This window comes from Heterodontus francisci, unplaced genomic scaffold, assembly GCF_036365525.1.
Source record: "Heterodontus francisci isolate sHetFra1 unplaced genomic scaffold, sHetFra1.hap1 HAP1_SCAFFOLD_51_1, whole genome shotgun sequence".
Taxonomy (NCBI): domain Eukaryota; kingdom Metazoa; phylum Chordata; class Chondrichthyes; order Heterodontiformes; family Heterodontidae; genus Heterodontus; species Heterodontus francisci.
In genome coordinates, this window is record NW_027141937.1 from 2,617,065 (window position 1) to 2,689,153 (window position 72,089).

At 46.1% G+C, this 72,089-nt stretch overlaps 4 non-coding genes across 4 annotated transcripts; all 4 read left to right on the forward strand.

Annotated features, from left to right (window-relative positions):
* The first annotated feature begins 3,858 nt into the window (after window positions 1-3,858).
* Window positions 3,859-3,949, forward strand: trnar-ucu (transfer RNA arginine (anticodon UCU)). The gene is given in 2 exon segments: window positions 3,859-3,895; window positions 3,914-3,949. It is a non-coding gene; the product is annotated as a tRNA-Arg (tRNA).
* Window positions 3,950-27,241: 23,292 nt separating this feature from the next.
* trnal-uaa (transfer RNA leucine (anticodon UAA)) lies at window positions 27,242-27,324 on the forward strand. Its single transcript has one exon. It is a non-coding gene; the product is annotated as a tRNA-Leu (tRNA).
* Window positions 27,325-31,069: 3,745 nt separating this feature from the next.
* trnal-cag (transfer RNA leucine (anticodon CAG)) lies at window positions 31,070-31,152 on the forward strand. Its single transcript has one exon. It is a non-coding gene; the product is annotated as a tRNA-Leu (tRNA).
* Window positions 31,153-48,703: 17,551 nt separating this feature from the next.
* trnar-ucu (transfer RNA arginine (anticodon UCU)) lies at window positions 48,704-48,794 on the forward strand. The gene is given in 2 exon segments: window positions 48,704-48,740; window positions 48,759-48,794. It is a non-coding gene; the product is annotated as a tRNA-Arg (tRNA).
* Window positions 48,795-72,089: the final 23,295 nt, after the last annotated feature.

Here is a 72,089-nt window from a genome sequence, read left to right on the forward strand (position 1 = left end):
AGATTCAGGACCCGAGTCTCGGAATCAACTCTCTCACTCTCCATCTTAATGAAGAATTTTATCATATTATGGGCGCACTTCCACAAGGGACCCCACACAACAAGATTGTTAACAAATCCTTTCTCATTACACAATACCCAGTCCAGGATGGCCTGTTCTCTGGAGGTGTTATACAAATCTATCAATTCTCAACTCAATCTCCTTTGAGAAAGGCAGAATAATCCTAGCTTTTCCACCCTAACCTTGTAACTAAAGTCCCCCATCCCTGGATCCATTCTGGTAAATCGCCTCTGCGTCCTCTCAAGGACTCTCACATTCTTTCTAAAGTCTGCTGAGCAGAACTTGAAGCAACACTCCAATTGGGGCCTAACCAGAGTTTTATAATGGTTCAGCATAACTTCCCTGCTTTTGTACTCAATGCCTCTATTTATAAAGCCCAAGATCCCATATGCTTTGCGAACCACTCTCGCAATATGACTTGCCTCCTTCAAAGATTGATGCACATGAACCCCAAGTCCCTCTATTCCAGCACACTCTTTAGAACTGTGCCATTAAGTATATATTGCCTCTCCCTATTCCTTATGCCAAAATACATCACCTCACACTTGTCACTATTAAATTCCATCTGCCACCTGTCTGCCCATTCTGCTAGCCTATCACTGTCCTGTTGCAGGCAGTTCATATCATCCTCACTGTTTGCCACTCCTCCAAGTTTGGTGTCATCGGCATATTTTGAGATTCTACTCTGTATTCCAAGATCCAAGTCACTTACCTTTAGCAAAAAAAGCAGTGGTTCTGGCACTGACCCTTGGGGAACACCACTGTCGACTATCCTCCAGTCTGACCAAGAACCATTTAATATGACTCGCTGTTTTCAGTCTTTAAAACAATTTACTCTCCAAAAGGACACTGACCCTCCTAATCCATGAACCCCAATTTTGTTAACCACCCTTTTATGTGGTACTTTATAAAATGCTTTCGTAACATCCATATAAACAACATCCACTGCATTCCCTTCATCAGTATTCTCAGATAGTTTATCAACAAATGCAGTTAGATTCGTCAAGCATGAACTTCCATTGATAAATCCATGCCCACTCTCCTGAATTAACTCAAACCTCTCCAAAGGACTTGATTTTTTTCCCTGACCTGTTGATCTCATGCTGATAGCAAGCTCACCAGAGAGCATGTATTTGGCAATGTGACCGTCATCCATTTGGCCCAGTCAACAGAGTCACCGCTGACTCAAGAGGGGAAACATGCTGCGGATCCCTGCACGCTGGTGTACTTCCGCATTCGGCACTCTGTCCTGCCAGGAGATGCCCAGTATCCATCTGAGGCAGTGGAGGTGGAAGCTGTTCAGCCGCTTTTTTTGGCTTGTATAAGTTGTTGATGCTTCTCTACTACAAAGGAGGGTGCTGAGAACACAAGCCTTGTACACGTGGAGCTTTGTATTTTCGGTCAGTTTGCTGTCGGTTCACACTTGTCTTCTCAACTTTGACATGACAGCTGCAGCATTGGCAATCCTGGTGCTGATTTCAGTATCAAGGGACAGATTGCTGGTGATTGTTGATTGAAGGTATGTGAAGCTGTTGACAACCTCCAAAGTGAGGTTGTCGATGTTGATGGAAAGTGGAGTCTCTACGTCCTGGCCCGTAACTTTCATCTTCCTGATGCTGATTGTCAGTCCAAACTCTTTGCAGGCCAGGGAGAACCGATCTACAAGCTGCTGTGACTGAACTTCATTATGGGATGTCAGCACAGCATCATCAGCAAATAGAAACTCACAGACTAGGAATTTACCCACTTTGGTCTTGGCGCACAGTCTTGCCAAGTTGAACAGCTTGTCGTCAGCTCTGATGTGCAGGTGAACACCTATATCTGAGTAATTGAAAGTGTACAATAGCAGCATGGAGAAGAATATGCCAATTATAAAGGATGTGATAACTAGACAGTTCGAAAATGATGACATGATTGGGCAGAGTCAACATAGAATTATGAAAAGGAAAACAGGTTTGAAAAACCTGTTGAGATTCTTGAGGATGTTACCTATAGAACAGATAAAGGAAAACCAGTGGATGTGTGGGATTTGTATTTTCCTTTGGTAAGGTCCCACACATGAGGTGAGTAAACAAAATTAGAGCACATAGGCTTGGGGATAATATACTGATATGGATTGAGAATTGGTTAACAGACCGAAAACAGAGAGCAGGAATAACGGGTCCTTCTCAGGATGGCAGGCTGTTACTATTGGGGTACTGCAAGGATCAGTGTTGGAGCCACAGCTGTTAACAACCTATATAAATGATTTGGATGTGGGGATTAAATGCAATATTTCCAAGTTTGCAGATGACACAAAGCTCGGTGAAGTGTGAGTTGTGAGGAGGATGCAGAGAGGCTTCCAGGGGACCTGGAGAGGCTAAGTGAATGGGCAAGAACATGGAATATAATGTGAATAAGTGTGAAGTTATTCACTTTGGTAGAATAAACAGAAAGACAGAGTATTTCTTAAATGGTGAGAGGTTGGGAAGTGCCGATGTCCAAAGGGACCTGGGTGTCCTTGTTCCTGAGACACTAAAAGCTCTTGTGCAGGTGCAGCAATCAATTAGGAAGGCAAATGGTATGTTGTACCCACACGAGGGGTCATGAGTACAGGAGTAAAGATGTCTTGCTGCAATTGTCTAGAGCCTTGGTGAATCCGCACTGGAGTATTGTGTACAGTTTAGTCTCCTCATCTTATGAAGGATACACTTGCCATAGAGGTGGTGAAACAGAGGGTCAACAGACTAATCTTTTTTTTGCATTTATTTCATTTCATCTCAGTTTGTTCAGTTTGCTTACCTACTGTTTTTTTTTCAGGTTTGTACTTGCTGCTGTTCAATATTCAGTCCATTAACACCTAATCTGTACTAATGCTTTGTCTTTCAACACACCATTAACATATTGTTTGCCTTTGCTGCATGACCTTTTGGTCAGCTATGTGGCCTTGTCCAATCTACACCTTCTCCTTTGTTATCTCTTGCCCCACCCCCACCCCACTTGCTTGTAACCTGTGACTTTTCTAATATATGTCAGTTCAGAAGATGGGTCACTGACCTGAAACATTAAATCTGCTTCTCTTTTCACAGATGCTGCCAGACCTGCTGAGTGGTTCCAGCATTTCTTGTTTTTATGTCACCAGACTAATCCCTGGGATGGTGGGATTGTCTGATAAGGAAACTGGGCCTGTATTCCTTAAAGTTTCGAAGAATGAGAGGTGATCTGATTGAAACTGACAAAATTCTTACAGGGCGTGACAGTGTGGATGCAGACAGGATGTTTGCCCTGGTTGGTGAGTCTAAAACCAAAGGACATCGTCTCAGAATAAGGAGTAGGCCATTTAAAACTGAGGTGGGTGGAATTTCTTCACTCAGACGGTGGTGAATCATTGGAATACTGTGCCCCAGAGGGCTGTGGCAGCTCAATCATTGAGCATGTTCAAGACAGAAATTGATAGAAATCTTGATACTCATGACATCAAGGGATATGGGGATAGCATGGGAAAGGGGCTTTGAGGTAGGTGATCAGCCATGATCGAATTGAACGACAGAGCAGGCTCGACGGGCTGAATAGCTTACTCCGATGTTCCTCTGTTCCTAAGAGAGTTGGCGCCAGCGCGCAGCCCTGCTTTACCCCACTGCTGATCTTGAAAGCGTCTGATGTTGCTCCATTGTAACTGATGGACCTGTGCATGTTCTCGTGGAAAGAAGAGATGATGCCCAAGAGGTCAGGAGGGCAGCCTATGTTCCATCGCAGTTTGAAGAGGCCGTCTCTGCTGACAAGATCAAAGGCCTTAGTGATGTTAATAAAAATGTGTGAGGCTCTGTGGCGCAATGGGTAACGTGTTGGACTTCTAAATAATGATTAAGACGGTATTCAAAGGTTGTGGGTTCAAGTCCCACCAGAGTCAGGTTTTGGACCAGAAACAGAGGAGCACAACGGAACAGCAAATGAAGAAATGCGTCAAAAGCACAGACTCGGAGAGAGAGAGGAGCAGAGCAGGGGAAAAAAAAAATCGAGGAGTGACGTCACAATGGAGAGTGAGAGCAGGGAAACAGAGAGCCGCTGGGGTGAGTATGCAGGATTTGGTTCTTTCTTCAGTGCAGTGGAAGGAGCTGTTTGATGAGGATCTGGTAAGCTGTGACATCACAGGCAAGCAGGTAGTTGATTGGTTTGGAAGAACCGACCTGCTTGATGCGCATCTGGTAAGTGAATAAGATCCATTTTAGTCCTAACGTTTAAAATAGTAAACAAACTAGTGGTAAGTTTCATAAAATATGCAATAAAATGAATCATTGAATAAAATATTTAAGTGGTTAATTGAAACACGTTAAGGATGACAGGCCAGGTGATGTGTCACAGCTGCAGCATGTGGGAGTTCCTGGATGCCAGTGTGATCCAGGGCAAACACGTCTGCAGTAAGTGTTTGCGGCTCAAAGAGTGAGAAAAAAGGAATGTAGTGGTAGTAGGGGACAGTATAGTAAGGTGGATTGACTCTGTTCTCTGCAGCAAAATCAAGAGTCCAGACGGCTGTGTTGCCTGCCGGTGCCAGGATTCAGGACGTCTGCTCAGGGCTGGAGCGAAACATACAATGGGAGGGGGAGGATCCAGTCGTCGTGGTCCATGTCGGTACCAAAGACATAGGCAGGACAAGGATAGAGGTTCTGCAAAGTCAGTATGAGGAACTAGGCACCAAATTAAGAAGCAGAACCTCAAAGTTAATCATCTCTGGATGATTACCTGAGCCATGTGCAAATTGGCATAGGACAAATAAGATTAGAGAAAGTAATGTGCGGCTGAAAGACTGGTGTGGTAGTAGTGGGTTCTGGTTCGTGGGGCATTGGCACCAGTACTGGGGAAAGAGGTGGCTGTACCGTTGGGACTGTCTGCACCTGAACCGTGCCGGTGCCGGTGTTCTAGCGAGCCACATAACGAGGGAAGTAGAGACGGTTTTAAACTGAATAGTGGGGGCAAGGGATCAAATTTGGGAAGATATGGTGAATCAAGGAGGAGAGACAAGGCAAGAGAGAAAGGTATAAATATGGGAAATGATAAGCAGACTGTGACAGGAAGGGACAGAATGTACAAATCTGAGAGTAAATCGACATATAAGGCTAGAGGTGACAAAAATAATAAAAGGACAAAACTAAATGCTCTGTATCTGAATGCATGGAGCATTTGAAACAAAACAGATGAACTGGGAGCACAAATAGAATAAATAAGTACGATCTGACAGTCATTACAGAGACATGGCTGCAGGGCGACATAGATTGGGATGTGAATATTGGAGGTGACATGGCATTTTGGAAGGACAGGAAGCTAGGAAAATGTGGCGGGGTAGCTCTGTTAATTAATGATGGTATTAGCGTAATAGAGAGGGATGACCTGAGTTCTGGAGATCAGGATGCAGAAGCAGTTTGAGTACAAATGAGAAATCATAAAGGCAAGAAGTCTCTTGTGGGAGTGGTGTACAGGCCACCTAACATTAACCACACTGTCGGATGGGATATAAAGGAGGAAATAATGGCAGCTTGTCAGAAAGGTACTGTGATAATTATGGGGGATTTTAATCTACATATAGATTGGAAAATTCAGATGGGCAGAGGTCGCCTAGATGAGGAATACATAGAATGTTTTGGGGATAATTTCTTGGAACAATACATTCTGGAGCCAACCAGAGAGCAGGCTATACTAGACCTGGCATTGTGCAACGAGATAGGATTAATTAATGACCTCATAGTTAAGGTGCCCCAAGGTAGTAGCGATTATAATATGATTGAATTTTACATTCAGTTTGAGGGAGAGGAGAGTGGGTCCCAGACTAGTATTTTAAATTTAAATAAGGGCAATTATAAGGTCATGAAAGCAGAGCTAGCTGAAGGGAACTGGCAAATTAGGTTAAGGGATAAGTCAATAGAGATGCAGTGGCAGACATTTAAGGGGATATTTCAGAATACACAGAATAGATACATTTCAACGAGAAAGAAAAGTTCCAAAGGTGGGACTCACCATCCATGGTTCACGAAAACAGTTAAAGATACTATCAAACTTAAAGAAAAAGCCTATAATTGTGCAAAGATGGGAGGCAGGTCAGAAGATTGGACAGAATATAAAAAAAACAGCAAAGAATGACTAAAAGATTGATAAGGAAGGTAAAATTAGAGTATGAGAGAAAGCTCGCAAGAAATTTCAAGACAACTAGTAAGAGTTTCGATAGATATTTTAAAAAGAAAAGAGTTAACAAAGCGACTGTTGGTCCAATAGAAAGTGTGTCTGGGGAATTAATAATGGATAATTAAGAGATGGCAGATGAATTGAACAGATACTTTGCATCGGTCTTCACTATTGAGGATACAAATAACATCCCAGTATTAGCCGTATATCAGGAAATTGAAGGGATGGAGGAACTCAAGAAAATTACAATTACCAGGGAAGTGGTACTAAACAAATTGTTGGAGCTGCGGGTTGACAAGTCGCCAGGTCCTGAATTGGCTAGTGAGATAGTTGATGCGCTGGTTTTAATATTCCAAAATTCCCTAGATTCGAGAAGGTTCCGTTAGATTGGGAAAGAGTGAATGTAACTCATTTATTCAAAAAGGGAGGGAGACAGAAAGCAGGAAACGACAGGCCAGTTAGCTTAACATTTGTCTGAGGAAAAATGCTTGGAGCTATTACAGAGGATGTTAGAGCAGGGAATTTAGAAAAAAATTAAGGTAATCAGGCAGAGTCAACATGGTTTTCTGAAAGGGAAATCATGTTTAACCAATTTATTGGAGTTCTGTGAGGGAGTTACATGTGCTGTGGATAAAGGGGAACCAGTGGATGTATTGTATTTCGATTTCCAGAAGGATAAGGTGCCATATCAAAGGTTATTGCAGAAAATAAAAGCTCATGATGTCGGCGGTAACATATTGGCATGGATAGAAGATTGGCTAGCTGACAGGAAACAGAGAGTCAGCAGAAATGGGTCACTTTCTGGTTGGCAAGAAGTAACGAGTGGTGTGCCACAGGGATCTGTGCTGGGGCCTCAACTTTTTACAATTTATATAAATGACTTAGATGAAGGGACCGAAGGTATTGTTGCTAAATTTGCTGATCACAAAGATAGGTAGGAAAGTAAGTTGTGAAGAGGACATAAGGGGGCTACAAAGGGATATCGATAGGTTAAGTGATTGGGCAAAGACCTGGCAAATGGAGTATAATGTGGGAAAGTCGGAAATTGTCCACTATGGCAGGAAGAATAAAATCGCATATTATCTAAATGGTGAGAGATTGCAGAGCTCTGAGATGCAGAGGGATCTGGGTGTCCGAGGGCATGAATTGCAAAAGGTTAGTATGCAGGTCCAGCACGTAATTAGGAAAGCTATAGAATGTTATCATTTATCACCATGGGAATTGAATACAATAGTAGGGAGGTTATGCTTCAGCTATACAGGACATTGGTGAGACCTCTTCTGCAATACTGAGTACTGTACTGGTCTCCTTATTTGCGGAAGGATGTAAATGCATTGGAGGTAGTACAGAGAAAGTTTACGAGACTAATACATGGAATGGGTGGGCTGTCATACGAGGAAAGATTGGACAAGCTGGGCTTGTCTCCGCCAGAGTTTAGAAGAGAAAGAGGCGACATGATTTGTTATTTAATTTATTAATTAACAAATTAGCTATCCTCCAGTCTTCCGGTACCTCACCCGTGGCTAACGATGATACAAAAGTCTCTGCCAGGGCCCCAGCAATCTCCTCCCTTGCTTCCCATAGCATCCTAGGATACATCTGATCAGGCCCTGGGGATTTATCCACCTTAATGCGCTTCAAAACCTCCAACACCTCCTCCTTTGTAATGTTGATATGCTGCAGGATATCGCTGTTCCCTCCCTTGAACTCACTCGCTTCCATGACCTTCTCCACGGTAAATACAGACGAGAAATATTCATTTAAGACCTCGCCCATTTCGCGTGGCTTCACACATAGATTGCCACACTGATCCTTAAGGGGACCTACTCTCTCCCTAGCTACCCTTTTACTCTTAATACACTTATAGAATCTTTTAGGATTCTCCTTTATCTTATCTGCCAGGGAAATCTCATGGCCCCTTTTCGCCCTCCTAATTTCCTTCTTAAGTATACTCCTATATCCCCTATACTTCTCGAGGGACTTGCTCGATCCCAGCTGCCTATACCTGGCGTATGCCTCCTTCTTTGTCCTGACCAGACCCTCAATATCCCTCGTCAACCAAGGTTCCCTAAACTTGCCAGCCTTGCCCTTCCATCGAACAGGAACATGCTGGCCCTGAACTCTTCCTATCTCACTTTTAAAAGCCTCCCACTTGCCAGACGTCCCTTTACCTGTAAACAGCCTCTCCCATTCAACGTTTGAGAGTTCCTGTCTGATGCCATGGAAATTAGCCTTCCCCCAATTTAGGACTTCAACCTGAGGACCAGTCCTATTCTTTTTCATAACTATCTTGAAGCTAATAGAGTTCTGGTCACTGGTCCCAAAGTGCTCCCCCACTGCCATATCAACCACCTGCCCATTCTCATTTCCTAAGAGGAGATCGAGTGTAGCCCCTTCTCTAGTCGGGCCATCCACGTACTGCTTCAGAAAACTATCCTGGACTCACTTAACAAATTCTTCCCCATCTGATCCCTTAGCACTAAGGCAGTCCCAGTCAATATTAGGGAAGTTAAAATCACCTACTATTACAACCCTATAATTCCTATACCTATCTGTGATTTCCATACATATATGCCCCTCCACTTCCCTCTGACTATTGGGGGGCCTATAGTATAATCCCATCAAAGGGATCACCCTTTTATTATTTCTAAGTTCTACCAGTATGGCCTCACTGGACATTCACCCCGCGATATCCTCTCTAAGTACTGCCGTGATGTCCTCCCTAATCAATAGTGCAACTCCCCCTCCTCTCTTACCTCCACCTCTGTCACGCCGGAAGGATCGGTACCGCGGAACATTGAGCTGCCAGTCCTGCCCATCCCTCAACCACGTTTCCGTAATAGCTACAATACTACAATCCCATGTACCGATCCATGCTCTGAGTTCATCTGCCTTACCTGTAAGGACACTTGCATTAAAGTAAATGCAGTTTAGCCCACCAGACCTTCCACGCTCCCTGTCCTGCCCCTGCCTGGCCTGCCTACTGGACTTGCTTGTTTTAACCTCTCCATTTGCCTCAACTATCTCATCGGAGAGACTACTACTTTGGGTCCCACCCCCGCTGCAAGACTAGTTTAAACCCTCCAGTGTATTACTATAAAATCTCCCTACAAGGATATTGGTCCCCTTCCAGTTCAGATGCAACCCGTCCCTCTTGTACAGGTCACCTCTACACCAGAAGAGATCCCAATGATCCAAGTACCTGAAGCCCTCCCGCCTTCGCCAGTCTTCAGCAACGCATTCATTTGCCTAATCCTCCTATTCCTACCCGCACTAGCACGTGTCACAGGGAGTAATCCTGAGATTACAACCCTAGAGGTCCTGCTCTTTAACCTTCTGCCTAACTCCCTATATTCACTTTGCAGAACCTCATCTCTCTTCCTGCCTATGTCGTTCGTACCAATATGGACCACGATCTCTGGCTGCACACCCTCCCCTTTCAGAATTTCCGGCAGCTGCCCAGAAACATCCTTGACCCTAGTATTAGGGAGGCAACATACCATCCTGGAGTCTCGTTTGCGGCCACAGAAACGCCTATCTGCACCCGTTATGATAGAATCCCCTATCACAATAGCTCTTCCACCCCTTTTCCTCCCCTGCTGTGCGGCAGAACCCTTTGTGGTGCCACGGACCGCGCTGTTGCTCTTTTCCCCTGGGAGGTCATCCCCCCAACAGTAACCAAAGCAGTATCTCTGTTTGAGAGGGGGATGGCCACAGGGGACCCCTGCACTACCTGCCTGCTCCTACTATTCCATCTGGTGGTCACCCATCCCTTTTCTGCCTGTGCATCCATTACCTGCGGTGCGACCCCCTCACTAAACATGCTATCCATGACACCCTCAGCTTCGCGGACGCTCCACAGTGAAACCACCCGCAGTTCCAGCTCCATAATGCGAGTAGCCAGTAGCTGCAGCTGGATACACTTCCTGCACACATGGCCGTCATGGAGACTGGGAGGGTTCCTGAATCCCTACATAGCGCAGGAGGAGCATATCACGGGACTGAGTTCTCCTGCCATGACTTACCCTTAGATTAATTAGTTACTCCCTTAATTAAAAAATGCTAATGACACTCGGGGCCTTGTTCTACCCACTACAATCTAAAGTCCTTCATAAGTTACACTGAATAAAAAAAAATCACTTTAGTAGTACTCAACTTATCAGCAGAGGTTTTTTTTTCAACTAAAAAACTTTACCCTTTTCTTTATGATATTTAAATACACTAACAGCAGTGACTCACCAACCAATCACCTTGCAGCTCTCCTCTGACATCACAGTTGGCTTCTTTTTTTTTCAAAACTCCAGCACACTGGAAGATCTCCACTCCACTCCTGGAAGGTAAGAGACTGGGCCTCGATCCTCGGATTGGATTTATCGGCTCCGCTCTCAACGTTCTCCTCATATCGGTCCATATAGGTCTGCTCCGCTCCGCTCCTCTCCGCTCCCGGAAGGTAATTCACCAGCTTTTGCAGAAAAGTAGGTCTTAAGCTGTTGCAGTACCTGTTAGAAAGATAGTCTAAGCTATTCTGAAGTCATCTTCCAATGTCATCCACATGGAAGCAGGAGTTTAAAGGATAAGATGTAGTTTTTAAAAGTCACTTCAATCTTACTCGAGTCTTTACAAAGAAGCCAAGTAAATCTTGATAAAAAGTCATATATATTTAGAGATCTTTTAAAAACACTTCAATCTTGTTAATAAAAAGTCAGATGTAAATTTAAGAACTCTGATCAGGCCATGCTAAAAACTTACATACAATTAAGAAATAAAATACAACACTTAAAATGTCTGAACTCCTTTCTGAAAGTTGACCCCTGCTGCTGCCGGTGTCTTCCTGGAATAGTGGAGCTGTTGTGTCAACAGAAAAGTCCTTCCCGAGCGGCCCTGAGCCTGTTGGTACCGGCTTTAATCCAACCCAGGTAAAAATCAGGGTACATTGTGGACAATGAGCCCAAATTGCTGAACTACAGGTCCCTGTCACTTTAAAGAGTGGGCTGGTGCGATTATGATCAGAGGCTCCTTCTAAGCACATTTCTCACCACCACAACTTCCAGATGCTGGTGTTAGTGTGTGCATGTACCAGCAGTTGCAGTGCTGTTCAGACCCTCAATAGCAGTGAAAGTCTCAGAGTTCACCGCTATTGGGGCTGTAAAATCCAGGCCAATATCTCACAGTCCTGTTAGATTTGCTCTCCCTCTGTACAAAATCAAACTGCACACATTGTCTTTCACACACTCCTGTTTCCAGCCCTGATGGTGCAGAAATCCCCTCTCAAAGGTACACAATCCAGTTGATTTCTGATCAAATACCTCCTTCCTCATTCAATAGAGGAAACAGAGACATGAACAGGAGTCAGGTGCAAGAAAGTTTCACCAACAGAGCAAAGAAAGGCACCAACAAAAGTTACACCTACTTTCCAAATCATTTGACTGGAATATTCTTTCACTTGTTTTGTCGGATGACTGCAATAAATCTGAAAATGAGCACCATGTGGTTTGTGTTCACTAGTCACTTGTTCTCCTGTGTTTGTCTGTCAGGTTTGTAATTCAGTTTGTATTGGATATTGAAGAGAATCTCTTTTCAAGATGATTGCACATCGCACTGTGTTTAAAGCAACCAACTTGTAAAATGGCAGAAAATGAATGTTTCAATACCTGTGTGACCAGATTCTTCCAATGCTATTCAACAGCTAGATTGATTATGCTTGTAATCTGTATCCTGTGGAGAATGGGAGAGGAGAATAAAAACATGGTGCATGAACAGGACAGACTGTGTAAAATGGCAGCACAGAAATACTGCCACCTCATTGAAAGTTAATGAGATTTATTCGAAGTCAGACACCTGTCCACAATGAACAAGTGAATATATTAATTGTCCACTTTCAATCTAAATGGGACTGAGGTTCCAACAGAAAAGTTTTCTGGAAAATACCTGCTGCAGTTTTAACATTGATGAACTGGAACATCTTATACTAACTTTCAAATAACTGTAGTGATTGCATAGTTCTCATAGTGGAGAGAAGGAGTTGTTTATAAATATAAGCAGAAAGACACATTTGTGGATTGGTGAATGAGCTTTATCTTTCTGAAATTTATTTGTCCATTGGTTGCAGGTCACTGGAAATTCTTTTTTACATTTCAATTGTAGCAGCAGCAGTTAGCAGCAAAATGTCTGATTAATCAGAGTAGTGGGTCTGGGAAACACTTAAACAGCCGAGACCCTGTAAAACAGAACTCCAAGTAATAGTTTAAATAAGGCACTGAACTGACAGAGCGGTAAAGGCCTGCTCAGGTCAGGAAAAAAAACCCGACCCGAACCCAACAGAACCACATTGGACCCGAGCCCGACCCGGCCCGAGTATCTCCATTTATTCCCACGCCCAAACCGACCCGAGCCTTACCCGACCACCGGAATGTTCACTTTATCTACCTCCCGATTCCGAATCTACAGGAAGCTGCAGCATGAGCGCAATGACATCATTGAGATGCTCACTTGCTCACTGAGCAGACTCAGAGTTTCCCTCCTTGATGTCCCGGACTCCCAGCTCAGGTTGGCTTTTCAACTTTTGACACTTATTAAACTCAACTTCCCAGCAGAGCAAAATGTAATACTTCCTGTGTGTTTCCGACCCGGACACAGCCCGACCTGGACCCAGCCCGACCCGAGCCTGGCCCGACCTGACCTGAGCCCGAAAGCCAGACCCGGAAGAGCGACCCGACACGACCCGGACCCGACACAGGTCGCGGGACTCGTCGGGTTCAGGTCGGGTAGCAGGCCTTCACAGAGTGGCGGTCAGATGAGGATTGAATTAATTTCAATCACTGAATCTAAACAAGAAGTAAATCTGTCAGGAATGAAACACTTTATTCTATTTGTGAGCTAGTGGCATAATGGTAGCGCGTCTGACTACAAATCAGAAGATTGTGTGTTCAGATCACGTCAGGCTCAGTTATGTTTTACAGCAGCTCAAGTTCCTGGATTTTATATCAGAAGAGAGTTCGATCGATTGGAATGTTTAGTGAATGGTTGAATTTCAAGATCAACTTCAATAGATTCAAGTCCTGATTTCTGGTACCGTTCCATTTCCATGCTCAGTTCTTATTTCACACTGTTTTATATCAGCACAATGTTTCAGGGATGTGATGTGTCCATTGTTTGTACAATCGCTCTGTCACCCAGTGTGGGAAATAAAACACAAACCGCCCAGCGTGCGGCTCAAACCCATACCTGGCTCTGTCTATAGGCCGCTTAGTTCAGTTGGTTAGGACGCAGTGTTGATAACAACAAGGCTGTGGATTTGATCCCCATGTGCGCTGTCACATGGTCAGTCATTAATTTGACACATTTTTGTAACACTTAAAATCCAACTTTTAGATGCAAACAAGTTTACATAAAATGTCAGAGGGAATTTATTTTGAATAACATCCATTGCATCTTTGTCACTGGTCTGGAGTAACACAGAATTCTTTCCAGTTATCTTCCGTTTGCTGATAAACATTGAACTCGTGGCCTGTTCTCGTTAATGGTCACGAGCAGCAAAAACAGACAGAGCAAGTCTAACCACCCAAAGATGTGGAAAAGGCTTCAGTTTGGGACAAATGCAGCAAATCAAATGTTCACCCGACCCCGAAAGATTTAAAAACTGGGGAAAAGGACACAAGGAGATAGAGAATAAGCTAAAGCTGACAATGTAATTATTTCCCATCCTTGATATCTCTCTATTCCAATCCAGCCTTCAGAGTTGGGGAAATAATTTCAGTGCAAATTGTGCAGCTCAAGAGTCAAAACCAAAGGGCGATGCAGAATAAAGGAGAACTACCAAAACCCCAGATTGAACCAGGGATCTTCAGTCTAACACACTCCCAACTGAGCTATTTCAGTCTCACAGGCTTGGGATGATAAGTGGCAAGTAACATTCGCACCACACAAGTGCCAGGCAAAGACCATCTCCAACAAGAGAGAATCTAACTATCTCCCCTTGACATTCAATAGCATTACAATCACTGAATCCCCCACTATCAACATCATGGGGGTTACCATGGGGAGCCATACAAATAACGTGACTACAAGAGCAGGTCAGAGGCTTGGAATCCTGCGGCGAGTAATTACAGTGCAGCTGTTGGCTCCACCCCAGGGGCTGAATTTGTTCTGTAAACCATGAAGCAGCTTCCTCTCAAATCCCAGATTTATCAATAAATCCTCTTACAAAAGCCCTAAAGTGTGATATATTCCTCTCACTCATCCATGACTCCTGACTCCCCAAAGCCTGTCCACCATCTGCAATTCACAAGTCAAGAGTGTGATGGAATACTCTCCACTTGCCTGGATGGGTGCAATTCCAACTCAAGAATCTCAACACCGTCCAGGACAAAGCAGCCCACTTGTTTGGCACCCCATCTACAAACATTCACTCCCTCCACCATCGGCACACAATGGCAGCAGTGTGTACCGTCTACAAGATGCACTGCAGCAATGCACCAATACTCCTTCGACAGCACCTTCCAAACCCAGCAACCTCTACCACATTGAAGGGCAAGGGCAGCAAATGCAGGGGATACCACCAGCTGCAAGTTCCCCTCCAAGCCACACACCATCCTGACTTGGAACTATATCGCCGTTCATTCACTGTCGCTGGGTCAAAATCCTGGAACTCCCTTCCTCACAGCACTGTGAGTGTACCTACCCCACACGGACCACGGTGGTTCAAGAATGCAGCCCATCCCACCACCTTCTCATGGGCAATTAGGGATGGGCAATAAATGCTGGCCTGGCCAGCGATGCCCACATCGCATGAATGAATGAATAAAAATGTGAAGTATCCCTTGTGTCATTGTTTTGGTAGAAAATATAACCCTGGTGGAATTGCCCCTCCCTCACTTCATAGAACATAGAAAATGGAGAACATTTATGGCACAGAATGAGACCATTTAGCAATCGTGTCTGTGCCAGCTGAAAAAGAGTGATCCAGCCCAATCCCACTTTCCAGGTCTTGGGAATGGGATTCGAACAGATCTCAGAGCTCACATTATGTGAATGTTCTGTTGAAGTGTTGGTCAGCTGATATACCAGGGGAGATTCACACTGTTAGACACAGTGTGAAATACATTCAAGTATTTATAAAACATTACAACATGTGATGTAATATTCCCCATTGATTTCTCAGCACTGATGGATTGTGAAGTGGGAGACAGCCAGAAGTCCCAGTGAACCACACTGACCCTGAGCTGAGAATGAAATGAGATAAATTCAGTCTTCAGCAGTGAGATGCTGCAGAGAGGTAAGAGTCCTGAATCAAGGAGAGACTTTCTCATACTGCTGTTGAATCTCATTTCAAACACTCCTTGAACTCCCTGCCGAGGAATTCAGAGCTGGATAACGCCTGTAAAATCAGCCTAAAAAGGAAATAAAAAACACCCACCGTGGGCTCAAACTCAAAAACTTGAGATTCAGAGTTTCATGTTTTCATCGACTGAGCTCACTCGGCCCGAGACAGTGTCCCCGGCCTGTCTGTTATTGGACGGTGCAGCTGTTGGCTCCACCCCAGGGGCTGAATTTGTTCTGTAAACCATGAACCAGCTTCCTTTCAAATCCCAGGTTTATCAGTAAATCCTCTTACAAAATCCCCAAAGTGTGATATATTCCTCTCATTCAACCAGAATAAAAGTTACATCTTTTGCTCTTTTTACCTTCCAAACATTGACTTCTATTTTACTCAGCATTTATTTCTCTCTCCTTTTTATGTTGTGCGTTCCCTCATAAACATTTCATTTCAATTATTTATGAGGGATGAAATGAACAGAAAAGATTTTCTGCAATGGTACCAGGGGTGTGGGACAGAGTGAGTGGTTCGGATCTGGAATACACTGCCTGAGAGTGTGCTGGAGGCAGATTCAATCGTGGCTTTCAAAAGGGAATTGGATAAACACCTGAATAGAGAAAATTTGCAGGGCTACAATGAAAGGGCAGAGGAGTGGAATTCGCTGATCTGCTCTTGCAAAGAGCTGTCATGGACATGATGGACTGAATGGTCTCCTTCTGTACTGTAACCATTTGATTCCTTGATTCTAACTCTGTCAAAGTTGTTCTGAACTTGCTCTGCTCCAAGGAGAACAACCCCAGCTTTTCCAGTGTCTGCACATAACTGAAGTTATGTGGCACCATGGGGAACCCACTGTAAACCAGACAGAAATACAACTGTTCACCACCACACTGTGACCCAGCTGTTCACATGATTTGGATGCGGGGACCAAATGTAGTACTTCCAAGTTTGCAGATGACACAAAACTAGGTGGGAATGTGTGTTGTGAGGAAAATGCAAAGCGGCTTCAAGGGAATTTGGACAGACGTAGTGAGTGGACAAGAAAGTGGCACATGAAATATAATGTGTAAAAATGTGAGGTTATCCACTTTGGTAGGAGAAACAGATGTGCAGATTATTTGTTAAATGGTAAGAGTGTGAATGTACAAAGGGGCCTGGGTGTCCTTGTCTATAAGTGACTGAAAGCTAACATGCAGGTGCAGCAAGCAATTCAGAAGACGAATGATATGTTAGCCTCTATCACAAGAGGATTTGAGTATAGGAGTAGTGAAGTCTTGTTCAGTTGTATATAACCTTGGTTGGACTGCGCTTTGGAACACAGTGTGAAGTTTTGTTCCCCTTACCTTAGGAAGGATATCATTGCCATCGAGGGAGTGCAACGAAGGTTCACCAGACTTGTTCCCGGGATGGCGGGACTGTCAAATGAAGAGAGATTGGGGAAACTGGGCCTGTATTCTCTAGAGTTTTGAGGAACGAGAGGTGATCTCATTGAAACTTACAAAATATTTAAAGGGATAGACAGGTAGATGAAGCTAAGATGTTTCCCCCGGTTGAGGCGTCTAGAACCAGGGGACACAATTTCAACGTAAGGGGAAAGCCACTTCGGACAGCGATGAGGAGAAATTTATTTACTCAGTGGGTTGTGAATCTTTGGAATTCTCTACCTCAGAGGGCTGTGGAAGTTCAGTCATTGAGTATGTTTAAAGCAGAGATTGACAGATTTCTAAATACAAATGACATAGGGGAGATGGAGATAGTGTGGGAAAAAGGCATTGAAGTGGACGATCAGTCATCATCATATTGAATGGCAGGGTGGGCTCGATGGGCTAAATGGCCTACTCCTGCTCCTATGTTCCTATCAGTCTGCAAACTTCATATGCATGCTGTCATTGTCCCTTTTATTCCATGCACTTCAGTTTTACTGGCAGTCTAGTATGTGACATCATCAAGAAGGTTTTCAATAAGTTAAATAAGGAGAAATTGTTTCCAGTGGCAAAAGGGTCAGTAACCAGAGGATGTATTTATCAGGTGATTGAGAAAAGAACCAGAGGCGAAATGAGGAATAATTTTTTATACAGTGATGTGTTGTGATCTGAAATGCACTGTCTGATCAGGACTTGAAAGCAGATTCAGTAGTAACTTTGAAAAGCGATAGGGATAAATACTGGAAGGAAAAATGTACAGATTACAGGAGACAGCACTGACACAATGGACCAAATGGTCTCCTTCTTTGGGTATCATTCCATGGTTTTATGATCATAATGTTGATACAATTCACTGAGTTGGAAGGGAAGTGAACCCAGATTCCGGGTATTGTAAACACCAGACCCAAACCAAATGAACAAGCCTGTTGTTTAATCTCTGTTTTTCACACCAGCTTCTCCTCGCTCTTTCTGTGTTTCCTGCCTGGTCTGTTCCTCTGACCTTCATTCCTGACACTCTATTGAGAATGGCCAACTCACTGCGCCTCTCACTCCCACCGTCACTTCACCCCTTCACCCACTTCCAAACCTCTCTGTTCAACAGTACCTCACATCTGCTCCTCTGCTCCATTAATATAACAGGAAAACATTTTCAAACAGACATCTCCAGACAGTGAACGTTCCAGTAAGACAAGGTGAAGAGCAGATTCATTCACTTTAAACACAGAGAGAGCAGCTCTCCCTGTTCAGTCGAAGGAGCAGATCTGGTTTCACTCCCATTAGTCTTAGAGACATGCGCCAGAATTTTAAGGGCCCGTTGGAGACGGGAATGGAGGCCGGGGAGGGGGAGGGGGGGTGTATAAAATGGGGATGGAAGACGTTGGACCGGATTTTTCAGTCGGCGGCTGACATGGAGGGCAGACTTCGCACATCCACATGGCAAGAAGGCATTTAAAGTATTTATGAGTCCAATTGTCAGCAATTTTATTCACTGGATCCAATTGAACTAATAGCACACGGGAACCACGGGGCTTCGGAGCCTCGCCTGGTTAAAGGAGGTGACTGGGAGGTGGGAGCTGAGTGTTGTCTTCACTGGGAAGCTATCGGGTGAGGCAGCAAAACTTGGCAGCAAGGGTGGAGGGGGAAAGGGCATCGGGAAACACTGTCAGGAGTGGGGGCCAACGTGCCAGCTCTGCAGAGGGGACAACACCAGGGTGCCATTGGGGCAGTGCCACTTCATTGAGGGTGACAAGTAAGGTAAATGTGGCTGGGTGTTGTTTACTGTGAAGGCCTTGCACTCAGGGAGGGGCAACCTGTCATGGGCCTCATTCGAGGCTCTCATTGGATTCGAGGCTCCCATTGAGGAGGACGAGGAGGAGCAGAGAGGAAGGGAGGGAGTCGCAGGCACCAGCAGGGGCACCACAGCAGCTTGGGGGCCCACAGGAAGGCCAGCCTCGAACAGGAGGCTGGAGAAGGAGGCACAGGAACACGTCAGCCGAGGTTCAACTACCTGCAGATGTCCGAGTGACAGTGTCTCCGCAGACTGCACCTCTCCACGGAGGTCGTCACTGATCTCTCTGCCATGATGCAGCTGTACCCCCTGCGACTTGGTGGGCACCTGATGCCAGTGTCACTGAAGGTCACCGTGCCACTGAACTTCTTCACCACCAGATCATTGCGGGGATCCACTGGAGATATATGTGGAATCTCACAGTCTGTAGTGAATCAGTGCATCAAGGAGGTCACCAATGTCCTGTTCAGGAGGGCCGGTGACTATGTGCACATTGATCCAAACAGTCAAGCTGAGAGAGCTATAGGATTCGGGGCCATCGCTGAATTCCACCAGGTGTAGGGTGTCATTGACTGCACCCATGTGACCATCAAAGCTCCTGCAGACCAGCCAGCAGCCTTCAACAGGAAGGGCTTCCACTTGCTCAGTGTGCAATTGGTCTGCGACCACTGCAAATGGATCTCATAGGTGTGTGCACAAATCCCGGGAAGCAGCCACAGCGCCTGCATACCAAGGCACTCCCAGGTGCCAGAACCTTTCCGCGGCCCCATCCGCTTTCAGAGATGGATCCTTGGAGACAAGGGCTACCCACTGAGGACATGACTACTGACGTCTGTGAGGAACCCACGCACGGATGCAGAGGAGAGGTACAACACCTGCTGCGGGTCAACCCGAGCGACCATCAAGGAGGCCATTGGTCTCCTGAAGATGAGATTCAGGTGCCTAGATCGATCCAGTGGAGCCCTTCAGTATGTCCCGGCGAGGGTCTCGCATATCGTGGTGGTTTGCTGTGCACAGCACAATCTGGCATTACAGAGGGGTGAGGTGTTGACTAGTGAGGATATCGTGGAGTGTGGTGTCTCCTCTGATGATGAGGACGTGGAGGAGGATGCTGCCCAAGCAGTGCCAGATGAAGAACCTCAGGCACAGCAGGAAAGGGGCCATGAGATACACACAACGAGACATGAGACACCCTTATACATTCAAGTTTCCTTTGAGCTTTACCACCTTCTGGAACCACAGCAAAAAAGTCTGAGCTTTAAGCAGCCCTGTTGTCACCTCCTTCCTTCTGTTCTGCAGCGTCCAGGTACACATCGCACAGTGACAAGGCCGAAGCTTTGTAAACTCAGGGCTTGGTCCCTCACTTCCAGCCCCTTGGGAGGAAGGGTTTAAATGAAGTCCCAAAGGGTATCAATAATAAGAAGGAGACATAGTGAGAGAACATCATTTCTTTATTCCGTGTGACACCAAACACAACCCTATCCATCTGGACTGTACATTCACCCGTGAACCCCTCAGTGAATCTAGGTGCTCTTCTTAAATCTTTTCCGGGTGCTCCTACGTGGTGCTCCCCCTGCTCTGTCAGCTGAGATGGAGACAGGCTGCTGACCTTGCTGCCCCATGGCTTGGGATGACATTGGTGGCCGTCCTCTTGCTGCCATAGGCCTGGAGGGCCCCGGCACACTGAGGGCCTCCTGCACAGGTACAGGGACCCCCCTCTGTCATCGAGTGTGATGGAGGCAGGCACTGGCATCACTTGTGTCACTGGCAGAGGGGCTTTGGAGCTACTGTCCACACCAGGAGCACCCTGAGAGGAGACCCCAGATGTAGCAGCCAGCTGCTCCTCCCCCTTATCAGACACACTTGTACCTCCCTGCTGACCTGAGAGGGATGTGGACCTGGTGAAGAGTTCAGGTGCCTCGTCCCCCCTCTCACCTTGTCACCGCTGGATGGATCTCATGGACAAAGCGATGGAGTGCAAGTCTGCGTGCATCTCCGGCAGCCACTGATTGGTCGGCTGGATCTGGCTCTCCATCAGAGTCACCAATCTCTCAAGGAAGGAAGCCAGACACACCCCCATCAGAGACAGTGCAGCATGCAAGGCCTGGATGGACTCCTCCATCATCCGAACTTGGGTACACATAATCTCCGGCAACTCTGCCAGATGTTGCCTGACCTCTAGCTGCAGCTGCAGTATTTCCCGTCTTGCTGGTGACACCAGAGGCACATCATCAGCCTGGGACTCAGCATGGGCCTGGCCTCCCACAGACTTCCAACTGCCAGTGGCCTCGGCTGTCACAGCCTCCGTCAGCTGCCCGGGCCTGTCTGTGACGTGCTCACCAGCTTGTGTGCCCAAATCTATCATCCAGTGGATACCCACCGAGTGAGGGTTTCTGTGCTGGTGGAGGGTGCAGGGGAATGAGGTGAAGGTGCACCATCTGAGGCTCCCTCCTCCTCCTCAGAGGTGTCTGGCTGTCCCACAGTCTCTCCAGCTCTTCGCTCTTGTCGTTCATCCTAGCCTGCATGTGAAAACAGGGACATTGAAGGGTTAGGGCCTGCCCATCGTGACATTCCAACCACCCCTACTGTGCAGCTCCATTGATGCAGTGGTGAACAGATGAGCAGTATGGCTCCTTTGCAGCGGATGCTCCCTTGTGCCCCAGGAGATGTTCACTCACTCTCTTAGGTAGGTGTCCCTGTCTCTCCATCAGCTATGGAGCAGCTGCTTTGCTGCCCTGCCTGTTCCATGGCCTCCTCCTCCATCGGGATGAGGACATGGAGATAAGGCATCCACTGCCAGTCTTGACATGCTCTTTCCGATTGTGGGCTGTCTTCTCCTGCAGCCACTATGATCAACAAAGTTAGTCTCCCAGCGGGGACAAGCCCAATATCTCTGATGGTGATAGTCCAGCAGTCCATGATGTGGACACACATATTCCTCCTGCATGTGGCCCCTCTCGAGGGACTGTGTGAGTTTATACAATGACTGATGTGCACCTCCCACCGAGATGCAGCCAAGCCTCAGGCAGCATGTCCTGCTGCCCTTCCCCAATACACATGACTGGGTGGTCACTCCCTTTCCACCAAACACTCCCTCTCACTCTGCCATGCGCAATGTCCAAAGGGTCCAAAGTGTTTTGAGTTTGCGCCTGAGCAGCCCGGATCTGGTCATTGACCCACTTCGTGCACTGGATCCATGTCTTGGGTGTGACCCCACGGCTGCTGACTTCACCTACTATCTCAAAGCAGCTTTGCTTGGTCAGGTGGACAGGTCTCCACCTCCCATCCCTGGGGAAGAGGATCTTCCACCTATCTGTTGTCACCTGGAGGCGAACCTGCAGGAAGGCATCGCCAAACCATTGGACCATGGTCACTGCAGGCTCGCATTCAGCTCCTTACCTATCAGGCAGCAGAGACAGCAGAACGGGTCCTGGGGCATCAGTGACAGCAGAACGGGTCCTGGGCAGCAGATGCAGCAGAACAGGTCCTGGGGCAGCAGATGCAGCAGAACAGGTCCTGGGGCAGCAGATGCAGCAGAACAGGTCCTGGGGCAGCGGAGGCAGCAGAACTGGTCCTGGGGCAGCAGATGCAGCAGAACTGGTCCTGGGGCAGCAGATGCAGCAGAACAGGTCCTGGGGCAGCAGATGCAGCAGAACTGGTCCTGGGGCAGCAGAGGCAGCAGAACAGGTCCTGGGGCAGCAGAGGCAGCAGAACAGGTCCTGGGGCAGCAGATGCAGCAGAACAGGTCCTGGGGCAGCGGAGGCAGCAGAACAGGTCCTGGGGCAGCAGATGCAGCAGAACGGGTCCTGGAGCAGCAGAGGCAGCAGAACGGGTCCTGGGGCAGCAGAGGCAGCAGAACGGGTCCTGGGACAGCAGAACGGGTCCTGGAGCAGCAGAGGCAGCAGAACGGGTCCTGGGGCAGCAGAACGGGTCCTGGGGCATCAGAGGCAGCAGAACGGGTCCTGGGGCAGCAGAGGCAGCAGAACGGGTCCTGGGGCAGCAGAACGGGTCCTGGAGCAGCAGAGGCAGCAGAACGGGTCCTGGGGCAGCAGAACGGGTCCTGGGGCATCAGAGGCAGCAGAACGGGTCCTGGGTCAGCAGAACGGGTCCTGGAGCAGCAGAGGCAGCAGAACATGTCCTGGGGCAGCAGAACGGGTCCTGGGGCATCAGTGGCAGCAGAACGGGTCCTGGAGCAGCAGAGGCAGCAGAACGGGTCCTGGGGCATCAGAGGCAGCAGAACGGGTCTTGGGGCAGCAGAACGGGTCCTGGGACAGCAGAACGGGACCTGTGGCAGCAGAGGCAGCAGAACGGGTTCTGGGACAGCAGAGGCAGCAGAACGGGACCTGGGGCAGCAGAGGGCTCTCAGGAAGACACTCCTTTAAACCAGGCAGCAGTGAATGCAGGTCTGGCAGCCCTTTCAATATGGTGCCAGCACCTGCCGTTGTGTCAGATGTCGGTGCCATCGGTGCCTCGTTCCCGACCTCTGGTCCTTGTTTACATAGGCCCCACGCCTCCCCTTCATTAATTGGTCGGCTGCTCCGTGATCGGGGTCGGTCGGCCACATTTCACTCGTGTGGTGACGACACCCACTTCCGGTGCCTCTGCCGAGAGCCGCACCGTTAGTTTAAAATTCAGCCCATGGGGTCAAGAGTGGAAAATCTCCCCTCTGATTCTCTCTACTTAAAATGAAGGAGACACCAAATTAAAACTGATGAAACCAGGGATTGTATCCTGGTTCTTCAATCTAGTGTTTTCCCAACTGAGCTGTTCCAGCCTCACTGTGAACTCATCTTCATTGGAGACAAATATAACTCCAGGCGGAATTTCCCCACCCGTTCATTCCTCACTTCAGGGGAATGGGACCCGACCAGATCGCGGAACTCAGATTATGTTAATGTTCTGCTCTTGATATCTTAATATTATCTTGCGTTTGAGCCACTTTTAATCAGGTTCACGGACAAATTCTTCCATCATCCCTTCTCCCACATTCTCTCTCTCTCATTCATTCTTTATTCCTCACAATCCAGAAAGGGTTAGGAATCAGAGCTCACCCCCAAACCCTCTGCACACAGACCTCTGTCTGTTACCCTGTTTGATCCAAGAGACCAGTCAATAAATTACACTCTTTATAAACACAGAAAGCTGCCTCAGAGTGTTGGACAGAGATAAATACACTGAAGTCTTTTGAAAAAAGTTCATCTTACGGGTTGTTACTGAGCCCACAGAGCAGGGCGGGCCCAGGCTCCAGCTCCAGCCCCAGCCCCAGCCTGTGCTGTGTTAGCTGATGCCACCTGGTGTGATACTGAGCCACACGGAGCAGGAAAGGGCCTGGTTGTATTCATGGCCTGTGTTGTGTTAACTGATCCCACTCAGTGTGGTAGGAGCCACACAGAACAGAATGGGCCCAGGCTCCTTCCTCAGCCTGAGGGATGATAGTTCTTCTCACACGTTGTTGTGCAGAGCCCCACACAGAACAGGGAAATCTCAGGCTCCATCCCCGGCCTGTGGTATTTTACTTCATCGCACCTGGTATGGTACGGAGTCCCCAGAGCAGGAAAGCTCCAGCTTCCATCTCCGGCCTGTGCTGAATTAGCTGATCTGACCTGGTTGGCACTGAACCGCAATCAGGGAAGGATGGGCCGAGGCTCCATGGCCTGTGGTGTGTTAGTTATTCTCATTTGGTGAGGTACTGAGCACCATATAGAGCAGGATGGGCCTGTGCTCAGTGAGCTGATCTCACCTTGTGTGGTCCTGAGACCCACACACAAAGCAGGACAGGCCTAGGCCTCATCCCCGGCCTGTGTTCAATTAGCAGATCTCAGCCAAAAGATTTTTATAAGGTTCCACACAAGAGGCTTCTCTATAAGATTAAAGTCCCTGGTATCAGTGGTAATATATTAATCTGGATTGGGAACTGACTGGCAGACGTAGGCAGAAAGTAGTTACAGATGGATCTGGATCTGTTTGGAGACCAGTTACCAGTGGTGTCCCACAGGGATCGGTGTTGGGACTGTTGCTCTTTACTATTTTTATTAATGATCTGGATGTAGGTGTAGGGGGCACCATCTGTAAATTTACAGATGATTTGAAGATCTGTGCGAGTGTTTAGACTGTAGACGATACTCGACTGTTTCAGGCTGATCTTCATGTGTTGGGAGATTGGGTTCATGACTGGTAAATGATGTTTAATTTGGGTAAGTGCAGTGTTATTCATGTGGACAGGGCGAATGTTCAACATTCATACACCCTTCAGGGAAAAACATTAAAGTAGGTGGAAAAAAGAAAATAATTTTGAGCAGAGATCTGGATGTTCTAGTGCACAGATCTCGAAAGTTACAGCAGCAATGCTGTGAAGTGATAGTTGGAGCAAATAGAGGGTTGGGCTGCATTCAGAGGACAATTGAGTATAAGATGAGGCATATTCTTTCATGGGATGTGAGCGACACTGACAAGTTCAGAATTTGTTACCCATCCCTAATTGTCCTTGACAAGGTGGCGGTGAGCTCCCTTCTTGAATTGCTGCACTCCATGTGGTGTAGGTACACCCACAGTGCTGTTAGGAAGGGAGATCAAGAATTTTGACCCAGCATCAGTGCATGAACAGCGATATATTTTCAGATCAGATGGTGTGTGACTTGGAGGGGAGCTTGCACATGGTGGTGTTTCCATGCATCTGCAGCCCTTGTCCTTCAAGGTGGTGGAGGTCTTCGGTTTGGAAGGTGCTGTCTGCGGAGCCTTGGTGAGTTGCAGCAGTGCATCTGGTAGATGGTACACACTACTGCCACTGTGCGTCAGTGATGAAGGGAGTGAATGTTTAAGGTGGTGAATGGGGTGACAATCAAGGCGGCTGCTTTGTCCTGGACAGTGTCGAGTTTCTAGAGTATTGTTGGTGCTGCACTCATCCTGGTTTGTGCCTTGTAGATGGTTGACAAGTTTTGGAGAGTCAAAAATCACAAAATTATTGCAGTGCAGAAGGAGGCCATTCGGCCCATTGTGTCTGCATAGAATCATAGAACATAGAAAGTTTACAGCACAGGCAGGCCAAAAAACGAGCCACCCAGCTGAATCCCATTGCCCAGCATTTGGACCGTAGCCCTGCAGGTTCAGGTACTTGAGGTGCACATCCAGACTCCTTTTAAATGAGTTGAGGGTTTCTGCCTCAGCTACCCTTACAGGCAGTGAGTTCCAGACTCCCACAGCCCTCTGGGTGACAAAACCTTTCCTCATCTCCCTCTAATTGTTCAACACATCACTTTAAATCTATGCCCCCTCGTCACTGACCTCCCTACTAAGGTAAATAGACCCTTCCCATCCATTCTATCCAGACCCCTCACAATTTTGTACATTTCAATCAAATCTCCCCTCAGCCTCCTCTATTCAACCCCAGCTGATCCAATCTTTCCTTATCGCTGCATTTTTCCAGAGCTGGCAACATCCTCGTAAACCTCCTCTGTAACCTCTCTAGTGCAATTACATCCTTTCTGGAATGAGGTGACCAGAACTGCACACAGAACTCAAGTTGTGGCCTAACTAATGATTGATACAGTTCCAGCAGAACCTCCCTGCTCTTATATTCTATACATCGGCTAATAAAGGAAAGGATTCCATAAGCCTTCTCAACCAACTTAACAACCTGTCGTGCTACTTTCAGGGATTTGTGGACATTCACTTCAAGGTCCCTCACTTCCTCTACACCTCTCAGCATTCACCCATTAATTGTGTATTCCTTTGCTGTGTTTGACCTCACCAAAGGCATCACCTCACACTTCTCCAAGTTGAGTTCCATTTGCCACTTTTCTGCCCACCTGACCAGTCCATTTCTCCAGCTCTCCTAATGAGCATTTCACCACGTGCCTTGAGCTGAGTTACTCATCACAGAATTCCCACTATCTGATTTACTCTTGTAGCCAGAGTATGTATATGAATGGTCCAGTTAAGCTTTTGTCAATGGTAACCCCCAGGATGTTGATGGTGGGGGGATTCAGCGATGGTAATGCTGTTGATCGTCAAAGGGAGATGGTTACATTCTCTCTTGTTGGAGATGGTCATTGCCTGGTACTTATGTGGTGTGAATGTTACTTACCACTTAGCAGCCCAAGTCTGAATGTTGTCCAGGTCTTGCTGCTTCTGGACACGGACTCCTTCAGTATCTGAGATGTCCCGAATTTGTCCTTTTATGAAACCTTGGTCAGGCCTCACTTGGAATATTGTATCCAGTCTTGGTCTCCTCACATGATGGGTGATATTGAGGCTTTGGAAAGGGTACAGAGGAGAGACATTCGACTAATTCCCAGTATAAGACATCTTGGTTATCAAGTTAGACTAAAAGAGTTGGGACCCTACACCTTAGAGAAACCTAGACTGAGGGGTGATCCGATTGAGGTTCATAAATAATGAAGGGTCCAATTTGGCATGGGAGAGGAGTCAAAACTTTATATTGGAAAAGGCCAGATGGCACCCGGATCACATTAAATTTCATTTTCAGTGGCGGGTTAATGTACCAGGATGGCTGAGTGGTTAAGGCGTTGGACTTAAGATCCAATAGACATGTGTCTGCGTGGGTTCAAACCCCACTCCTGGTATCTGTGCTTACAAAATGTTATTTATTCTTTCCCTGACTTTTGCCTTGCACCATCATCTCTTCTGTCATTTGATCACTCTTGCCTTCCAACTGATCACAGCTTCCTATTATTTGATCTGCCCCAGCACCGTTCCTTGGCTCTGCGCTTGCTTATAAACAGGTAAATCTTAAACTTAATCTCCTCTGTACCCTGACAATGACCTTCTCATCCTTCCTGGAGTGTGGATCCTCACAGGATCCGCTGCCTCTCCGACTCCCCTCCAGGTAACTGAAGGCCCTGAGCCTTGGTCTCGCTTTATACGCTAGCTGGTAGTTGATTCCTTGCAGGTCTGCCACCGCTCAGGAGAAGCTCAAGACCCAAATCAAGCAAAGTATCAAGAGGAATGTGAACAAAGGCTCCCTGGTGCAGAGCAAGGGACAGGGGGCCTCCGGCTCCTTCAAAATCAGCAAGAAGGAAAACCCAGGGAAAAGTGGGAAAGAAGGTGAAGAAACCAGCAGCCAAGAAACCTTTAGTGAAGAAACCAGCAGACAAGAAATCTTCAGTGAATAAACCAGCAGACAAGAAATCTTTAGTGAAGAAACCAGCAGACAAGAAAGTGACAACAAAGAAAGTAACAGCCAAGAAAACGAGCAGCAAGGCGGCGGCAACGCCAAATAAGGTGGTGAAGAAAGCAGCGCTTCAGAAAAAGTCTCCTGCGAAGAAGGTCAAAAAAGGCAAGAGTGCGGCGGGCGGAAAGGCGCTGAAGAAAGTGCAGACATGGAAGAGCAAGGTCAAGCCGAAAGCAGCGAAGTCTCAGAAAGCAGGGTCTGGAAAGAAGTGAAAGCGCGGGAAACTTGTAAACATCTGAACACAAAGGCTCTTCTCAGAGCCACCCACATCTCTCAGGAAAGAGCTGATCCCCTGATCAAATGATCCCTGTCCAGGCCCCGCCTGCAGATTCCACATGGAAATGATTTGGAGTAAATCCAGGATCCCTGGTGACTCCCCTCCACCCAGCCCTTTCCCCACTCTCTGTCATAAAACAAAGGGATGTCCGGCCCTCACTCTAACTGGGGATGTGTTCGGTGCAGTCTCAGTTCACAAATTCAGGGGGAGAGTTTGTAAGACAGTAACACTGGCGGAGAAACCCCACCTCACAACTCAAACCCCAACACATGAGTTTCTCCAATTCAGCTGGAGTCGGGTGACAACAGGAGCTGGGATAGGCCGTGATCGGGAATGTTAGGAATGGATTTGTTCAGGGAGGAATGTACCTGGAATCTCCGAAAATAATAGTTCCTTATTTCCCCAGATGACACATTCTGCAGTGAGAATGAAAAGTCTCTTCACTGCTTCACATTTACTAATTGTTTGGTTCGAGATGAATAATGAGTCAGAGAGTAATGACAGGATCTGAAGCTTCTCTCACACCAGCCCTTGAATGACTCAGTGTGAAGTGTCCAATGTGTGAAGCTACTGACAGGGTTTGTCAATCTGAACAGTTTCAGCTCAGTTACTGGGGGCCTGGAATCCAAGCAGTTTGACTCTGTCTCTGATTGGTCACCCGCTTCTCAATCCAATTCTTAACCAATAGGAGAATCACATATCAGTAAATAGAAGTTCTCATTGGCTTAGATTTTCCAATTGGAAAAAGCCTGGCAATTCCAGAGCCAGAAGGAATTGAAGTGATGGAAAATTTCAATTTTCAGGCAACAATTTTAAAACCTCTCATTTTATGTTCTGTTTTACTGTATTTACCGTCACAAAATCCTGACGCGATTTTAGGAATCGTTTTCATTTGTCAATCTGTTAACTGTAAGCGGCGGGAGGAAGGTCCAGTACAGCAATTTAAAACGGGACAAATATCAGCTTCCACTCTGTAAAAGGAACAAATTAGCGACTAACCGCTCCTCACAGGCTTCTCGGGGACTGACAGAAACGAGCGGTTTCTGATCTTTTCTCCTGAAAGAGGCAGATAATGCTGCAGGGAGCAATGAACTGCCCTTCACTTTCTGGCTGCTAATACACCCCTGACTTTAAACAGTTCAAACAGCGACTGATGCTTCTGCCGGAAAATGAGCAGATTCACCAGAATGATCCCGGTCCATCATGGCCAAAGACATCCAGCTGGCCCGCCGCATCTGCGGGGAACGCACCTAAAACCCAGCTTCAGTAACAAGTGTAACAAGGGCTCTTTTCAGAGCCACAAAATCAGCAAAGGAAAGAGCTGCCATCTCTGTTCATCATCAAACCCATTAGATTGGAGGGGCGGCCACATGGTTTCTGTTTTGTCACATCACTTTCCCGAAAGGCCTGTCGGACTGAGAGCTGATCTGGAATTTAGAAAGCAGCATTACCGGAGACTCATTGCTGCTCAGCACAATCTCAACCCCGCTCCTGGGATCCGTTAGCTGGCATTTGGGGAAAAGAAATGGATCCCAGTTTTATTTGGAAGGCATTAATGGAGCCGGGTCCGTTCACATGAGGGTTATTTACAAACATTACCCAATAAGTTCACTAATATTTGAATCCATTGGAGATCAGTACACAGGATATGTAAGGCAGCTCGGTCACTCTGACTGAAACCGCCAGTTCCCCGGGGTTGCAGACCCTGACACTGCGGGGAGAGAATCCCCGACTCTATCCCGCTGTCGGATGAAACAGACAGCTCTGTGTCCGGAGAATAGGGAGGGCCGGGGGGAAGGCACATATTAAAGCGCTGCAATGGACTCAGCTCCTGTGTGTGCACAACTCTGACTGATTCCGTCCTCTGGGAACAGTGCGGTCTAAACAGATCAGGTTAGGAGAGAAACACACAGCCCGAGAATGGCCTCTTTCTTCCTGCATTTACTCTGTTCTGGGAGCAGATTCTCATTGAGAAGTGGCGCTCAGATCACCAGAGAGAAAAAAAAAACACAATTCAAACTGTCCAAATGAAAAACAGAGAATTAACCCGGACACTTCCATTATTAAATTAATTCATCAGCTCCGAACCAGTTCCCGTTAATGTACCGGGATAATCTCGGGATTTATCAAATCGAGGGCAGCGGGATTTATTAAATTGTTGAATCTGATACCCGGTAGTTCAGTTCTTCACTTAACTAGAGGGGGAGATGTGTGAGCAGAGAAACAGAGCGAAATCCAGAGAGGGAACTGAAAACACACCTGGACAGATGTGAACAGGTCAATCCACTGTGACAATAACTCCATCTCTGACTCCTTCCTGACAGTAACCAATCCTTTCACAGAGACTGTGAGTGGCTCTGAAAAGAGCCATTGGTTTATTAGATGACATTTTGGCCGCTTTACTTTTTCTGGGAGCTCTTGAGTGCTGGATTTCTTGGGCAGCAGCACGGCCTGCATATTCGGCAGCACCCCGCCATGAGCGATAGTCACCCCACCCAGCAGCTTGTTGAGCTCCTCGTCGTTGCGGACGGCCAGCTGCAGGTGTCTGGGAATGATGCGGGTCTTCTTGTTGTCCCGGGCCGCGTTACCGGCCAGCTCGAGGATTTCAGCGGTCAGATACTCGAGCACAGCAGCCAGATCGACCGGGGCTCCGGCACCCACACGCTCAGCATAGTTACCCTTTCTCAGGAGCCTGTGAACACGGCCCACCGGGAACTGCAGTCCAGCCCGGGAGGAGCGAGACTTGGCCTTGGCCCGAGCTTTCCCGCCGGTCTTACCTCTTCCAGCCATTTCCACAATCTCACAAATACTTTCACAAAGAATGAATAATTTCCTTAGCATTGATAGCATGTCGCAGGCAGTCAGGATGGCCGAGCGGTCTAAGGCGCTGCGTTCAGGTCGCAGTCTCTACTGGAGGCGTGGGTTCGAATCCCACTTCTGACAAGTTGTGTTTTGACTGAACTGGAGGCGTTTGGGAGCAGCGGTAAAAAGCTAAGAAAAATCAGGGAAGAACATGGGCAAACAAAATAACAATGGACCCAAAGATGTTGCATGAAAACATTAGAGTCAGAGGCAACGAAGCAAACAGCAGGGCGCAGAAAAGATCAAAAATGGAACCTTTGTATCGGTTTGGAAGATGTTGCCAATATCCTGAAAGAATACATTACTGTCTTCCCGAATGAGAGGGTGATGCAGATATTGTTATTAAGGAGGAGGAGTGTGAAGTATTGGACGTGATAACTTAAGGAGAGAGGAAGTCCTAATGGGATGAGCATCCTTGTCTGTGGATAAATCACCAGGACCAGATGAAATGTACCCCAGGCTGTTGAAAGAAGCCAGGGAAGAAATAGTGGAAGGTCTGACCATCATTTTCCAATCCCTCACTGGATACAGGTGTGGTTCGAGAGGATTGGAGGTCTTGTAACGTTGCAATAAAAGCAAAATACGAGGCAGATCAAGCAGGGCTGATCCTTTTGAGTAGAGAAACAGGGCTGAATTCCCTGAACCAGTGCTACAGCTTTCAGAATAGAAGGAGCCTATACACACCTGATGGGTTCCACTTAAACAAAAGAGCTGGAGGTGTTGACGGTCAGAACAGATAAAATGTGGAGGAGTGTTTGAAGCAGATGCTGTGTGGTTACTGTAGTTGTACTATGGAGTTATTTCAAGGAGGTGATTCTGAATGTAATGGATCAACGTGGACCCGTCCAAGGCAAAGGTTCTAAGCTTGTCTGTGGTCCAGCCTGGTTGAATGGAACTGAAGCAAACAAATCATCCAGAAGTGGAAAAGAAATATAAGGCCATGAAAGCACAGAATTCAGATGGATGCAATACCAGATGGTATGGCAAGAGTGTAAAACAGCAACAGACTGGTGAATAAAACTTTCCCATTGAATGAGACAAGAGAAGAGAAGGGTAATAATAGTGTCAGAGGTGAGTTGTGACACTATTCACATTCCACCTTGATCTGAATAGGACTGTTGAAGGGAGTGATTGAGAAGAATAGAGGAGAAATGAAAAGAAAGGAGAAATAAACAAAAGGTCTTTTGATTTTAGAATGCTTGTTTTTGGAAATGACAGACTGTAAAGTGTGTGTGTCAGAAGATATAGAGCGAAGTTGGGTATGAAAAGATCACAGGAAAGTTGTGCCCTGAGACAAGGTGTGTGTTGACAGGAAAGCTGCTTTCTTTTGCACAAAATGTAATTTATTCATATAATTTGTGCAATTACATTGCAAAGCAGTTCAAATTTAATATTACATAAGGTACAATACAGATCAGTGTCCTTCAATAATGTACATGATGTATCTCACTATCCCTGCCTGCACAGGTTATATTTACAGTATTTACATTACACATCAAACATTCTCTGGTGCAAACAGTCCGAGGGGTTTTACACGGGTTCCAGCCCCTCACTGGACTATGGCCTACTAGGGCCTCAGACTGCAGCCTTTCCCCATTGAGTCTCCATGGTGGCTTCCCCAAGCTTCAATGCCGTCCCACAGCACATTGTCTTGGACGTTGCAATGTGCCAGTCTGCAACACTCGGTAATGGACAGCTCTTTGCACTGAAATACCTGTCCCACGGCCGGGCTCGTTCTCAATAGAGATCATTTCAAATGAAAATTTCCTAAATCCGTGCTTTCTCTCTCGCAATAAAGAGAACAGGATGTCTAGTAGATTCAGTGTGAGACAATAACACTGCCGGGTAAAGGCCGCTTTCCAACTCCAATCTTAACACAGGAGATTCCCCAAACAGCTACAGTAAGGTGTTGTAAACTGCTGGAAGCGGATGTGTGTGGAAATGGTGATGTTACTGAGGAGGTTTCTTCGTCTAGAATGGACTGTGTTTAGGTGGGAATATTACTGAGTGTTAATTGCATCGGGACCATATTTAAAAGCTCCGGCTTTCTGGAAAGCCTTGACTATGAAGGCCGAGTCTGGAAGGGTTTGTGTGGAGAGCTGGGTTTCGGTTCTACTGTTAATAAAGGGTTTGAAATTGGCAGCCCGGAGGAAACTGGAGGTGGAGCTGAAAGATGAGGGGCCGTTCTCTCTCTGTCTGTCACTCTGGGTGTCTCCTCCATCTAGCTCTCTGTTTAATCTTCACTCTTGTCTCCTCCCCTCCCTGCTCTCACTCTGCCTTTCTCAGCCAGGTCCGGGTGGCCTGTAAAAAAAGGAGCCTGACGGAATCAGTCTCTTTTATTGTGCACTGATTTGAGGCAAGAATCAACATGTCTGGCAGTATACAAGAGTATGCTCCAGGCTGGCAGTATGTTAGAATCCATGAGGAAAGGCATCATCACCCTCACCGACAAGCGGAAGGGGGAGCGGACAGAAATAAGAAATTGGTGGCCCACCTCACTGCTTAATGCTGACTATAAGATTCTGTTAAAAGTCATAGCCAGTCGATTCAAGTCTGCTCTGGAGTTGGTGATTCACCCTGATCAGACCTATACTACACCAGGCAGGACAATCTCTGATAGCATTGCGCTACTCAGAGATAAGATCACCTATGTACGGGACAGGAGGGTGGACACCTGCCTCATCAGCCTGGACCAGGAGAAGGCTTTTGACAGGATATCGCACACTTACATGATGGATGTGCATTCCAAAATGGGGTTTGGGGAGGGAATCTGCAATTGGGTCAAACTACTCTATACAAACATCAGTAGTGCAGTCTCAATCAATGGGTGGGAATCAGAAAGTTTCCCGATCCAATCTGGAGTCAGACAGGGCTGTCCTCTCTCCCCTGTCTTGTTTGTTTGCAGTATTGAACCCTTTGCTGAGTCTATTAGGAAGAATGCGAGCATCAGAGGGGTGACAATCCCAGCCAGCGGAGGCACTCAGTTTAAAACCTCCCTGTGCATGGATAACGTCGCCGTTTTATGCTCGGATCCACTGTCTGTGAGCAGACTAATGAGCATCTGCGACCAGCTCGAACTGGCCTTGGGAGCCAATGTTAAACATGGCAAGAGCGAGGCCATGTTCTTTGGGAACTGGGCTAACCGATCCTTTGACCCCTTCACCGTTCGGTCAGACTACCTGAAGGTGCTGGGGATATGGTTTGGAAGGGCTGGGACGTGCACCAAAACCTGGAAGGAGCGAGTAGCCAGGGTCCAACATAAGCTGAGCATGTGGGAGCAGCGATCTCTCTCCATTATGGGTAAGAACCTGGTCATCAAGGGCGAGGTGCTCACATTGCTGTACGTGGTGCTGGTCTGGCCCATACCGCATTCCTGCGCTGTGGCGATCACCTGAGCCATTTTCCGCTTCATCTGGGCATCCAAAATGGTCCGAGTCCGGAGGGACACGATGTTCAAACCTCTGGATAAGGGCGGGAAAAATGTACCCAACGTCGCCCTCATCCTTCTGGCTACCTTTGTGTGTGTAGATCCCCAGTTTGCAAACTTCAAGTGTCACTACGTGCTGAGGTTCTATCTGTCCCCGGTGTTGCAAAGGATGGGCCTGGTCATATTGCCGCGGAATGCTCCATCCAGTTGGACTGTGCCATACTGCCTATCCTTCATGGAAAAGTTTCTGTGGAAAAACACCTTTGACCACCAATCCATCAGGCAGTGGTCTGCACGGAATATCCTCAAGGCCCTACGGGAAAAGGAGATGGTGGATCCTGTCGGATGGTCCCCTGAGCAGAAGTACAAAGTCATTTGGCAGAATGCCTCATCACCAGAACTTTCAAACAAGCACCAAAATGTAGCCTGGCTGATGATGAGAAGAGCCCTCCCCGTCTGATCCTTCCTGCACACCCGAAGTCTCACCCCATCCACACGCGGCCCTCGAGGTGGCTGTGGTGGAAAAGAGACGTTGCCCACCTCTTTCTGGAATGTGTCTTTGCAAAGCAGGTGTGGAAGAGATGCAATGGTTTTTGTCGAGGTTCATCCCAAGCAGCTCTGTAGCACAGGAGTCTGTGCTCTGTGGGCTGTTCCCAGGGACGCACACCGAGATAAACATCAACTGTTGCTGGAGGACTATCAATTCGTTGAAAGACGCTCTTTGGTCTGCCCGAAACTTGCTGGTCTTCCAGTGCAAAGAGTTGTCCACGACCGAATGTTGCAGACTGACGCATTCCAAGGTCCAGGACTACGTGCTGAGGGACGCACTAAAGCTTGGGGCAGCTGCAGCAAAGGCTCAATGTGGAAAGACCACTGTGTAAGGTCCCCTCACCAAGCTGAACTGAGGGGCTGGATCCATGGGAAACCACTCGAACTGTAGCCAGAAAATATTTGTTTGCTGTAAAATGTACATGGCATGACAATGAAATGGAAGGGTTGTGAGGCAACTCACTCCTGTATTGAAGGAAACTGATCTCCTTTGCACTCTCTGTATTGTTTGACTTGGTGCTTTTTGGAACTGTTTTGTAATGTTTTTTTTTACAGATTTTTATGAATAAAGTATATTTTGGAAATTAATAAAAGAAAGCCTGGCAGAGGTAAAGGAGGGAAAGGACTGGGCAAAGGCGGAGCAAAGCGGCACCGCAAAGTGCTTCGTGATAATATCCAGGGCATCACCAAACCAGCAATCCGCCGCCTGGCTCGCCGTGGCGGGGTCAAGCGGATCTCGGGTTTGATCTGTGAGGAGACTCGCGGGGTGTTGAAGGTTTTCCTGGAGAATGTGATCAGGGATGCGGTCACCTACACTGAACACGCCATGCGCAAGACGGTCACTGCCATGGATGTGGTGTACGCTCTGAAACGGCAGGGCCGCACTCTCTACGAATTCAGCGGCTGAACAACTCGACCCTTTCCAGCAAACACAACAAAGGCTCTTCTAAGAGCCACCCACCGCCTCACAGAGAGAGCAGTGACCTGGAAACGGGAGCTGGGATAGGCTGTTTAGAACTGTCTAGAATAAATCTGTGCTGTGTTCGAGATACAAAACTGGAATCCCCAAATTTGACATTTCATTTGCAGCAAGGAAGTGCAGTGGATTTGATTTTCTGAACGGGCTGTGTAAACAGCGCCTGAGGCTCTGCAGTTAGTGATTTCTCCAGTCGACACATGCCCTCAGTGAAAAGCCACATCACTCCTCCAGAATCACTCATTGTTTTCATAGAATTTCAAAATGATTTCGCTGCAATGAGGGAATCCGGGAGTTTTGCAGCAGCCATCGCTGGAACCAAACCCACTTGTGATGTTATTTCCCCCGAGACAGTGTTTCCTGCACTGAAACTGACAGGGTTTGTGAAACTGATCAGTTTCAGCTCAGTCATTCAGGGACCTGGAATTCCCGCAGTTTGAGCCCGCGCTATCCAGAGCCCACTTCTGATTGGTCACCCTCTTCCCATTCGCATGTCTTAACCAATTGCCGAGCCTCGAATTAGAAAATACAGCAAATCATTGGCTTAAATTGTCGTCCTGGCAGAAAGGTTGAATTCATAAAAGCCGCCAATTTCAGTGTTGGGCAGAATCGAATTACTCAACGAATCTCAATAACGAAATTGGCGGCACATTTTATACTTACCCCGATTTTCCTTTCCATCGATTGGGGTGCTAATTCACTCGGGTGCGTTTGCTAATACTAACTGTAATCCTTGGATCCATTTAACATTTCAGTAATCCTATTAAATACAAAAGGAATTTTATGATTGAATTTCCATTGGAATATAGTGAAATAGTATCCCGATCGATGGAAAGGAAAATCGGGCAGAGGATAAAATGTGCTGCCAATTCGTTATTCTGATTTGTTTATATAACTGACCAGGACTGACTTCACCCGAACACAGCTACTAGCTCCCACCCCACTGACCGTTCTCCCCCCTCTGCAACTCGCTTTCTCCCCCTCCTCCCTACTGGTGAAATTCCGCACTCTGTCTGTTCGCTCTCCGCACCCCCACCCCCCACCCTGTACCAGCCCAGCCCACAGCTACTAGCTCTGGCCGTGACACTCGCTCCCACATTTCTTCACCAGGCGCCACCTGTAGAAGCAGGAGGGCCGCAAGGGGTGACAGGGCGATGGAGGAGTGAGTGGCTGAGAGGAGGGAAGCGGCGCGGCCTGGAGCGAGTGGCCAGAGAGTGGGGTGGTGCGAAGCGAGGAACAACTGGCCAGGGGAGTGGGGAGGTGGGGGAGCAGCGAGGTCTGGAGCGAGCGGCTGAGGGGGGGAATCGTCGAGGCCTGGAGTGAGTTGCCGAGGGGGGAGAGCTACAGCTTCAAAATCTCCCATTCAGCCACTTCCTCCAGCCAAATGGTGGGGGGATGGGGTGGCTAGATACCCAATGACGCTTTATCACGCATGCACGAAGATGGATTTGTTGCGGAAATGTGATGACGTTGGCGCTGCAAAATGACATCATCCCGTGCACGCGCCACTCAATCCTGGCAAGATGTCAAAAATCACTGATTTTTTGGGACTTTTCAGTGCACTCCTCTTTCTTTAGTTGCCTCTTACCTTAATGTATTGAAGAAACATCTTTGGGTCCATTTTCATTTTACTTGTCAATATTCTTCCATGTTCTCCCTTCACCGCTGCTCCCAAATCCCTCCAGTTCAGTCAAAACACAACTTGGTAGATTTGGGATTTGAACACACGCCTCCAGAAAACACTACGACCTGAACACAGCCCTTTCGACCACTCGGCCATCTTGACTGTTTCAAGCTTACGACAAAAGCTGAGAAATTATCCATTCTTTGTGAAAGTATTTGTGAGATTGTGGAAATGTCTGGAAGAGGAAAGACCGGCAGGAAAGCTCGGTCCAAGGCCAAGTCTCGCTCCTCCCGGGCTGGACTGCAGTTCCCGGTGGGCCGTGTTCACAGGCGCCTGAGAAAGGGCAACTATGCTGAGCGTGTGGGTGCTGGAGCCCCGGTCTATCTTGCTGCTGTGCTCGAGTACCTGACCGCTGAAATCCTCGAGCTGGCCGGTAACGCGGCCAGGGACAACAGGAAGACCCGCATCATCCCCAGACACCTGCAGCTGGCCATCCGCAACAACGAAGAGCTCAACAAGCTGATGGGAGACGTGACCATCGCTCAGGGCGGGGTGCTGCCTAATATCCAGGCTGTGATGCTGCCCAAGAAAACCAGCGCTCAGAGCTCCCAGAAAAAGTAAAGCGGCCAAATTGACATCAAATAAACCAAAGGCTCTTTTCAGAGCCACCCACAGTCTCTGTGAAAGGGCTGGTTACTGTCAGGAGGGAGTCAGAGATGGAGTTATTGTAACAGTGGATTGACCTGTTGCACATCTGTCCAGCTGTGTTTTCATTTCGCTCTGTTTTTCTGCTCACACATCTCCCCCTCGAGTTAATTGCAGAACTGAACTACAGGGTGTAGAATCAACAATTCCCAGGAGCGGGGGGTGAGATTGTGCTGAGCAGCAATGAGCCTCCAGTAATGATGCTTTCTAAATTCCAGATCAGCTCTCAGTCCAACAGGCCTTTCGTATTTTAAATATCACAACAGAGCTGTGCGGGGGTGAGCGCAGCCTCAGCTGCACCGAGTCTCAGGGGCTCTCAGGACCCCAATCAGAGCCACCAGGCCTGGCGGGCGTGCAGCAAGGACCCGGGGGAGGGAGGGTGCACCATTAAAGTGATGGTGCAGCACCTCCACCATCCTCGCCGCCACTTCCCGGTTTCTTCTCCCGTTTATCTCAACATTAAGAAGACGCTTTTGCTCTGGACTACACTGGTTATAAAGTACGACCCAACTTTGTCTCTGAAAGTGATGAATAGCAGCAACAACAGCAGAATCCAACCCCTGCAGTTACATGTGAACTTGCTGATGTTGCAGCAGATTGAATGACTGAGTGAATCCCTTCCCACACACATGGCAGGGGAACGGCCTCTCCCCAGAGTGAATGTGTTGGTGTTTCAGCAGATCATTACTGCTTTTCAAGCTCTTCTCACAGTCAGGACATTGAAAAGGTCTCTGATCAGTGTGAACAAGTTGATGTTCAGTGAGGTTGGATGACTGAGTGAACCCCTTCCCACACACGGAGCAGGTAAATGATCTCTCCCCAGTGTGAACTCACTGGTGTTTCAGCAGGTTGACTCTGGCTGGGTTCAGTACTACACTCACTGGTTCCTCTCTCTGTCTTCCCCTGAAGGTGCTGATTCTGACTGTATGTATGTGCTCTCTCCCCCTCCGACCCTCCCTGTCCAATGTAGTATCTCCCAGTTTTGGTGATGTGCTCTCCCTGACCTGTCTCCATTTCTCCTTCTTATACAGACTTGCCCTGACTGTCACTATTTCATAGAATCATACAGCACAGAAGGAGGCCAATCGGTCTTTTGTGCCTGTGCTGAATCTGTGAAAAAAATGATGCAATTAGTCCAACCCCCTGCCTATTTCCCCATAGTCCTGGAGAAATTCACTTTGAAATATTTGTCCAATTCCTTTATGAAAGTTATAATTGAATCTGTTTCCACCACCCTGTCAGACAATTCATTCCAAATCCGAATCAGTTACTGGGTAAAAAGATCTCTCCTCACCTCCCCTTGACATTTTTGGCCAACAATCCCAGCTTCACCACCCTGTCCAGAGAACTGAAACCCCTCATCTCTGGTATCATTCTCGTAAATCTCCTCCAAACTGTCTCAAAAGCTTTGATGTCCTTTCTGAAACCTGGTGCCCAGAACTGGACACATTACTGTAGCTGAGATCGAGCCAGCGACGCCCACATCCCACGAACGGATAAAAAAACGCTCCCTGCTAAATCCCCAATTCTTATCCATTTACAGACGCTCCTTGCCCAGTCCCCAAATCTTATTCATTTAGAGACGCTCTCTGCCCAATCCCCAATTTCTATCCATTTATAGACGCTCTCTGACCAGTTGACCTTGCTGGCAGGCAGTTTCGGGAAGCCTCACAGGGAAAAGCTTAACCGCCACCCGCAGGGACACAAACGGGATCGTTCCATCCTATTGTGGCCTTGACGCCCTGCTCCAGCTGTGTGCACCCGCTACGGGCGCGGTCTCCCTGCACTTTGTGAATATTCCGCTCCAGCTGCAGATGGAGCTCAGCCACTACCGCGCCTGCTCCTTATCAGAGACAAGGCAAATTCTGGAGCGCAGAGCATTCTGGGTACCACAACTGTCATTAATGCCAATCTCTGACATGATAATCAGGTTTTATTTCCTACATTTCATTTCCTGGTATGTTAGTGCGTGTTTTCTTTTGCACCCGTCAGTGCCTGGGAGGAGAGAGTCAGCTTCACTTTGTAGCCGTGAATTTCTGGTGTGAGAATGTGGGTTCTTACTCTGTATGTTTCAGTTTTAGGTTTGTGACTGTTTCTGCTATTGCTATGTGAGTTAACTTTGTGGAAAGAGATGCAGTGGTTTTTGTCGATCTTCCTCCCAAGCAGCTCGGTAACACAGGAGTCTGTGCTCTCCGGGCTATTCCCAGGGACGCACACCGAGACAAACATCAACTGCTGCTGGAGGACTATCAATTCGGTGAAAGACGCCCTTTGGTCTGCCTGAAACTTGCTGGTCTTCCAGCGAAAAGAGTTGTCCACCACCGAATGTTGCAGACTGGCACATTCCAAGATCCAGGACTACGTGCTGAGGGACGCACTAAAGCTTGGGGCAGCCGCAGCAAAGGCTCAATGGGGAAAGACCACAGTGTAAGGTCCCCCCACCAAGCTGAACTGAGGGGCTGGATCCATATGAAATCCCTCGAACTGTATCGGAGAAATTTTGAGCGCTGTAAATGTAAAAATGTATATGGCATGACAATGAAATGGAAGGGTTGTGAGGCAACTCATGATTGTACAGAAGGTAACTGATCACCTTTGCACTGTTTGTATGTTTTGACTTGATGCTGTTTTAAACTGTTTGGGAATGTAATTTTTACAGATTTTTATGAATAAAGTATATTTTGGAAATAAAAAATAAATGTGAGTTTCACCACATATCTTTCAACAACTTGTATGTGAACATCAGCTTTTGTCCAGATCTATCAGTTTCTTGATATAGAGTCATAGAGTTCTACAGCACAGAAACAGGCCCTTCAGCCCATTGAGTCTGTGCTGGCCATCAAGCACCTAACTATTCTAATCCCATTTTCCAGTATTTGGCCCGTAGCCTTGCATGCTATAGCATTTCAAATGCTCATGTAAATACTTCTTAAATGTTGTGAGGGTTCCGGCCTCTACCACCTCTTCAGGGAGTGCGTTCCAGATTCCAACCACCCTCTGGGTAAAAATTTTTTCCTCAAATCCCATCTAAACCTCCTGCCCCTTACCCTAAATCTATGCCACCTGGTTATTGACCAGGTAAAATGTTTCTTCCTATCTAACCCATCAATGCCCCTCATAATTTTGTAAACCTCAATCTTATCTCCCCTCAGCCTTCTCTGCTCTAAGGAAAACAACGCTAGCCTTTTCAGTCTCTCTTCATAGCTGAAATGCTCCAGCCCAGGCAACATCCTGGTGACTCTCTTCTGTACCCTCTCCAGTGCAATCACATCCTTCCTATAGTGTGGTGCCCAGAACAGTACACAGTACTCCAGCTGTGGCCTAACTAGCATTTTATGCAGCTCCGTCATAAACTCCCTGCTCTTATATTCTCTGCCTCGGACGATCTATATTGGCCTGTAATCTAAGGCTTTCCTCCTCACTATTTACGACACCACCAATTTTCATGTCATGTGTGAGAAAGGGTTTGATTCTATCCCTATCAGTATCCGTTACATGCATGTGTTTTTAATCTGCACCCCCTCTGTTTTACTCTCTGGACCTGTCAGCCTCTTGTAGGTGAGTCTGTGTTTTGCTCTTCATCTCTCAGTCTTCGAAGTATGAGCCTGGGTTTGTACCTAATTTTCTTTGTACCTTGCAGGATGGATATTGAAGAGAGGTTTTTACACATTAACTGCCATATCCTGATAAGTGATTTTTGGGTTTCACACAGTATCTGTCAGTTTCTTGTCTAGGACTGTTGGTTTTACTCTGTCGCTGGCATTTGCTGGTTTGTTAGTGTGGGGTTTCCACTGTACCTGTCAGTTTCTCATATGTGAGTGTTGGTTTCACTTTGTATAGAATCATAGATCACAGAATACTTACAGCACAAAAGGAGGGATTCAGCTCATCGTGCTTGTGCTGCCTCTCTGCACAAGCAGCTCAGCTCATGCCACATCCTCATGTATTCCATGAAAACCTGATTTTTTTTTCCCTTCAGATAATTATCATATATCCTTTTGAAAGCTATGGTTGAATCTTCCTCCGTCACACTCTCAGGCAGTAAATATCACATCTTAACCATTTGCTGCATAAAAAAGGTTTTTCCTCATGTTGCCTTTGGTTCTTTTCCCATTCACCTTAAATCGGTGTCCTCTGCTTACTCAGCCATGCGTAATATTTCCCATTGCTTTCTCAGCACTGATGAATTGTGAGGTGGGAGACAGCCAGAAGTCCCACTGAGCTGCACTGACCCCCAGCTGAAAAAGAAATGAGATAAAGTTCAATCTTTCACAGCGAGATGCTGCAGAGAGTTAAGAGTCCCGAATGAAAGAGAGCGTTTCTCATACTGTTGTTGAATTTCATTTCAAACACTCCTTGTACTCTCTGCAAATGAAGCCTAAAAAATGGAAAAACTAAATGGCGCTCAAACTCACAACCCTGAGATTAAAAGTCCCATGATCGACAGACTGAACTGAATATGTCACTTCTACTGTCCCTCTGTTTGGATGGATGCAACTGTATGCTCCAATGCAAGGGCAGCTTTCAAATCCTCCCATGGGTCCACACGTCAGACTGAGTTCCATGTTGTGAACTCAAGCAAAGGAAATCTGCTCACTTCCAAAACTATCAGCAAATTGAAGCTGATTACGATCAACATCATCAGAGGTCAGAACTACCTGGTGAAAGAAGACTCCCTGAAGAAGGATCCACAATTATTCAAAGGCATCGACAAAGTGAAAAACAAGAAAATCGATGAGTCAATCCAAGCTAAACAGAAACACTGAAGAATTCCATTCCAGACCAGAACACAGTTAGAGGCATTTTTTGTATTCAAAGCTGGGCATTAGTATTTAATAGTTGATATATAATTTTGAATATATTTGAGTTTCTTTATTCATTTGGCACTGCTGAACATGAAGCAGTCTTAAATCATTTAATTTTTTTTGTAAAATCTGACTTACCAGATTAAAATATTAGAACAAGGGAGAAATTTCAAAGATTACTGGACCAGTAATCCAGAGGCCTGTACTCAAGATCCAGTGACAGCCAGGACGTCAAGGCGGGAAACACTCCGCACTAGTCTGCAGTGAGCGATTCCATCGAAGCTTGAGCACAATCTCTTTAATATAAGAATGTATATTTTATAATAATTAATCACTCAAGACCTTCCTGGTCTCTGCATCTCAGCTGCTCTCTGGAAAAACTTGCAGAAAGTATTTCAACCTGTAAAGCAGGAGTCTAGGGAATGTATAATGATATTTTCTCGCCTTCGGGCAATATTTTAATCAATACAGTGTGGGACAACCTGTCTGGGCACAACTCCATGAGTTTCTCTTTAACTAGTGACCTCACAATCACTAACTACTATGGTAACAATCTTCAGCTCATCACCTCCGGTACATAGCTCGAATCTTAATGTACATTTAAACAACCTTTCAAGTCCAGTTACAGTTTTTGTTGCCTTACCTGCACAAGCTTAAAAAGTGAAAAACGGAAGCAAGTTTAACTGAACATTCTGGTGGTCAGTTCGGGCACGGGAAAAAATGAAAGGACTCGGACCAGGTCGGATGTGGTGCTGTCAGGCTTGGGTCGGGTTTCATTTGCTGACCCGAGCAGGCCTTTAGTTACTGTTGCAACCTTATATTCCCACTTGACAATCTGTATATTTTGTTCATTTAAATTTTGTCGACAAGCTCTTTGAATCCAGTTCCCCGGTCCTCAAGCAGGCTCAGTTTGGAAATCGATTCCGCTTTCTGGAAGGCTGAAAGCAATCGATGACCTTAAACTAAAAATGGCAACAGAGAAGGGCTCGTCTGGGATTTGAACACAGGATCTCTCACATATTAATCACTTATATGCCCAAAGCGAGAATCATACCCCGAAACCAACGAGCCACCGTTGGCATGGTTTTTATTCGCTCCTGTGGAATTTCACTGGCACCCACAGCCGATCATGCATTTTTTTCAGATCAAAACAATATCCTACAAAGCTGAAATAAAAACAAAAAGTGCTGGAAATACTCAGCACCTCTGACAGCATCTGTGGAGAGAGAAACAGAGTTAACATTTCAGGGTTTTCACCTTTTGATTGAGCCATCTTTTCAGACTGCTTCTGTCCATCCAATCTCACTTTTTACTCTATCAACATTCTAAGGGTGGCGCAGTGGTGAGCACTGCAGCTTCACAACTTCAATGACCCCGATTCAGTTCTGTATACTGCCTGTGTGGAGTTTGCAAGTTGTTTATGTGGGCTTCCACAAGGTACTCTGGTTTCCTCCCACAACGAAAGACTTGTGGGTTGATAGATAAATTGACTGTTGTAAATTGGCCCCAGGGTAGGTGATAGGAGAAATGTGGGGATGTGGTAGGGAATTCTGGGTTAACATAGGATTAGTATAAATGGGTGGTTGATGGTCAGTGCAGACTAAGTGGGCCAAAGGGCCTATATCAGTGCTGTATATCTCGATAACCATTCTCTAAGCAAATGCATTTTTCATGAATTCCTCATTTCTTTTATTAACGACAATTTTATATTTCTGGCCCTTGCTTCATATGATACCACAAGTGGAATCATGTTTCCATCAACCCGATCAAACCCCTTCACTATTTCCTCATATTGCAATGTTTCTTTAACCCTGACAGACTGTGGAGTTTCTGCTGCTTGATTGCAGTTCTTGCTTCCCGCCAGTAGATGTCACCTCACTCCAATATAGTGAAGTTCACAAATGTGAGAGAGACACAACAGGAAATAATTGTTCACATTCTCGTGAATGTGTGGGATTTAGAAATACTAGGAGTGGAGACGAGTTATTATTGAATTTGTCAAACCAAACATATGTTATAATGTTGTGTTAAATCTGTCACTCTGTTGTCTTGATTCTGAGAGTGACATAGACTCATCGAGTCATTGGGTCATTTGTGGTATAGAAGGAGGCCATTCGCACCATCGAGTACAGGCCAGCTCTCCATGGAGCGATCCAGTCAGTCCCACTCGTCTGCTCGATCCCCCTAGCCCTGTAAATTTATTTCCTTCAAATGCCCATCGAAATTCCTTTTGTAACCAACGATTGTCTCCACTTCCTCCACCCTCGGGGGCAGCGAGTTACAGATCATTACCAATCACTGTGTAAAAAAGCTCTTCCGCACATTCCCCCTGCATCTCTTGTCCAAAACCTTCAATCTGAATCCCCTAGTCCTTGTACCAATAGTTAATGGGAACAATGTTTCCTTGCCAACTTATCTAAAACTGTCAGAGCCTTCGACACCTCTATCCATTCTCCCCTCAATCTCCTTTGATACAGGCAGAAAAAACCCTGTTTTTCTAACTTAACCTTGAAACTAAAACCCTCCATCCCTGGAACTATTCTGGTAAATCTCCTCTGCATCCTCTCAAGAATCCGCACATCCTTTCTAAAGATCGGTGAGCAGATCTGGATGCAACACTCCAATTGGGGCCTAACCAGAGTTCAGCATAACAACCCTGCTTTTGTACTCAATGTCTCTATTTATAAAGCCCAAGATCCCACATGCTTTGCTAACCACTCTCGCAATATGTCTTGCCAACTTCAAAGAATTTTTGACATGTACTCCAGGTCCCTCTATTCCAGCACACTCTTCAGAACTGTAGCATTGAGTATATATTGCCTCTCCCTATTTCTTCTGCTAAAATGCATCACCTCACACTTGTCACTATTAAATTCCATCTGCCACCTATCTGCCCATCCTACTAGCCGATAACTATCCTATTTCAGGCAGTTCATTAGATCCTCACTGTTTGCCACTCCTCCAAGTTTGGTGTCATCGGCATATTTTGAGATTCTACTCGATATTCCAAGATCCAAGTCATTAATCTGTAGCAAAAAAAAGCAATGGTTCTAGCACTGACCCTTGGGGAACACCACTGTCGACTATCCTCCGGTCTGACCAAGAACCATTTCATATGACTCGCTGTTTTCTGTCCTGAAACCAATTTCCTATCCAAATGGACACTGACCCTCCTAATCCATGAACCTCAATTTTGTTAACCACCCTTTTATGTGGTACTTTATAAAATGCTTTTGTAAAATCCATATAAACAACATCCACTGCATTCCCTTCATCAACTTTCTCAGATAGTGTATCAAAAAATGCAGTTAGATTCATCAAGCATGAAATTCCATTTATAAATCCATGCCCACTCTCCTTAATTAACTCAAACCTCTCCAAATGACTTGAATTGTTCCCTGACCTGTTGGTCTTGTGCTTATAGCAAGCTCACCACAGAGCATGTATATGGCAATGTGACTGTCATTCATTTGGCCCAGTCAACAGAGCCGCCTCTGACTCAAGAGGGCAAACATGCTGCGGATCCCTGCACGCTGGTGTACTTCCTCATTCGGCACTCTGTCCTGCCAGGAGATGCCCAATATCCATCTGAGGCAGTGGAGGTGGAAGCTGTTCAGCCGCTTTTCTTGGCTTGTATAAGTTGTTGATGCTTCTCTACTATAAAGGAGGGTGCTGAGAACACAAGCCTGGTACACGTGGAGCTTTGTATTTTCGGTCAGTTTGCTGTCGGTTCACACCCGTCTTCTCAACTTTGACATGACAGCTGCAGCATTGGCAATCCTGGTGCTGATTTCAGCATCAAGGGACAGATTGCTGGTGATTGTTGATCCAAGGTATGTGAAGCTGTTGACAACCTCCAAAGTGAGCTGGTCAATGTTGATGGAAAGTGGAGTCTCTACGTCCAAGTCTCTACGTCCAAGTGGAGTCTTGCCAAAAGATGAACAGCTTGTCGTCAGCTCTGATATACAGGTGAACACCCCCATCTGAGTGACTGAAAGTGTACAATAGCAGCATGGAGAAGAATACACCAATTATAAAGGATGTGATAACTAGACAGTTAGAAAATAATGATATAATTGGGCAGAGTCAACATAGATTTATGAAAAGGAAAACAGGCTTGAAAAAACCCGTTGAGTTTTTTGAGGATGTTACCTGTAGAACAGATAAAGGAGAACCAGTGGATGCGTTGGCAATGTCCCACACAGGAGGTGAGTAAACAAAATCAGAGCACATAGGATTGAGGATAATATACTGGTATGGATTGAGAATTGGTTAACAGACCGAAAACAGAGAGTAGGAATAACGGGTCCTCCTCAGGATGGCAGGCTGTTACTATTGGGGTACTGCAAGGATCAGTGTTGGAGCCACAGCTGTTAACAACCGAAATAAATGATTTGGATGTGGGGATTAAATGTAATATTTCCAAGTTTGCAGATGACACAAAGCTAGGTGAAGTGTGAGCTGTGAGAAGGATGCAGACAGGCTTCCAGGGAACCTGGAAAGGCTAAGTGAATGGGAAAGAACATGGCAGATGGAATATAATGTGAATAAGTGTGAAGTTCTCCACTTTGGTGGAATAAACAGAAAGACAGAGTATTTCTTAAATGGTGAGAGGTTGGGAAGTGTTGATGTCCAAAGGGACCTGGGTGTCCTTGTTCATGAGACACTAAAAGCTCTTGTGCAGGTGCAGCAATCAATTAGGAAGGCAAATGGTATGTTGGCCTTCACACGAGGGGTCATGAGTCCAGGAGTAAAGATGTCTTGTTGCAATTGTATCGAGCCTTGGTGAAACCGCGCTGGAGTATTGTGTATAGTTTGGTCTCCTCATCTAAGGAAGGATATACTTGCCATAGAGGGAGTGAAACAGAGGGTCACTAGACTAATCCCTGGGATGGTGGGACTGAAACTGGGCCTGTAGTCCTTAAAGTTTCGAAGAATGAGAGGTGATCTCATTGAAACTGATAAAATTCTTATGGGGCGTGACAGTGTGGATGTAGATAGGATGTTTGCCCTGGTTGGTGAGTCTAAAATCAGAAGACCAAGTCTCAGAATAAGGAGTAGGCCATTTAAAACTGAGATAGGGTTGAATTTCTACACTCAGACGGTGGTGAATCATTGGAATTCTCTACCCCAGAGAGCTGTGGCAGTTCAATCATTGAGCATGTTCAAGACAGAAATTGTTAGAAATCTTGATACTCATGACATCAAGGGATATGGGGATAGCACGGGAAAGGGGCGTTGAGGTAGATGATCAGCCATGATCGAATTGAATGGCAGAACAGGCTCGACGGGCTGATTGGCCTACTCCTATGTTCCTCTGTTCCTAAGAGAGTTGGCGCCAGCGCGCAGCCCTGCTTTACCCCACTGCTGATCTTGAAAGTGTCTGATGTTGCTCCATTGTAACTGATGGAACTGTGCATGTTCTCGTGGAAAGAAGAGATGATGCCCAAGAGTTCAGGAGGGCAGCCGAGTTTCCATCGCAGTTTGAAGAGTCCGTCTCTGCTGACAAGATCAAAGGCCTTGGTGATGTCGTTCAAAATGTGTGCGGCTCTGTGGCGCAATGGATAGCGGGTTGGACTTCTAAATAATGATAAAGAAGGCATTCAAAGGTTGTGGGTTCAAATCCCACCAGAGTCAGATTTTGGACCAGAGACAGAAGAGCACGACGGAACAGAGAGTTAACAAGTGTGTCAAAAGCACCGACTCAGAGACAGAGCGAGAGAGAGAGGAGCACGGCAGGAGCGGAGCAGGGGTAAAAAAAATCAAGGAGTGACATCACAATGGAGAGTGAGAGCAGGGAAACAGAGAGCTGCTGGGGTGAGTTTACAGGATTTGGTTCTTGCTTCGGAGCAGTGGAAGGAGCTGTTTGGTGAGGATCTGGTAAGCTGTGACATCACAGGCAAGCAGGTAGTTGATTGGTTTGGAAAAAGCTGCATTTTTGATGAGTATCTGGTAAGTGATTAAGGTCCATTTTAGTCCTATTGTTTAAAATAGTAAACAAACTAGTAGTAAGCTTAATAAAATATACAATAAAATAAACAATTGAATAAAATAATTAAGTAGTTAATTGAAACACGTTAAGGATGACAGGACAGGTGATGTGTCACAGCTGCAGCATGTGGGAGCTCCTGGATGCCAGAGTGATCCAGGGCAAACACATCTGTAGTAAGTGTTTGCGGCTCAAAGAGTGAGAAAAAAGGAATGTAGTGGTCGTAGGAGACAGTATAGTAAGGTGGATTGACTCTGTTCTCTGCAGCAAAGAGCAAGAGTCCAGACGGCTGTGTTGCCTGCCGGTGCCAGGATTCAGGACGTCTGCTCAGGGCTGGAGAGAAACATACAATGGGAGGGAGAGGATCCAGTCGTCGTGGTCCATCGTCGGTACCAATGACATAGGCAGGACAAGGTTAGAGGTTCTGCAAAGTCAGTATGAGGAACTAGGCAGCAAATTAAGTAGCAGAACCTCAAAGTTAATCATCTCTGGATTATTACCTGAGCCTTGTGCAAATTGGCATAGGACAAATAAGATTAGAAAAATTAATTCGTGGCTCAAAGACTGGTGTGGTAGTAGTGGGTTCTGGTTCGTGGGGCATTGCCACCAGTACTGGGGAAAGTGGTGGCTGTACCGTTGGGACGGTCTACACCTGAACCGTGCTGGTGCCGTTGTTCTCGTGAGCCACATAACGAGGGAAGTAGAGACAGTTTTAAACTGAATAGTGGGGGCAAGGGATCAAATTTGGGAAGATATGGTGAATCAAGGAGGAGAGACAAGGCAAGAGAGAAAGGTATAAATATGGGAAATGATAAACAGACTGTGACAGGAAGGGACAGAATGTACAAATCTGAGAGTAAATCGACAGATAAGGCTAGAGGTGACAAAAATAATAAAAGAACAAAACTAAATGCTCTGTATCTGAATGCATGGAGCATTCGAAACAAAACAGATGAACTGAGAGCACAAATAGAATAAATAAGTACGATCTGATAGTCATTACAGAGACCTGGCTGCAGGGCGACATCGATTGGGATGTGAATATTGGAGGTTACATGGCATTTACGAAGGACAGGAAGCTAGAAAAAGGTGGTGGGGTAACTCTGTTAATTAATGATGGTATTAGCGCAATAGGGAGGGATGACCTAAGTTCAGGAGATCACAATGTAGAAGCAGTTTGAGTTGAGATGAGAAATAATACAGGCAAGAAGTCACTTGTGGGAGTGGTGTACAGGCCACCTAACATTAACCACACTGCAGGATGGGGTATAAAAAAAGAAATAATGGCAGCTTGTCAGAAAGGTACAGCAATAATTATGGGGGATTTTGATCTCCATATAGACTGGAAAATTCTGATGGGCAGAGGTAGCCTAGATGAGGAGTCCATAGAAAGTTTTTGGGATAATTTCTTGGAAAAATAAGTTCTGGAGCCAACCTAAGAGCAGGCTATACTAGACCTGGCATTGTGCAATGAGATAGGATTAATTAATGACCTCATAGTTAAGGTGCCCCTAGGTAGTAGCGATCATAATATGATTGAATTTTACATTCAGTTTGAGGGAGAGGAGAGTGGGTCCCAGACTAGTATTTTAAACTTAAATAAGGGCAATTATAAGGGCATGAAAGCAGAGCTAGCTAAAGTGAACTGGCAAATTAGGTTAAGGGATAGGTCAATAGAGATGCAGTGGCAGACATTTAAGGAAAATTTCAGAATACACAGAATAGATACATTACAACGAGAAAGAAAAATTCCAAAGGTGGGACTCACCATCCATGTTTAATGAAAACAGTTAAAGATACTATCAAACTTAAAGAAAAAGCCTATAATTGTGCAAAGATGGGAGGCAGGTCAGAAGATTGGACAGAATATAAAAAACAGCAAAGAATGACTAAAAGATTGATAAGGAAGGTAAAATTAGAGTACGAGAGAAAGCTAGCAAGAAATATAAAGACAACTAGTAAGAGTTTGGATAGATATTTTAAAAAGAAAAGAGTTAACAAAGTGAGTGTTGGTCCTATGGAAAGTGTGTCTGGGGAATTAATAATGGATAATTAAGAGATGACAGATGAATTGAACAGATACTTTGGATTGGTCTTCACTATTGAGGATACAAATAACATCCCAGTATTAGCTGTAAATCAGGAAATGGAAGGGAGGGAGGAACTCAAGAAAATTACAATCACCAGGGAAGTGGTACTAAACAAATTGTTGGAGCTGCGGGCTGACAAGTCGCCAGGTCCTGAAGTGGCTAGTGAGATAGTTGATGCGCTGGTTTTTATTTTCCAAAATTCCCTCGCTTCGGGAAGGTTCTGTTAGATTGGAAAGTAGCGAATGTAATTCATTTATTCAAAAAGGGAGGGAGACAGAAAGCAGGAAACGACAGGCCGGTTAGCTTAACATCTGTCTTAGGGAAAATGTTAGGAGCGATTACTGAAGATGTTATAGCAGGGCATTTAGAAAAAATAAAGGTAATCAGGCAGAGTCAACATGGTTTTGTGAAAGGGAAATCATGTTTAACCAATTTTTTGGAGTTCTTTGAGGGGGTTACATGTGCTGTGGATAAAGGGGAACCGGTGGATGTATTGTACTTCGATTTCCAGAAGGATAAGGTGACATATCAAAGGTTATTGCAGAAAATAAAAGCTCATGGTGTCAGGGGTAACATATTGGCATGGATAGAGGATTGGCTCGCTGACAGGAAACAGAGAGTCAGCATAAATGGGTCATTTTCTGGTTGGCAAGAAGTAACGAGTGGTCCACAGGGATCTGTGCTGGGGCCTCAACATTCTACAATTCTCGAAATGACTTAGATGAAGGGACCAAAAGTATGGTTGCTAAATTTGCTGATGACAAAGATAGGTCGGAAAGTAGGTTGTGAAGAGGACATAAGGGGGCTACAAACGGATATAGATAGGTTAAGTGACTGGGCAAAGACCTGGCAAATGGAGTATAATGTGGGAAAGTGGGAAATTGTCCACTTTGGCAGGAAGAATAAAAAAGCATATTATCTAAATGGTGAGAGATTGCAGAGATCTGAGTTGCAGGGGATCTGGGTGTCCTAGTGCACGAATCGCAAAAGGTTTGTCTGCAGGTACAGCACGTAATTAGGAAAGCTAATAGAATGTTATCATTTCTCGCCAGGGGAATTGAATACAATAGTAGGGAGGTTATGCTTCAGCTATATAGGGCATTGGTGAGAACTCTTCTGCAATACTGAGTACAGTACTGGTCTCCTTATTTATGGAAGGATGTAAATACATTGGAGGTAGTACAGAGAAGGTTTACTAGACTAATACATGGAATGGGTGGGCTGTCTTACGAGGAAAGATTGGACAGGCTGGGTTCGTATCCACTAGAGGTTAGAAGAGAAAGAGGCGACATGATTGAAACATACAAGATCCTGAGGGGTTTTGACAGGGTGGATGTGGAAAGGATGTTTCCCCTTGTGGGAGAATCTAGAGCTAGGGGTCACTGTTTAAAAATAAGGGGCACCCATTTAAGACAGAGATGAGGAGCAATTTTCCCCCTCAGAGGGTCGTGAGTCTTTGGAATTTTCTTCCTCAAAAGGCGGTGGAAGCAGAGTCTTTGAATATTTTTAAGGGAGAGATGGATAGATTCTTTATCTGCAAGGGGGCGAAAGGTTATCGGAGGTAGATGGAAATGTGGAGTAATCAGTTCAGCCATGAGCTTATTGAATGGTGAAGCAGGCTCGAAGGGACGAGTGGCCCACTCCTGCTCCTAATTCGTATGTTCATATGTAAAGACAATGTAGAGTGGTCTGTACTGTTCACAGTACTTCTCCTGTAACTGCCGAAGTGAGACAATCATGTCGACTGTCGATCTACCAGCTCTGAAGCTGCACTGAGACTCAGGATAGATGTGTGATGCCAGGGTCTGCAATCTGGTCAGAGCAATGCGAGCAAAGACCTTCCCCACAATACTTAGCAAGGAGATGCCTCGAAAATTGCTGCAGTCACTGCGATTCCCCCTTACTGTTGTCCAAGGTGACAATGTTTGCATCACGCATGTTTTGAGGTGCAGATCTTTCCTTCCAACAGAGACACAGAAGATCATGGAGATGCTGCAGTAGAACCGCTTTTCCACTCTTGATGATTCCAGGTGGAATACCATCATTTCCCGGGGCTTTACCACTGGCAAGATGGTCAATGGCTTTGTTGAGCTCCACTATGGTGGGGTCACTGTCCAGCTCCTCCATGACAGGGAAGTCTGGAATGGCACTGAGAGCCACTTCAATGACAATATTCTCCGTTATGTAGAGTTTAAGGTAATGCTCCACTCACCTTTCCATCTGCTTGTTAACAGATGATTCCACTTTGACACCGCACTGAGACCTTGAGCATTGTTGTCTGAAAGAGCCTGATCGAGGATGTTGAGGAACTCCTGGGTCCTTTCTGGATCAGTGGGTCGTCAAGTGTTGATCTGAGGACGACGTTCTTCTTGGATGGATGAAGCTTCCTTGGCTGAAGCCTGACCTTGTTACACACCAGGGAGTGGTCAGTGTCACAGTCAGCGCTGTGATAGCTGTGAGTGATGAGGACACTGCTGAGGGTGGTATGTCTGGTGATGATAAGGTCTAGCTGGTGCCAGTGGCGTGATGTCGGATGTCTCCAGGACACCTTGTGGCACAGCTTGACCTGGAAGTAGCTGTTCATCACACAGAATCCATGGTGACAGCATAGCTCCAGCAACCTCTGTCCATTTTCATTCATCTTGCCAATCCCCTGGTGCTCTATGCACATTGGCAAAGCTGTGTAGTCAGTACCCAAGCTTGTGTTGAAGTCTCCTAGAAGGTACAGTCCCTCAGTGCTGGGAATTCTACTGATAGCAGTGTCAAGTGTCACATAGAATTGATCCTTGACATCTGGGGTGGAGGTGAGTGTCGGGACATAGATGCACATGGGATTAACTGGGCCCACGCTTGTTGACAAGTGAAGAGTAAGAAGTCTCTCTGAGCCTACTGTGGGTGGTTCACTCATCTCAAGTGGCGTGTTGTTTACTGTGAAAACCACTCCATGCTCACGAGTTGCCTCTTGGGCTTTCCCCTGCCAGAAGAAGGTGTAGTGTTTCTCTTTGAGGGATCCACTTTGAACGAGTCTAGTTTCTTGCAGCACAGCAATGTGCACATTGAGCCTTGTGAGTTCCTTGTCAATCACAGCTGTCTTGTGTGTGTCATCAACCTGCAGAAGGGTGTCAGTAAGGCCAGGACACATGGTCCTTACATTCCAGCTTGTGATGTGAAGGACTGGTGTCTTCTTTGTTGAGCTTGTTTTTCTTGGTGCATTGATTATCGATCCGCCTGTTGAGAGATGACTCTCTAAGCTCCAAGCACCCATTGAAGCAAGCAGGTCGTGGCAGGACAGCACCTAACTGATTGGCGGCTGCCCAGCTTGGAGTGGGTGGTAGCTATCCAATGAGATGCGATGATCTCTTCAACTGTCAGAAGTAACCCCTGGTGCTCATACTCTGCACCAATTGAGTGAGAGCTTATAATCGGGAACCGTTTCTTCCCGTGTTGTGTTAATGTTTAAGCACAAATAGTGTCCTCTACACGGCACATTAGTACTGAACACAAAATGGCTCCTTTTGTCATGTGTTAATTATAAAATGGCTTTCTTGACCTTGTTAGTTATTACAATGGATACATTATAAAAATGGTCAAATTAAACTGAGATCGAACTACCCAAGCGTACCTGCATCCTCCAGTCCTCTGGCAACATTCCCATATTTAAGGAGGATTGAAAGATTGTGGTTCGAGTCTCTGATATTTCCACCCTTACTTCCCTCAGCAACGCAGGATGCAGCCCATTCAAACTGGGTGACTTTTCTACTGTGAGAGCTGCCAACCTTGTAATTGTCTCCTCTTTATCTATTTTCATCCTGTCCAATTTCTTCACTTCCTCCTCCTTTACTGTGACATTTGCAGCATCCGCTTATTTTGTGATACTTAATTAGTGCCTCAGCCACACCCTCTGTCTCCACAGGATCTCCTAATTGACCCACCCTTTCATTGACTGTCCATATGTTGGTAAAAGCCTTCAGTATTCCCAGTTATGTGACCTGCTAATCTTTTCTCATACATTCTCTTGCTGATCTCATTTCCTTTTTCAGCTCTCCTCTGTACTTTCTGTATCTGCTTGTTTCTCTACTGCATATGAATCCTCACATGATTTCGATATGAATGATTTTTGAACTATTTTGTTGAAGGATTGAGTTTTGTAAATTTCTCCCTAGCTCCCCTCATGGTCAGGCAGAAAGTTTAACTGCTGTGTTTTCAAACAGCAACAGCTTTGTTTGAAAAGCTATTGGGACAGGATTCCGGGTTTTAATCCAGTCACAAATCTGGTTCTGATGTCTTGTGGCTCCAGCTGTCACATGACTTGTCAGAGGATGACCTCATAATTGACCCAGTCATGGAGCTGTGGGTTGATGTTTAAATTGTTGCAAAATAATTTTCCAGAAGGACAATCAAAATGAATCGATATATAAAAGGTAGATTTTGTGAATTTGTGCTCCCAGTGGAAATTCCTGCAGAGTCTGCTGGTTTTCATATCCCCAATTCCCCACAGGAAGCTCTGTGTCGGAATCTGTATTCATTATATCAATATTATACAGAATCATTTCATGGGAGACCCCAGTGTGAATTGTAAACAGGTGGTTCAGTTTTAACTTTCAAATTAACACAGAAGCAAAATACTGCAGATGCTGGAAATCTGAAATAAAAACAGAAAATGCTGGAAATACTCAGCAGGTCTGGCAGCATCTGTGGAGAGAGAAACAGAGTTAACGTTTGTGGTCTGTGACCTTTCATCAGAACTGGGCTGAAATTGTCTGAGGGCCAAGTGGCCTCTTTCTGTGCCTTAAACTTTCTATGAGTCTAAGATTCTATGAGATTCTGGAATCAATTTCAGGGTCGATGACATTGCACTCTGTAAGGATAGGAAGATGGAGATTATTAAGTACAGTGCAAGAATATAGATGCTTTTACATTATTTTAATCAAAATTGATTTAAATTTTGTGTTCACGAATCCTATCTTTTGATCACAATGACACTGATAACAATGGAAAAAGCAAGACTTGCATTTCACGACCACAGGACATTGCAAAGCCTTCTATAGCCAATGAAGGACTTTCCAAGTGTAGTCACTGTAGTCCTGAAGGAAACATGGTGGCCAATGTGCGCGCAGCAAGCTCCCAGAAACAACAATGTGATAAAAACGAGATAATCTGTTTTGAAGTGATGTTGATTCAGGGTTAAACAATGACCAGCATCCCAGAAATAATTCCCCTTCTATTCTCTGAAATAGTGCCATGGTACCTTTAACATCCACGTGAGAGGGCAGAGGGATCCTCAGTTTTCTGTCTCACCTGAAAAACAGCATTTCTGATAGTGCAGCACTGCCTTAGTACTGTACTGGAGTGTCAGCCATTTTTAAAGGGCTGTTAGTCCTACTGGAAAATATTTAAAGGAAGATTAAATGAAATGAAATAAATACATTGCTTTTGCCTCTCTCCCATCCCCCCAATAACAGTTAAATTAATTATTTGCCCTTCCCTCCCAAAACCTACCTTTACCATCTGACCTTCCACCCAAAACTGAACAAACTGTAAACTATAACCCTTCCCACCATCCCCTACACCCATGACATTAATTTGACACCGTCCCCCCACCCCCACACTGAGAAACTTACCTTCTCCCCCCTCCCCACCAGTGTTGCACCTCATTTGCCCGGATGGGGCTCCGAAGGCACGGCAGTGCCGGCCACTGGGCTGAAGATCTCTGCGGAACATCAGGAAGTGATGGGATAATAATTAATGCAGGTTTGTGGTCCCGTTGCCGAGCGGTGGAGGTCCCCCACAAGGCCTCGCCGTCGCCGGCAATATCGAGCCAGGCCCTGCCGGCGTTGAGGTCCGTGGCGGGTCTCATCCGGGGCCATCTTCAGGCGGCCCCCACCCCACCCCCACCACAGATCTCGACGTCGAAGGCTCTATGGAATCCAGCCCATTGTTTCTGTCAATCTCAACTCCACAAGGATTTGCCTGTTAATTGTAGAAAAATTAAAGCTCTATAACCTTTTGATAAAAGTGTTCAAATCCATTTCCAAACAAATGATAGTTCTCATTGTATCTGGAACATGTTTTCTTACATACAAACATACCAATTAGGAGCAGGAGTAGACCACTAGGCCCCTCGAGCCTGCTCCACCATTCAATAAGATCATGGCTGATCTGATTGCAACCTCAACTCCACATTCCCACCTGCCCCTGATAACCTTTCACCCCCTTGTTTATCAAGAATCTATCTACCTCTGTCTTAAAATATTTCAGAATTTCTGTCGTCCAGCAACTCTCACTTTATTTCCTGGATTTCACCTAAAAAATGTATTTCCACACTTTGGATATCCTGTACTTCATTAATGTTTTTGCTCTCTGGGGATTTCCCTTTAATTATATTCAGCGCTGGTATTTTACTGCCACACACTGACTGAAAGTGTCCCATCTTTCTGCAGGAAAAACACTCAGCTTCTTTGGCGAGGCAGTTTTCCCACTTGTGTCTCTCTCGGCCACACCTACTGCAATTGGTTGCAGCTACCACTAGATGCTCTTCCCGTCTTTCTTGTCTATTACCACTAATTTTTCTTTTGTTTTCTTAACAAATTCAATTGAGTCTGCAACTCTCGAGATCAGACTCTCCCTGTCCCCTCGAACAACGGATTGGTTAAACTTTCTAACCTCTGTTTGTCTGCTCAATTGAAACTCTTTCGTTAATGTGAGATCAGCCCTGGACTGTAGATGATCTGAAAGGGTGTTGTCTAATACCCCGAACACAATCCTGTCTCCATTCAGCTCTTCTCTTATGTTGCCGTATTCACAAACTTCCGTGAGATTGTACAAGTCATTGATAAATGAATGAATACTCTCCCCTTTCTGTTTTGTACGCTTATTAAATTCAAAGTGATTCCTGACAATGCAGCAGCCAGCCGACGTCATCAGAGCGCTCCAAGCTGCGCACATGCACAAACAGTCTCCTGCACTCTGAGATGCTGCGCATGCTCAGCCTACATCTTCCACGACGAAGTGGTGCATGCGCGGGAAAACTCTCTCCCCCCTTTCAGCCACTCACTCCAGGCCGCTCGCTACCCGCTCCTCGCTACCCTGCTCCCCCGCCCTCCGGCCGCTTGCTACCCCCGCACTGCCGTCTCTCCGTCCACTCACGCCCCGCTTCCCCCCCACGTCCCTCCGGACACTAGCTCGAAGCCATGCTGCTTCCCTCCTCTCGGCCTCTCGCTCCAACATTCGATCATTCTTCACCGCACCACCCGATAAAGCAAGGCGAGCCTCGAGAGGTGATGGGGCAATGTTGGAGCGAGTGGCCGAGAGGAGGGAAGCGGCAGAGCCCATGGCCTGGAGTGTGAGCGGCCAGAGAGCAGGATGGGGGTGGTGGTGGGTGAAGCGGGGAGTGAGCAGTCAGAGAGTGGGATGGGGGGAAGTGGGGAATGATCGTCCGGAGAATGGGATGGCACTGTTTAGAGGGGATTTGAGGAAAAAAAATTTCAATTCGAGGGTGGTTGGAATCTGGAACACACTGCCTGAAGGAGTGGTAGAGGCAGGAACCCACACAACATTTAAGAAGTATCTAGATGAGCACTCAAAACGCCACAGAATACAAGGCTACGGCCACGTGCTGGAAAATGGAATTAGAATAGACAGGTACTTGATGGCCGGCACGGACACGATGACCGAAGGGCCTGTTTCTGTGCTGTATAACTCTATGACTCTATGAAACCTCACTGAATTACAGAGGGTGTGCAGCACTGTCAGAGGTGCTGTCCTTCTGATGAGACTTCAAACAGCGCAACGTTCTCCGAGTATCAACCAAAACATGTCCATTGTGTAGATATGTGCCATATTTGCTTATGAAACGACAGTCACTGCTCCGAAAATAATTCACTTTAGGTGAATTAAGATGACTTGGTACTATATAACTGGCGAATGCACAAGAAGGAGCGGGGGACTGTTGGGGGTGGGACGGAGGCGGCGATGGCAACCTTTGAGGGGATTTTTGGGTCGAAGTTGTTTTCTGTGACAAATTGAGTAGCTCCATCTTTAATCCTGGCAGCTGCCTGAATGTCACAGACAGTGACGTTTCAGTGGAAGAGGCTGCATTTGCGCATGTGCTAGTACAGCGTCACCTGGTGGTTGCGTTGTCAGCAAATGCAGCGTTTTAACTTTGGCTCCACGATGACATTTTTTTCCTCAATTAAAATAGGTCTTCAGTGCCTTAATAACTTCTTCACATGTTGCCTTCTGTTCTTCATGAGGATGTTGCCTGCACACTCCCTTCATGGCAGACAATAGTGTGCTGACCTGCTCCATGTCTGGCTCCTGCACGCGGCCCGATGCAGTACGAAACCTTGCAAACCTCTGGAACCAACTCGGCCACTCGTCGGCTTGGTTCAGTGCAGTGACCTTTTCAAAGGTACAGGCAAAGAATTCTCCATCTTCGCTTTGGTTTACTGTGGCCCCCATATAATATTCTGATATCTGTCAAGGCATCGTACAGAATTTATAAGAATCTGACGGTTAAAATAACCTGAGTTTACTCTGCACATCTTTCATTGAAGGTTTCATCTACAACTCTCCATGAGGTGCCGTACAGATTATATTACATCACTTCCTGTGATGATGCACATAGTCTATTTATATAATCTGCCCAGTAACAACCCAATGTCCACTCTTATATTATTGCACAGATGTGAGAAAAGCTGAGGATGGGAATGGAACGTCTGAATGCAGATTTCATGATGCTGATGATGTAGATGAGGCTGATCTGTTCCCCATTCCACAATCCCTCTTTATTTCTGTGCATGTTTCTCGATGCTGTTTCAACCAAATTGAAAAAGAATCACAAATCCTCCTCTGGAGCCTCAGGTGTTCATCAACAAGAGGCATGGTGGCCAAGTGGCAAAGCGTCAGTCTCGTAAACTGAAGATCACTAGTTCAATCCCCGTTCGTGCCTTTTGATTAGTTTCTCACTTTAAATATGATGTTTCCACAAAAGATGTGCGTTGCATTTGTTTCGGCCATCTGGAAATCGGTGTCATGTTGTACTTTGTCCTGGACACGGGGAAGAACGTGAGGAGTCGCCACATGGTTCCTCGAGCCTTCTCTGCCATTGATAGAGTGAAAATATCTGAGGTCCAAGCACTGAACCTTATTACTGTGTATATGCCGGATATTGAACAGAGCTATTCTTTTAATCCCACATTCGGCACTCCTGACCTTTCCCCCATTGCCCTGTTATATTTTCCATGTCAGGTATATATCCAATTCCATTTAGCGTTACCATTGAATCTGCTTCCACTGACCTTTCAGGATTGCATTCCAGACCAGAACAACACACTGCTGAAAAAACAATCTCCTCATCACAACTCGAATTCTTTTGTCAATTACTTTAAATGTGTTTCCTCTGGTTACTGACCCTTCTGTCACTGGCAACACTTTCTCCTTCTTCACTCTTTCAAACCTCTTCAGGAGTTGCATTTCCTGCTGCCTTTGCTGATATAACAAGGCTGAGCACACATCACTAAAAGGAATATGATTGGCTTTGAATCACATTTATCCTTCCTGTCAATCTGATGTGGACCTTGTATTTTCCCGGAACCAAACAACCTGAGCAACAAGTGTGGGTTCCAGTGATTCCCACCGCTCTGAGAGAGAGAGGATGTGATAATGAGCCAGATAGAAGAAAGGAGTGAGATAGAGAGTAAAATAGCCCTGGTCTGTTTCTACTAACCCCCGGCCCCCTACTTAAAATGGCATCATTTTCTCCTGCCTCTCCACATTCTAATCCATTGATTAATGCAATCCTTTCATCTGGAACATAGAACATAGAACAGTACAGCACAGTACAGGCTCGTCGGCCCACGATGTTGTGCCGAACCTTTAACCTACTCGAAGATCAAACTACCTGCATACCCTTCATTCTACTATCATCCATGTACCTATCCAAGAGTCGCTTAAATGGCCCTAATGTATCTGCTTCTACTACCACCGCTGGCAGTGCATTCCACGCACTCACCGCTCTCTGTGTAAAGAACCTACCTCTGACATCTCCCCGAAACCTTCCTCCATCACCTTAAAATTATGCCCCCTGGTGATAGCCCTTTCCGCCCTGGGAAAAAGTCTCTGGCTATCCACTCTATTTATGCCTCTCATCATCTTGTACCCCTCTATCAAGTCACCTGTCATCCTTCTTCGTTCCAATGAGAAAAGCCCTAGCACCCTTAACCTTTCTTCGTAAAACATACCCTCCAGTCCAGGCAGCATCCTGGTAAATCTCCTCTGCACCCTCTCTAAAGCTTCCACATCCTTCCTATAATGAGGTGACCAGAACTGAACACAATATTCCAAGTGTGGTCTAACCAGGGCTTTATAGAGCTGCAGCATAACCTCGCGGCTCTTAAACTCAATCCCCCTGTTAATGAAAGCCAACACACCATATGCCTTCTTAACAACCCTATCAACTTGGGTGGCAATTTTGGGCAATCTGTGGACATGGACCCCAAGATCCCTTTGTTCCTCCACAATACCAAGCATCCTGTCTTTAAGCCTGTATTCTGCATTCAAATTCGACCTTCCAAAATGAATCACTTCACACTTTTCCAGGTTGAACTCCATCTGTCCCTTTAATTCCTGTTTCCTAATCCATTGATGTTTCACAATGTACTGAACTGTCACAATCCATTGATATAACTCAGTCTATAGAATTTCCCAATCCACTGATATTTTCCAGTCCATTGACTTTCCCAATCCATTAATGGTTCCTGACCATTGACATTCCCAATCCATTTATATTGCCTGTGATTTCAAAGCAACTGTGGAATACAAATAGTATCAGTATTATCAGATACATCGAGACGAGATGCAATAGCCAAGTGGACAGATGTCAGGTTCATAAAGAAAAAAGCACAGGCTCGATATTTGTCCAGTCTATCACTGGATCTGAACTCTCAACCTACTGTATTTCTGTGGGTCTGTTGACTTGTAGATGTGAAGAACCATTGGATGTTTCTCAATCCTCTGACTTTTCTCATTCTTGTGCCATATTTGTTCCTTTGGGTTCACCAGTGAAGAAAATTATTCCCTATTACATTTAGTGCAGACTTTAATAACCTCACATCCTTGTGTCTCACCATCTCAGGTCAAACTCCCTACAGAAACTTTAAACATTTAACTATTCTGCTGGAAGCATTTTCAAGGGCGCAGCCATTCCTTCATTACGCTTCCTTCTTTGACATGTGATTGACAAATATGTGTGTAATGGAGAGAGAGAGAGTGAAAAAAAAGAGAGAGAGAGTGCGATAGAAAGTTAGAGGACCAGCTAAAGACAGATAGAGAGAGAGAGGCAGAGAGAGGTAAAGCGATAGACAGAGAGAGAGAGAGAGAGAAGGAGAGAGAGTCATTGAGTCATGGAGTCACTACAGTACAGGAAGTCATTTTGCCCATCAAGCCCATGTAAATCAATCCATTCAGTCCCATTCCCCCGCTCTATCCCCATCGCCCTGTAAGTTATCTAAACCTGTCATATTTATTATAATCTTGTCCATGTCTATCAAATCTCCCCTCAATCTCCTTTGCTGCAAGGAGAACAACCCCAGCTTCTCCAACCTAACCTTACAGCTAAAATCCCTCATGTCTGGAACCATTCTGTTAAATCTCCACCACCCTCTCAAGGACACTCACATCCCTCCAAAAGTGTGTTGACTAGAACTGGTTGCAATTCTCTGGTTGTGGCCCAACTCGAAATTTATACAGGTTCGGCATAACTTCCCTGCTTTTGTACTCAGTACCTCTATTTATGAAGGCCAAGATCCCATATGCTTTGCTAACTACTTTCTCAATGTGTCCTGCCACCTGCAAAGAACTATGCATATGAATCCCCAGGTTTTTATTCCTATAAATATGGTTTATTCATATAAATCTGTAAAAAATGCATTATACAACAGTTCAAAACAGCACCAAGTTGACATTCCAAAAAGTGCAAAGGAAATCAGTTTTCTTCAATACAGGAGTGAGTTGCCTCACAACCCTTCCACTCCATTTTACCTGACATGGACATTTTGCAGCAAACCCATATCTGGTGTATACAACACGAGGGGTTTCCAATGGGTCCAGCTGCCCAGTTCACTATGGCGGGGGGAACTTACACAGTGGTCTTTCCCCATTGAGCCTTTGCAGTGGCTACCCCAAGCTTTCGTGCGTCCCTCAGCACGTAGTCCTGGACCTTGGAATGTGCCAGTCTGCAAAACTCGGTCGTGGACAACTCTTTGCGCTGGAAGACCAGCAAGATTAGGGCAGACCAAAGAGTGTCTATCACCGAATTGATGGTCCTCCAGCAGCAGTTAATGTTTATCTCGGTGTGCATCCCTGGGAACAGCCCGTGGAGCACAGACTCCTGTGTTACAGAGCTGCTTGGGATGAACCTCGACAAAAACCACTGCATCTCTTTCCACACCTGCTTTGCAAAGACACATTCCAGAAGGAGGTGGGCAACTGTCTCTTCCCCACCACAGCCACCTTGAGGGACGCGTGTGGAGGGGGCGAGACTTCGGGCATGCAGGAAGGATCTGACAGGAAGGGCTCTTCTTACCACCAGCCAAGCTACATCTTGGTGCTTGTTTGAAAGTTCTGGTGATGAGGCATTCTGCCAAATGACTTTGGCAGTCTGCTCGGGGAACCATCCGACCGGATCCACCATCTCCTTTTCCCGTAGGGCCTTGAGGACATTCCGTGCAGACCACTGCCTGATGGATTGGTGGTCAAAGGTGTTTTCCCGCGAAACTTTCCCACGAAGGATAGCTGGTACGGTATGGTCCAACTGGATGAAGCGATCCGCGGCAATGTGACCAGACCCATCCTTCGCAACACCTCAGCACATAGTGTCACTTGGTGTTTGTGTACTGGGGCTCCACACACAGCTTGGTGCAGCTGCACACGAAGGTGGTCATCAGGATGAGGGCGACGTTGGGTACATTTTTCCCGCCCTTGTCCAGAGGTTTGAACATCGTGTCCCTCCCGCCCTGGTCCATTTTATATCTTCAGATGATGCAGTTGAAGTCACCGCTTAGGATGACCGGCCTGGACGTCGCCAGCAGCAGTGGGAGCTGCTGGAAGACGGTCAGCCGCTCGCTGCGTTGTACCGGGGCGAACACGTTGATCAACCGGAGCGGAGCATTGTTGTACATCACGTCTGCTACGAGGAGGCGGCCGCCCACCACCTCCTTAACTTCGGAGATGGTGAAGTTACCTTCCCGCAGCAGAATACCCAGGCCGGAGGAACGGCAGTCATTACCCCCCGACCAGATCGATGGCCCGTGGGACCACCATCGCGACCACTGCCTGTAGCTGCTGAGGTGTGGTATTCCACACTCCTGCAGAAACAGTAGGTCAGCTTTGACCTTGGCAAGGTAATCCAAGGTTGAAGCACATCGCGTAGTAGATTTAATGCTACGCACATTAATGGAAGCAATTCTTACACCCATTTTTAACTAAAAATTAGTTGTTGCTTCCCATACCATTTGTCCTCGCCTCCTTGATGAAGGGTCACTGACCCGAAACGTTAACTCTGCTTCTCTTTCCACAGATGCTGCCAGACCTGCTGAGTGGTTCCAGCATTTCTTGTTTTTATTTCAGATTTCCAGCATCCGCAGTATTTTGCTTTTATCTCGCTGTCTCTTGCTGGTTTGCTCAGTACCTTTCTCTGTCTGTTCCTTTCTGGGTCCTGATAATCTCTTCCTGGTGTTCTGTGTGTCTTTCTCTGCCTGCCTCATTGTCGGTGCTGTTACTCAGTGTCCTTGTGTCATTGTGCACTGAGGGTGAGTCTGTCAGCACGTGCGTTGCTGAGTCCGGGATTCTTGAGAAATCCGACTGCAATCCAATGTTTATAAAAACATTGGGGAATGAACATATTTCACTGACGGGCAGCTGAAATTGAAAACAGCAGTTAGCAGAGTGGTGCAGCAGAAGTGTGCTGGGCCCATAACCCAGGGATCAATAGATCGAAACCATTCTCTACTATTTATGTTTGGTAACAATACAAACAGTTCACTTTCAAAACATCAAGTATTTACCCATAATAACAAGATGCTTCCAAAGGCACTCTATTGCAATCAGCTTCTTCTTTCTCGTGAACACATCAATCAGTAACAAATCACTTTTGCTCACACGAACACAAGCTGCAAACACGGACCAGCCGAGCCTCTCCCATTTTGTCAACCCCTTCCTGCAGAGCCTCCTCTCCACCACCAGATGGTGATGTTGGCCACAATAAAACCAGGACAAATGGTCACAGTGAGGAGACGGTCAGTAACAGAAAATAAAACAATAACAGGGAAAACCTTTACACAACAACAGGGTACATCTTTACACAACAGAAAACATATTTACACAACAGGAAATACCTTTAGATAACAGGGAGAACACAATCATACAAATGCCTTGTTTCTCCATCTCAGTCTCGTTGCCTCTCTCTCTGTCCCTCACTTTTGCTTCCTCACAGTCTATTCTTGGTTTTCTGTGTGTTTTTCTCTCTGTCCCGTTGTCGATGGTGTTACTCAGCGTCCTTGTAACATTGTGTAGCCAGGCTGAGCTTCCCAACGCCTGTGTTGCTGTAATAAAAACAGAAAATGCTGGAAATGCTCAGTAGGTCTGGCAGCATCTGTGCAGAGAGAAACAGTTAACAGTTGAGGTCTGTTTCCTTAGCTCACATTAACTTTGTTCTCTCTCCACAGATGCTGCCAGACCTGCTGATTATTTCAAGCATTTTCTGTTTATGTTTCAGATTTCCAGCATCTGCAGTATTTTGCTTTAGTACGTGTGTTGCTATGTCTGGGACTGTTTGAGTGCAATGCTATTGCTTTATAAACAGCGTTGAAAAAAACATTTATCTCGTTAACACACAGCACTAATACACAGCTGGATATAAACAGCAGCCTGCAGCAGAGGGCGCAGTGGAAGTTTATTAACACAAATAATTCACCAGCACTATATTTACTGCTGCCCACAATCACACCACGCTTCATCTTAACACGTTTTACTCTTTATTTACATCAACGTCTTCCTTCCAGTCAACACTTCAATTTGGAACACAGCTTCCAAATCACCTTTATTCACAAACCCGAACACACACCAGCCCAGACTTTCCCCTTTCTGTCAACCCATTCCTGCATCACTGCCTCTCCACCAACAGTTGTTGCTAGAATCATACAATCATAGAATGGCTACAGCACAGAAGGAGGCCATTCAGCCTGTCGAACCCGTGCTGGCTCTCTGTTAGAGCAACTCACCTCATTTCACTCTCTAGTCAGTTCAATTTTGGAGGTGGGAAAATTTCTCGAAAGAATAATTCGGGACAAAATTAATAATCCCATGGACAAATGTGGGTTAATTCAAGAAAGCCAGCATGGATATCTTAAGGGAAAATCATGTTTAACTGTCCTGCTGTAGTTTTTTGATGAGGTAACAGAGAGGGATGATGAGGGCAATGCTGTTGATGTGGTGTACATGGACTTTCAAAAGGTCTGGCAGCATCTGAAAGGTCACTGACCTGAAACGTTAACTTTGCTTCTCTCTGTACAGATGCTGCCTGACCTGCTGAGTATTTCCAGCATTTCTTGTTTTCATTATGGCACAGAGTTCCCTTTTCAAACTTACAGAATTAACCACAATAATGTACTCTGAGATTCAAGTTAAATATCAGCCCAATATTTACACACATTATGAGTTTATAAGTTTCAGTATTAATTCCCATAGTGCATCCTGACATATACATTAGATATAACATTACATAAGAACAGAAGAAATAGGAGCAGGAGTAGGCCATTCGGCCCCTCAAGCCTGCCTCGCCTTCAGTAAGATCATGGCTGATCTGCCCCAGACCTCAACACCTCTTTCATGCCAGCTCTTCATGGACCTCAACTCTCCAATATTTCAAAAATCTATTTACATCCTCTTTAAATACTTTCAGTGATTTAGCCTCCAATACTGTCTGGGATAGAGAATTCCAGACATTCACTACCCTCTGAGAGAAGAAATTCCTTTGCATCTCAGTTTTAAATGAGTGTCCCCTTATTCTGTAACTATGTCGCCTAGTTTGAGATTCCCCCACTAGTGGAAACATCTTCTCAACATCTACCCTGTTAATAAAAACAAGAAATGCTGGAAATACTCAGCAGGTCTAGCAGCATCTGTGAAGAGAGAAGCAGAGTTAATGTTTCAGGTCAGAGACCCTTCTTCACCCTGTTAAGCACCCTCAGAATCTTGTTCGTTTCGAAAAGATCACCCCTCATTCTTCTGAACTCGAATGAATAACCTGTTTAGCCATTCTTGATAAGTCAACCCCTTCATCTCAGGAATCAGCTGAGTGAATCGCTTTTGAACTCCTCCAATGCCAGTACATCCTTTCTTAAGTCTAAATCTCAAGTGTGATATCAGATTGAGAGAATCTGAAAGATAGCATAACCTGAGATACAAACTGAGATTTCAGTTTAAAACTCCCCCAGATTGTGAAACTAAAAGATACAATAGCAATTTAATTTGTATAGACTGTGCTTTGGATCATATTCCAGCCCTCATACAGTATCAGACTGGAAGATACTGTAGCAATTCCATTAGTGCAGACTCAGCTCCACATTACAGAGCAGGGAACATATTTAAACAACCCGGAACACTTTTACACAAGACGGATCATATTTACACAACTGAGAAGATCATAACCCAACAGGGAACCATTTTGCACAATAACAGAGAACATCTTCACACAACAGCGAATACAGTAACACAACAGAGAACATATTGCACAGCCGGAAATATCTTTACACAACAGAGAACACAATTACATAAATCATCAGTCTTTTGTTGTCTCTTGCTGTTTGCTCAGTACCTTTCTCTGTCTGTTCCCTTCTGGGTCCTGATAATCTCTTTCTGGTTTTCTGTGTGTCTTTCTCTGTCTGTTCCCTTCTGGGTCCTGATAATCTCTTCCTGGTTTTCTGTGTGTCTTTCTCTGTCTGTTCCTTTCTGGGTCCTGATAATCTCTTACTGGTTTTCTGTGTGTCTTTCTCTGCCTGCCTCATTGTCGGTGCTGTTACTCAGTGTCCTTGTGTCATTGTGCAGTGAGGGTGAGTCCGTCAGCACGTGTGTTGCTGAGTCCGGGATTCTTGAGAAATCCGACTACAATCCTATTTTTATAAAAACATTGGAGAAATGAACATATTTCACTAACAGGCAGCTAAAATTTAAACCAACAGTTAGCAGAGTGGCGCAGCGGAAGCGTGCTGGGTCGATGGATCGAAACCATTCTCTGCTATTTATGTTTGGTAATAACACAAACAGTTCACTTTCAAAACATCAAGTGTTTCCCCATCATAACAAGACGCGCTCGATTGCAATCAGCTTTTTCTTTTGAGTGAACACATCAATCAGTAACAAATCACTTTTGCTCACACGAACACAAACTGCAAACACGGACCAGCCGAGTCTCTCCCACTTTGTCAACCCCCTTCCTGCAGAGTCTCCTCTCCACCACCAGATGATGATTTTGGCCACAATAAAACCAGGACAAATGGTCACAGTGAGGAGACTGTCAGCAACAGAAAATAAAACAATAACAGGGAAAACCTTTACACAACAACAGGGTACATCTTTACACAACAGAAAATATATTTACACAACAGGAAATACCGTTACACAACAGGGAGAGCACAATCATACAAATGCCTTGTTTCTCCGTCTCAGTTTCGTTGTCTGTCTCTCTCTCTCCGTTCCTCACTTTTGCTTCCTCACAGTCTATTCGTTTTCTGTGTGTTTTTCTCTCTGTCCCGTTGTCGATGGTGTCACTCAGCGTCCTTGTAACACTGCGTAGCCAGGCTGAGCCTCCCAACACCTGTGTTATGGAACATAGAACAGTACAGCACAGTACAGGCCCTTCGGCCCACGATGATGTGCCGAACCTTTAACCTACTCTCAGATCAAAACTACCTACATACCCTTCATTCTACTATCATCCATGTACCTATCCAAGAGACGCTTAAATGTCCCTAATGTATCTGCTTCTACTGCCACCGCTGGCAGTGCATTCCATGCACCCACCACTCTCTTGTGTGAAGAACCTACCTCTGACATCTCCCCGAAACCTTCCTCCATCACCTTAAAATTATGCCCCCTGGTGATAGCCCTTTCCACCCTGGGAAAAAGTCTCCGGCTATCCACTCTATCTATGCCTCTCATCATCTTGTACCCCTCTATCAAGTCACCTCTCATCCTTCTTCGTTCCAATGAGAAAAGTCCCAGCTCCCTCAATCTTTCTTCGTAAGACATGCCCTCCAGTCCAGGCAGCATCCTGATAAATCTCCTCTGCACCCTCTCTAAAGCTTCCACATCCTTCCTATAATGAGACGACCAGAACTGAACACAATATTCCAAGTGTGGTCGAACCAGGGCTTTTTAGAGCTGCAGCATAACCTCGCGGCTCTTAAACTCAATCCCCCTGTTAATGAAAGCCAACACACCATACGCCTTCTTAACAACCCTATCAACTTGGGTGGCAACTTTGAGCGATCTATGGACATGGGCCCCAAGATCCCTCTGTTCCTCCACACTACCAAGAATCCTGTCTTTTCGCCTGTATTATGCATTCAAATTCAACCCTCCAAAATGAATCACTTCACACTTTTCCAGGTTGAACTCCATCTGCCACTTCTCAGCCCAGCTCTGCATCCTGTCAATGTCCTGTTGCAACCTACAACAGCCTTCCACACTATCCACAACTCCAGCAACCTTCGTGTCATCGGCAAACTTGCTAACCCAGACTTCCACTTCCTCATCCAAGTCATTTATAAAAATCACAAAGAGCAGAGGTCCCAGAACAGATCCCTGCGGAACACCACTGGTCACCGAGCTCCAGGCTGAATACTTTCCATCTACTACCACCCTCTGTCTTCTATGTGCCAGCCAATTCTGTATCCAGACAGCCAACTTTCCCTGTATCCCATGCCTCCTTACTTTTTGAATGAGCCTACCATGGGGAACCTTATCAAACGCCTTGCTGAAATCCATATACACCACATCCACTGCTCTTCCTTCATCAATGTGTTTTGTCACATCTTCAAAGAATGTAATAACGCTTGTGAGGCATGACCTGCCCCTCATAAAGCCATGCTGACTGTCTCTAATCAAACTATGCTTTTCCAACTAATCATAAATCCTGTCTCTCAGAATCCTCTCCAATAATTTGCCCATAACCTACGTAAGACTGACTGGTCTATAATTCCCAGGGTTATCCCTATTCCCTTTCTTGAACAAGGGAATAACATTTGCCACCCTCCAATCATCTGGTACTACTCCAGTGGACAGTGAGGACGCAAAGATCATCGCCAAAGGCGCGGCAATCTCTTCCCTCGCTTCCCTTAATATCCTTGGGTATATCCCGTCTGGCCCCAGGGACTTATCTGTCGTCATGTCTTTCAAAATTTCCAGCACATCCTCCCTCTTAACAACAACCTGTTCGAGCATATCAGCCTGTTTCACGCTGTCCTCACAAACGACCAGGTCCCTCTCACTAGTGAATACTGAAGCAAAGTATTCATTTAGGACCTCCCCTACCTCCTCCGACTCCAGGCACAAGTTCCCTCCACTATCCTTGATCGGCCCTACCCTCACTCTGGCCATCCTCTTGTTCCTCACATAATTGTAGAACGCATTGGGATTTTCCTTAATCCTATCCGCCAAGACTTTTTCATGTCCCCTTCTAGCTCTCCTAAGTCCATTCTTCAGTTCCTTCCTGGCTACCTTGTAACCCTCTAGAGCCCTGTCTGATCCATGGTTCCTCAACCTTAAGTAAGCTTCCTTCTTCCTCTTGACTAGCTGTTCCACATTTCATGTCATCCAAGGTTCCTTCACCCTACCATCCCTTCCTTGCCTCATCGGGACAAACCTATCCAGCAGTCGCAGCAAGTGCTCCCTAAACAACCTCCACATTTCTGCCGTGCATTTCCCTGAGAACATCTGTTCCCAATTTATGCACCCCAGTTCCTGCCTAATAGCATTGTAATTCCCCCTCCCCCAATTAAATATTTTCCCATCCCGTCTGCTCCTGTCCCTCTCCATGACGATAGTAAAGGTCAGGGAGTTGTGATCACTATCACCGAAATGCTCTCCCACAGAGAGAACTGCCACCTGGCCTTGTTCGTTGCCAAGCACCAAATCCAACATAGCTTCCCCTCCAGTCAGCCTATCTACACAAACAGGTCAGTGGCAAGTGGTCCAGAGGAAAACCACAAAGAATAAACATCCCAAAGCAACCACCCAAACCAGTGGCAAGAGGAGGCTCTCTTCTGAATCAGACTGCAACAACTCCTCTTCACTGGACGGGGAAATGCTGGAACGACAGCCCCTTCAAAAGAGGCGGCAGAACTCCGAGAGGGATGGTAAAGCATCCCAGCCCCCGGGCACTGGAAGCTGTGATGGGCCCGGCGTGGCCCAACCCCAATGCCCCACACGTAACGACGTGGCCAACGCATCTCAGCTCCGGGACACCGGGAGCTGTGATGTTTTCGATGAGGAACAGATGGAAGCAGCTGAGGACAACCCAATGCTCTCTGCCTACAAGACCCCTTCGATGTCACCCGAGCGGAACAAACCCTGCATGAAAAATCAGGAGGGGTTTCTGAGCCCAATCAACGTGAAGCTGCTTGCGCACACGATGGGTATGCAGGAACATCCCGAAGGACTGGGACTAGCGAGGACAAATGGTATGGGAAGCAACAACTAATTTTTAGTAAAAAATGGGTGTAAGAATTGCTTCCATTAATGTGCGTAGCATTAAATCTACTACGCGATGTATTTCAACCTTGGATTACCTTGCCA